At 43.5% G+C, this 62,233-nt stretch overlaps 1 long non-coding RNA gene across 1 annotated transcript; it reads left to right on the forward strand.

Annotated features, from left to right (window-relative positions):
- Window positions 1-20,923: 20,923 nt before the first annotated feature.
- Window positions 20,924-56,085, forward strand: LOC130284503 (uncharacterized). The gene is made up of 3 exons (XR_008847056.1): window positions 20,924-21,103; window positions 55,512-55,648; window positions 56,014-56,085. It is a non-coding gene; the product is annotated as an uncharacterized LOC130284503 (long non-coding RNA).
- The last annotated feature ends 6,148 nt before the right edge of the window (window positions 56,086-62,233 follow it).

The following is a 62,233-nucleotide window of genomic DNA, read 5'->3' on the forward strand; positions in this document are numbered from 1 at the left end:
TATAGGGGTTCAGGCTAGAGATCACTGACAGTGGTCTCTAAACTGTAGCCCTCCAGATGTTACAAAACTACAACTCCCAGCATGCCCAGACAGCAGTTTGCTGTCTTAGCATGCTGAGATTTGTAGTTTTGCAACATCTGGAGGGCCACAGTTTAGAGACCACTGTCAGTGATCTCTAGCCTGAACCCCTCTAAATCTTGCAAAACTACAACTCCCAGCATTCAGGAACAGCAAATGGCTGTCTCGGCATGCTGGGAGTTGTACTTGCGTGCCTCCAGCTGTTGCATAACTACATCTCCCAGCATTCCCTTTGGCAATCATTACATGCTGAGAGTTGTAGTTCTGCAACAGCTGGAGGCACACTGGTTGGGAAATACCGAGTTAGGTAATAGGTTCTATTACCTAACTCAGTATTTTTCAACCAGTGTGCCTCCAGCTGTTGCAAAACTACAACTCCCAGCATGCACGTTCTGTCAGTGCATGCTGGGAGTTGTAGTTTTGCCCCCCCCCCCCTCCCATGTGAATGTACAGGTTACATTCACACTGGCGGCGGATTACAGTGAGTTCCCCGCTTCAAGTTTGAGCTGCAGCCGCAGCTCAAACTCCTAGCGGGAGACTCAGTGTAATCCGCCATCAGTGTGAATGTAACCTAAAAACACTACACTACACTAACATAAAATAAAGAGTAGAACACTACATATACACACGCACACTGCCCCCCTTACCTTACCACCCCCCCATCCCCCCCAATAAAAATGAAAAACGTATCCTACAGCAGTGTTTCCAAAACGGAGCCTCCAGCTGTTGCAAAACAAAAACTCCCAGCATTTCCGGGAGTTTAGCAACAGCTGGAGGCACCCTGTTTGGGAATCACTGGTGTAGAATACCCCTATGTCCACCCCTATGCAAATCCCTAATTTAGGCCTCAAATGCGCATGGCGCTCTCACTTTGGAGCCCTGTCGTATTTCAAGGCAACAGAATAGGGCCACATATGGGGTATCGCCGTACTCGGGAGAAATTGTCTAACAAATTTTGGGGGGCTTTTTCTCCTTTTACCCCTTATGAAAAGGTAAAGTTGGGGTCTACACCAGCATGTTAGTGTACAAAAATGTTTTTTTTTACACTAACATACTGGTGTTGCCCCATACTTTAAAATTTCACAAGTGGTAAAAGAAAAAAAGCCTCCAAAATTTGTAACGCAATTTCGGAGATACCCCATATGTGGGCGCAAAGTGTTCTGGGGGCGCACAACAAGGCTCAGAAGGGAGAGTGCACCATGTAAATTTGAGGTCTAAATTGGTGATTTGCACAGGGGTGGCTGATTTTACAGCGGTTCTGACATAAGTGCAAAACAATAAATACCCACATGTGACCCCATTTTGTAAACTACACCCCTCACGGAATGTAATAAGGGGTACAGTGAGCATTTACACCCCACAGGTGTCTGACAGATCTTTGAAACAGGGGTCTGTGAAAATGAAAATTAAAATTTTTAATTTGCACAGCCCACTGTTCCAAAGATCCGTCAAATGCCAGTGGGGTGTAAATTCTCCCTGCACCCCTTATTACCTTCTGTGAGGGGTTTAGTTTTAAAAATGGGGTCACATGTGGGGGGGTCCACTGTTCTGGCACCACGGGGGGCTTTGGAAATGCACATGGCCAAATTCTCTCTCCAAAAGCTCAATGATGCTCCTTCTCTTCTGAGCATGGCAGTTCGTCCCCAGTGCACTTCACGTCCACTTATGGGGTATTTCTACACTCAGAAGAGATGGGGTTACAAATTTTGGGGGGTATTTTCTGCTATTATCCCTTGTAAAAATGTAAAATTTGGGGGAAAACAAGCATTTTAGTGTAAAAAAAAATAATTTTTTTTTACATATGCAAAAGCCGTGAAACACCTGTGGGGTATTAAGGTTCACTTTACCCCTTGTTACGTTCCCCAAGGGGTCTAGTTTCCAAAATGGTATGCCATGTGTTTTTTTTTTCTGTCCTGGCACCATAGGGGCTTCCTAAATTCGGCATGCCCCCAGAGCAAAATTTGCTTCCAAAAAGCCAAATGTGACTCCTTCTCTTCTGAGACCTGTAGTGCGCCAGCAGAGCAGTTTTCATCCCCATATTGGGTATTTTCTGAATCGAGAGAAATTGGGCTTCAAATTTTGGGGGGTATTTTCTGCTAGTATCTTTTTTAAAAATGTAAAATTTTTGCTAAACCAAGCATTTTTGGTAAAAAAAAACATTTTGTTTTTACATATGCAAAAGTCGTGAAACACCTGTGGGGTATTAAGGTTCATTTTATCCCTTGTTACGTTCCTCAAGGGGTCTAGTTTCCAAAATGGTATGCCATGTGGTTTTTTTTGCTGTTCTGGCACCATAGGGGCTTCCTAAATGCGACATGCCCCCCGAGCAAAATTTGCTCTCAAAAAGCCAAATATAACTCCTTCTCTTCTGAGCATTGTAGTTCGCTCGTAGTGCACTTCAGGTCAACTTATGGGGTACCTCCATACTCAGAAGGGATGGGGTTACAAATTTTGGGGGGTATTTTCTCCTATTAACCCTTGCAAAAATGTGAAATTTGGGGGGAAACACACATTTTAGTGAAAAAAAATTTTTTTTTTACATATGCAAAAGTCATGAAACACCTGTGGGGTATTAAGGCTCACTTAATTCCTTGTTACGTTCCCCAAGGGGTCTAGTATCCAAAATGGTAAGCCATGTGTTTTTTTTTTTTGCTGTTTTGGCACCATAGGGGCTTCCTAAATGCAACATGCCCCCCAAAAACCATTTCAGAAAAACGTACTCTCCAAAATCCCCTTGTCGCTCCTTCGCTTCTGAGCCCTCTACTGCGCCCGCCGAACAATTTACATAGACATATGAGGTATGTGCTTACTCGAGAGAAATTGGGCTACAAATTCAAGTATAAATTTTATCCTTTTATCCCTTGAAAAATTCAAAAATTGGGTCTACAAGAACATGCAAGTGTAAAAAATGAATATTTTGAATTTTCTCCTTCACTTTTCTGCTTTTCCTGTGAAATACCTAAAGGGTTAAAACACTTACTGAATGTCATTTTGAATACTTTGTGGGGTGCAGTTTTCGTAATGGGGTCATTTATGGGGTATTTCTAATATGAAGACCCTTCAAATCCACTTCAAACCTGAACTGGTCCATGAAAAATAGCGAGTTTGAAAATTTTGTGAAAAATTGTAAAATTGCTGCTGAACTTTTAAGCCCTCTGGTGTCTTCCAAAAGTAAAAACACGTAAATTTTATGATGCAAACATAAAGTAGACATATTGTATATGTGAATCCAAAAAAAAAAAAATATTTGGAATATCCATTTTCCTTACAAGCAGAGAGCTTCAAAGTTAGAAAAATTCAAAATTTTCAATTTTTTCATCAAATTTTGGGATTTTTCACCAAGAAAAGATGCAAGTCACCACAAAAATTTACCACTATATTAAAGTAGAATATGTCACGAAAAAACAATCTCGGAATCAGATTGATAAGTAAAAGCATTCCAGAGTTATTAATGTTTAAAGTGACAGTGGTCAGATGTGCAAAAAAGGGCTGCGTCCTAGAGGTGAAAATGGGCTGTGTCCTTAAGGGGTTAAGGTGAAAATGGGCTGAGTCCTTAAGGGATAAATTTTGAGTTGCTATTTAGTGGACTGTAAATTGTGGGTTTTAGTGATCCTGTAAATTATACTGTTTCGGGACACAAAGGTGAGCACAATACTATAAGGAGGCACATAGGTGGGCCTATCTACTATATTGTTGCACAGAGGGGGCCAAATACTATATGAGGGCCAGAGGTGAGCCTTACACTATATGGGGAACAGAAGTGGGCCCTACTACCATATTGTGGCACCAAATAGGTCTAATACTATATGGAGGCCAGAAGTGGGCCCAACTACTATATGGAAACACAAGGGGGATGGCGCTAATAATATATTGAGGCACCGAGGTAGGTCTAATCCTATTATAAAGGACAGAGGTGGACCAAATAGTATATGGGGGGCCAGATGTGGGCCTAACTACTATATGGGGGCCAAATTGGGTCTAATACTATATTAGGGCACAGAAAAAAAGCCTTATATTATATGGGGCAAAAAGGTAGGTCCCTCTGCATCCCCATATAGTAAAAGACCCACCACTGTATTCCCATATAGGAGTTAGACAGGTGGGTCAGTGCTTGTGTTTGTCCCCCTCTGCCTGAAAACTTTTTCTAAAAATGACATTTGCCATAATTTATTTGTATTTATTTATTTGCAAATAATGTTTTTTTTTTTTTATATTGGAAGCAATATTTATCCTTATTTAGGTTTGGTTAGAAAATATGGTTTAACAACAAAACTGATAATTTGTGACATTTTTTCCTTTATCTTTGTTCCAGGAAAGGCAGGTATTAAAACATCTGTTTCTGATTCAATGACACTAAATAATGGAGGTACGTTTAGTCCTTTGCTTGATTTGTTTATAAACAAAGGACCAACAAAATACAGACATGGTCCAAATGGTGTTTGTATCTTCCAATAGGAGCAAACACTATCCCAAAGCACAGTATATGTTTCATTGCTGGTATTAAAACGCCAGTTTTGAATGCCGCATTCGTCCTTTTGAAGTCCCCAGTCCTTTGGAGGCAGATCCGATGTATATGCATGGTTAATCCGCTCCCATATCATCATTATAGGCCAACAAGCCTCCTTGAATGCTGACATATCTATATTGGCCGCTTTGAATACTGACATATCTATGTCCTCCATATTGGCTACGAAACGTTCTTCTTTTTAAGTCTTTAATGATTAAATAAATCTGCAAAGAGACAGAATTTATAATCAAAACTCAGCACATCAGATACAACACTATCTTTGCCCCCATTATTGCTTCCCATTATTGCCACAATTATGCCCCATTAAAGGGGTACTCTGCTGGGGGGGTGATCAACTGGTGTCAGAAAGTTAAACAGATTTGTAAATTACTTCTATCAAAAAATACTTCTTAGCTGCTGTATGCTCCACAGGAAGTTCTTTTCTTTTTGAATTTCCTTTCTGCCTGACCATAGTGCTCTCTGTGCTGACCCCTCTGTCCATTTAAGTAACTGTCCAGAGTAGGAGCAAATCCCCATAGCAAACCTATCCTGCTCTGGACAGTTCCTGACATGGACAGAAGTGTCAGCAGAGAGCACTTGTGGTCAGACAGAAAGGAAATTCAAAAAGAAAATAACTTCCACTTTAGAATACAGCAGCTGATAACTACTGTTAGAATTAAGATTTTTTTATAGAAATAATTTACAAATCGGTTTAACTTTCTGACACCAGTTGATTTTAAATATTTTTTTTCCAGCGGAGTACCCCTTTAAATATATCCTCAGAAAATGACCTATTGTTTGAATCAAGTTTTAATGTTTACATCATTTTTAAGAAATTTTGGTGATGTATTTTGGAAGTGATAGAAACAGTAAAGTTTATGGGGAAGGTGAAATTTATCATTCTGTGTCTAAGTAAAGTTATTTTACCCCCTGTGTGCTTGTGTGTTACCTCATCTGTACTTCCCCAAAATTTTTCAAAACAATGGGACTCTATTGCAAGCAGAATTCTGCCAGTGAAATGTCTGCAGTGTGAACAAGCCCCTAGACTGTATTAATAAATCTGCCCATTGGGTAAAATGCTGTATTAAAATAAATAAACTGAATTTGGATATGAATGTAGCCATTTTGATCCTTTGGAATGGAAATAAAAAGGGTTTTTAAAGCCAAAAACTATTGATGGTCTAATCAGTCAGGACCCTCGGCTTTATACATTGTTTATAATGCAGGTGCTGGGTAACTGCAGAGCAGCTTCTATTGCAGTCATTGTGAGCAGCTCTGCAGTTAACCCATGCCACCACTATAGACAATGTACAGAGCTGAGGCTTCCAGTTCCTGTACATTGTTTATTAACTATTATCTATTAACTATTGATGCCTTATTTTGCAGGTCTATGTGACTTCAGGCAAATCTTTATCCTGATTGCTGTGGTCTCAGGCAGGTTTTGGGCAACAAACTTGGAGATATAAACAGATATTCTGCTGTTGAAGTGTGATTGCAATTATGCTTTAAAGGGGTGAAAACATTTTTTCAAATCAACTGGTGCCAATAAATTAAATAGATTTGTAAATTTCTTCTATTTTAAATCTCCTTCCAGTACTTGCTGTATACTCAGGGATGTAGAAATCCTTTCACCCGACGCCCGGGACATGTAGTTCCGGGCGCCGGGCAGGTGAATTTTTCATACGTTTAGCCCTGTATCGGGCTAGCAGGGCCGGACCGACTTTATTTTTATAACGCCGGTGTGAAGTGCAGACTGACGGGAGGAGCGGGCGCAGACTTGCATGGGACGCAAGCCTGCACCTCACATGGCGCTCAGTGTGTATTGAGCGGGCTCCTGACTCAAGCCCGCTCCATACTCGGCAGCCCCCGGCTGATTTCAGTAGCCCGGCATGCTAAAGTTGACAGCGGTGTCTAAAGGGATCTTTTAACCATCCCTGGTGGTCAAGTGGATAAAAACCTCGGAATAAGCGCCAGGCATGACGCGTTTCAGGTCATGTGACCTTTCATCACATGCATCTGATGAAAGGTCACAAGACCTGAAACACGTCATGCCTGGCGCTTATTCCAAGGATTTTATCCACATGTCTTATTGAAGTCTCTCCATGTCTATGCTTTTAACGTGATGAAAATAAAGGTGAAGTTTCTTATCCGCTGGCATCTACCTGCTTTCATCTTCCACAGATCAAATGGAGTTCAATAGAAATGCATTTATCTGTATGAGGAATCTAAATGATTCCTCCTAAAAAAAAAAAAGTGTATAAAAAAAAGTTTAATAAAAAGTTTAAAAACACCCATTAACCCCTTCCATATTAGAGGTACGTTCACACGGGCGGATTTATTTGCAGATTTCTTGCTGCGTATTTGAAAGGGGACGGTCTCTTCTCTGCTGTCCGCAGCATATTTTCCACGGCTAAATTTCCGCTCCGGAAAATCTGCCGCAGACCCTTCTGATTTCAATGGGGCTTGCGGTGGATTTTCCGAAGCGTAAATTCCGCCTCGGAAAATCTGCTGCGGACAGCTGAGAAGAGCCTGCCCCCTTTCAAATACGCAGAGGGAAACCCGCAAATAAATCTGCCTGTGTGAACATACCCAAAAAGTTCATATCACCCCCCTTTTCCATATAAAATCATGTGAACATAATAAAAATAAACATAATTGGTATTGGCGCGTGCATAATTGACTGAATTATCAAAAAATTAAATTTTATATCCCGTACGGTAAATGGCGTTAACGGGAAAAAAAAAATCACAGAATTGCTTTTTTATGTTTAGAACATCATATCCCAGAAAAAATGAAGTAAAAAAGTGTTCAAAAAGTCCGATCAATACCAAAATGGTACCGATACAAACAGCATATTACGGCCCAAAAAATAGCCCTCATACAGCCCAGTATACGGAAAAATAAAAATATTATAGGGGTCAGAGGGTCAGGGATTATCTTTTTTAAATTAAAAAGTAAAAAAAAAATTTTAAACGTGACGGAAACTAAAATTTGGTATTGGTGTAATCAGGCCGACATAAAGTATCAAAATAATATGTAAATTTGACCACAAGGTGAATGGCGAAAAAAAGAAAACCTCAAAATTTGCATTTTTTTTTCAATTTCACCTTATAAATAATTTTTTTAGTTTCAAAGCATAAGTTATGGAAAAACTAAAGATGGCATTACAAAGTATACTTCCCCGCAAAAACAAGCCTCATATGGGTCTGTAGATAATAGATGGGTCTGTAGAAAATAAGTGTTATGGCTGTTAGAGGGCGAGGAGAAAAAAATTTAAGTGCAGAAACTAATAAAGACCTTATTTACATATAAGGACAAGTGGATTTTCTTGAGGGACAAGTAGATTGTGTTCCGCTTTAGTCCCTTGGACAAGTAGTTTTTTTTATTTTTTATTTCCACACCCCTGATACTACAGAGGAAGTTGAGTAGTTCTTTTCAATCTGCCCCTTGGGCTCTCTGCTGACACCTCTGTCCATGTCAGGAACTGTACACAACAGGAAAGCTTTGCTATTGGGAATAACTCCTACAGTTCATTACACAGACAGAAGTGTCAGCAGAGAGCACTGTGATTAGACTGGAAAGAAATACTCAACTTCCTCTGAAGCATACAGCAGCTGATAAGTACTGGAAGGATTAAGATTTTTATGTAGAAGTAATTTACAAATCTGTTTAACTTTCTGGTTTTCACCAAAGTACCCCTTTAGGTATTAGATAGTACATAGGCAACATAAGAGATGAGCTTTACTATTAGAATTTCCTGATATATTTTCAAACTTTACTCTTCACATCTAATTAGATCAATTCATACAAAAAGGTGAGAAAGAAAACCCCTTTTTTTCCCTGGCAGGAAGATTATCATCTTGCCTCTATAGATGTAGAGAGCCTGTACACCTGCATCCCACATGATGCGGGTGTACATGCCATTCGAGAGGTACTGAATGGCCAAAAGAAGTCTACTGACTGCATTCAATTTATTGATGAATCTTTAAGATTCATCTTAGAAATAATGCTTTCCAATATGAGGGTACCTGGTACAGACAGAGAAAGGGTACGGCTATGGGGACTCCGGTCTCCTGCACTTTTGCCAACCCTTTTCTTTCTGTATTGGAAAGAGAAATAGTCCTCTCTACAAATAATCCATACATACAAAACAAAGTTATTTAAACGGTTTGTGGATGATATCTTGGTAGTTTGGGAGGGCACAGAAGAACTATTTGGTGATTTCATTGAATATCTCAATAATACCAAAAGGTAAATATGACATTTTCACACCAGTTTGGTGATAGGTCTCTAGAATTTCTGTATATTGGGTTATTCATCAAGAATGGTCAAATGGAAACAAAAGGCTTCAGAAAAGGGATAGCAAAAATGTACTATTACATTACACCAGCTCTCATCCAAAAAATATGAAAGATAGTTTACCATACAGTCAGTTTGTCAGATTGAAGAGGATCAATACTAGTAAGGCCACTTATTTACAACAAGCAGATGATTTAAAAGAACGACTCCAAGTCAAAGGTTATCCTGCTGGTGTGATAGAGAAATCTTTTCAGAGAGCAGAGCAAAAAAACAGAAGAGAGTGACTATATAAGAACAAAGAAATAAAAAGGAAGAAACAAAAATGTTTCTTTTCATTCTGTAACTCCCCAATAAATATAACACTGACTAATATCATCCACCAAAATTGGTTCATTTTAGAACAGGATCAAGATCTAAAGAAGACAGCAGAGAACAGACCAACTATCACATTTAAACGTAACAGAACAATAGGATGTTTAATCAAAAATACAGTCAAAAAAAGAAAAAAAAACAGATTGGCTGACAGATAAAAAAAAAAAAAACACAGGGAAATGTTAAATGTGGAAACTGTTCCATGTGTGATTTTAATCTAGGTTTACTTTCTGATATGCCCATGTGGCTATTATTACATCTGGAAAACAAAATGGAGGATGTTTGAAATAATAAGAGAACATTCAAGCTCGATAAAAAACAGTAAAGGGGTGAGTAGATTCATCACACATGTAAAAGAGGCACACAATGGAGATTTTAAACAGATAAGATTTGCCGGTCTTGAAAGAATAGATCTAAATGAGAGAGGAGGAAATAGACATAGAACGCTGCTGCAGAGGGAAGCCCGCTGGATAGTGCAATTGGTCAATTGGTCTAAATGAACGTAATTAATTTTCAGCTTTTCTGTAAGTTCCAGGTTTAGTCTATTGTTTTTATATAGCTTATATGTATTAGGTAGTTTGTATATATCTTCCACTAGTATGTTTTTTACTGGCACTTATGCGATACATGGACTATATAAAAAGAGGCAGTACCTGGGATATCATGTCAATTCTGGGCCTGAGGAAACGCCCTGAGGGGGCTCCTTACCCCCTACTGCCCTGCCGCTCCATCCGTCCATGTATAGCCACCAACAATGTTAGGAATAAAAGAACACAGCATTGGAATTGTGATGAGTGATCTGCATTTTTCTTTCTCACCTTTTTGTATGAATTGATATGCTAAGACAAGTTAGCGTGAGCACCACCGGTAATCTACTGATGTGAACTAGCGCAGAAATTCCTGACCGCATAGATGAACTAATTAGCCGTCCCGGAGCAGTGCCAGGTGTTTCTCTACTTGTGGTTCTTCACATCTAAGGAGGGTGTAGGTTGCCAAAAGAATACCCCATCTATGTAAGGCAAGCTTAGAAACTGTGTTGTGAACTCCTGTACATTCTTTAAATACTTTCCCTGATCCTTCATTCCATTGTCGGAAAAGCCGCCCAGAAATACACTGAACTTCTTTTCATTTCCCAAGACAAGGAATAAATAAATATTATTTAAGTTTTTTATTTTGTTTACTTTATGAACCATGAGACATGACAACAAAGAGTTGTAGAAATAATGATAAGAAAACTCTGTACCTATGCGTTTTTATTTGTGTTCCAGGACAAAGCCAGGGAAGACAGCTGCAGTTTAACAAAAAAATTAAAAATAAATAAAATGGAAGCAGCACTGTTTAACCCCTTAAGGGTACGTTCACACGGGCGGATTTATTTGCGGGTTTCCCGCTGCGTATTTGATAGGGGGTGGGCTCTTCTCGGCTGTCTGTAGTTGATTTTCCGCGGCGGAATTTACGCTGCGGAAAATCCGCCGCAAGCCCCATTGAAGTCAGTAGGGTCTGTGGCGGATTTTCCGCAGCGTAAATTCCGCCACAGAAAATATGCTGCAGACAGCCGAAAAGAGCCTGCCCCCTTTCAAATACGCAGCGGGAAACCTGCAAATAAACCCGCCCGTGTGAAAACACCCTAAGGACTGTTTTTTTCCCATCAGTACAGCCATTGGATTGTTTGTGTTTTTTGTAGAATAAGTTGTAGAATCATCACACAACTTTGGGGTACATGTCATTTGTTGATTACACTTTATGAAATTTTTTAAGCTGCATAAATAGTCTGATACTTGAAAGAGACACAACATTTCTGTCTGCAAAAAACCCCACTATACTTATTGCATGGTGTCTTTTGTGGGGCCTAAAATGCAGTGATCTGATGAAAGATTGGAGTCCATATTGGCGGCATCATGGTACTGTTATATTTAGTGGATTCTATTTTTTTGTGGCATTTTTTTCACGCCAAAAATTGAAAATGGGATTTTGGTGGAATTTTGCTGCACTGTACATAGAGCGGAATATCCACAGCAGTTGCTTCTACTATGGAAATCCTGATTCCAGTGCTCACAGAAACACTGAACATTGAAGACTACGCATTTCTGAGAAGTATATGTGTTGTGAATCCGCCAAAACAAGTAAGGGCATGTTCACACCTTGTTTTCTGCCCATTGAAGTCTATGGGCATCAAACTCTGCAGCAGCAAGTCTGCAGCAGATCTGTAGCAAAAATACGCACATGTGAACGTACCCTAAGGGTACATTCACACGAGCGGACCCACAGCACATTTTATGCTGCAGATCTGCTGCTGAAGGACCACTGTATCGTGGCTTTACATTTGCCTGCTCGGAGCGGCAATACGCTGCTACGAGCAGACACACTGCGATGTGTGAGTCGCAGCGCGAATGAGCAGTATAATCGCATATCACGGCAGCTCTTGGCTTAGCTCATGGACCAGGGGGAGCGGCCTCAATGTGTGCGAGTACACCGTGCATGCGCGGCGACTTGCACATCGCTTCAGTGTGTCTGCTCTCAGCGGCGTACTGCCGCTCCGAGCAGGCACATGTAAAGCCACCATGCAGCGGTCATTTAGTTGCGGATCTGCAGCATAAAATACGATGTGGGTCCGCTCGTGTGAATATACCCTGAAGGTACATTCAGACGGGTAGATCCACAGCGTATTTTACGCTGCGGATCTGCCGCCAATGGACCACTTCAGGGTGACTCAGATGTGTCTGCTTGGAGCAGCAATACGCCGCTACGAGCAGACACACTAATGCGATAAGCAAGTCGCTGGGCATGCGGAGTTTGCTCGCACACATTGCGGACACTCCTCCTGCTCCCTGAGCTAGGCCAAGAGCAGCCGTGATGTGCCAGTATACTGTGCATTCATGCGGCGAATCGCACATTACAGTGTGCCTGCTCGACATGGCAAATCGCACATCGCAGTGTGTCTGCTTGTAGCGTCGTATAGAGTGACCCTGTAGGGGTCCATCGGCAGCGGATCCGCAGCGTTAAATACTCTGCGGATCTGCCCATCTTAACATAGCCTTAGACAGTTTTTTGTACAACCGGAAAGGTATATTTGCATGTGACAGAGCTCTGTCCGAATTTCTGCGATTCTCCCATTTATTTAAATGGTGCTTGCATAAATCCATAGAGTGCCAAAACTAAGAGTGGATTCAAAAGGAATAGAAAATACTATATATATTTATATATAAAATTATTATTATTTTGCTTTTGTTTTTTTTTTTAAGAACTGATATTTTTAATAATAATTGATGTAGCACTGTAGCATAAAAGAAAATTGGTAAAAGAAAAAATAGACCAAAATAGACCAAGAGGATCCAGCTCTTAAAGATGCTACAATCTTGGTTTCTTTCCAAACAGACATGTCACATACACATGGGCAGCATGTAGACAGATGACGTGTTTCAAGCGCAGGTGCTCTCTAAGTCATACGCCAATGAAACGGATACACAGGTTTATATAGGGAGGGCAATTCCCCTGGGTCATGACAGAGGAATTTAACTCCTTACACACAAAATATGCACAATAAAATTATGAAAGTTTATTTAAATTAACAATTTTAAAATTGATATATAATGTATATATATAATGTAATGAAAACAAAAATAATAATAAAAAAAAAAATGAAAGCATATAGTGACGGCACAAAACCAGTAGTTAAAGGGGTTATCCAGGAAAAAAAACTTTTTTCAACTGGCTCCAGAAAGTTAAAAGGATTTGTAAATTACTTCTATTAAAAAATCTTAATCCTTTCAGTACTTATGAGCTGCTTGCTTAAAGGGGTTCTCCGGTGCTTAGACATCTTATCCCCTATCCAAAGGATAGGAGATAAGATGCCTGATCGCGGGTGTCCCTCTGCTGGAGACCCCCGGGATCTTGCACGTGGCACCCCGTTTGTAATCAGTCCCCGGAGCGTGTTCGCTCCGGGTCTGATTACCGACGACCACAAGGCCGGCGGCGTGTGACGTCATGCCTCCACCCCCATGTGACATCACACTCCGCCCCTCAATGCAAGCCTACGGGAGGGGGCGTGATAGCTGTCATGACCCCTCCCATAGGCTTGCATTGAGGGACGGAGCGTGACGTCACACAGGGGCAGAGGCGTGTCGTCACACGCCGCCGGCCTTGTGGTCGTCGGTAATCAGACCCGGAGTGAACATGCTCTGGGGACTGATTACAAACTGGGTGCAGCGTGCAAGATCCCGGGGGTCCCCAGCAGCGGTACTCCCTCAATCAGGCATCTTATCCCCTATCCTTTGGATAGGGGACAAGATGTCTATGCACCGGAGTATCCCTTTAAGTTGAGTTGTTCTTTTCTATCTAAGTGCTCTCTGATGACACGTGTCTCGGGAACCGCCCAGTTTAAAAGCAAATCCCCATAGCAAACCTCTTCTACTCTGTGCAATTCCCGAGACAAGCAGAGATGTCAGCAGAGAGCACTGTTGCCAGACAGAAAACAACAACTCAACTTCAGCAGCTGATAATTATTAAAAGGATTAAGATTTTTTAATAGAAGTAATTTACAAATCTGTTTAACTTTCTGGAGCCAGTTGATATAAGAACTTTTTTTTTTCCTGGAATACCCCTTTAAAACAAATACTAGAAATGCAGAATCACATCCTGACGTTTATTCAAAGCGGAAGGAACCCATGTGGTTAGATTCAAGATACAAAATACTTCTCTTTTGAGCAGTTTCTGCCTATAGTCGGCCCCTCTTAGAGGGGGATTAACTCTTAGCCTAGCTTAGCCCAGCTTGTCCTCAGTGCACAGAGCCCTGCTTGTCCTCAGTGCACAGAGCCCTGCTTGTCCTCAGTGCACAGAGCCCTGTTTGTCCTCAGTGCACAGAGCCCTGCTTGTCCTCAATGCACAGAGCCCTGCTTGTCCTCAATGCACAGAGCCCTGCTTTTCCTCAGTGCACATGGCCCTGCTTGTCCTCAGTGCACATGGCCCTGCTTGTCCTCAGTGCATAGGGCCCTGCTTGTTCTCAGTGCACAGGGCCCTGCTTGTCCTCAGTGCCCAGGGCCCTGCTTGTTCTCAGGGCACAGGGCCCTGCTTGTCCTCAGTGCACAGAGCCCTGCTTGTCCTCAGTGTACAGAGCCCTGCTTGTCCTCAGTAAACAGAGCCCTTCTTGTCCTCTGTGTACAGAGGCCTGCTTGTCCTCAGTAAACAGAGCCCTGCTTGTCCTCAGTGTACAGAGCTCTGCTTGTCCGCCCACACTTCCTGCATTTGGTCCGATTACAGAGACATACACGTTTTTTAACCAATGTAAATCAAATATACATATAATAGTATTATGTACATTATATAAAATGTTTATGCTAATGACAAGTACATGTGGTGTCCCGGTACGATATCCTATCCGGTTCCTTTTATTGTGGGTCCCCATAGCCAGAGTCCCTAGGACGTCGGGGTCCCAATTGTCTAATTCACCCCTAGTCACCTCCCATCCAGTTGGTAATTGTCCAGTAACCACTTAGGATTTGGATGTATAAGATTGTATAAATGTAAATAAGTGGTTGATTACCTGCCCATGGCGTAGCAGGACCTGCGGGTCACGTGGTCACGTGAACTCTATGGTATTTCTGCTTGAGGACCTTTGGAGGTCCCTGTGACGTAGTCAATCCCATCACACTGTGTAACAGTGAATGCAGGATGTTTGGACCAATCAGATTAGCCCCGCCCCATGCCCATATAAGGGAGCGGCAGCCATGTTCTTGCTCTTTTGTTCCTGTGCAAGCAAGCAAGAAGCATCTGCGCTGCTGAGATCAGTGAGTCTAGGCCTGAACCTTGCGGCGACGGCCAATAACTTCTAATTTCTAAGTATATCAATCCCCACGCACTCTGCAGGATCACTGGACCTTATCTATACCCTAAATCTGGACGAATCTGCACTAACTACCCTAAATTCAGATACTTTTCATATCATTCAAGGTCCGCAACAATTGTCAGTCATTGAGATAAATATAGAGACTGTTTGCCTGAGACTGTCATTGTGCATTGGATGTACTGCAAGCACTTAAGTAAAGTTTTATTCAAGTTCAAGTTGAAGTACCGTGTGAACCTTCAGTCATTTTATTACACGCACCTATCGTTTCTGGGAAGGACGGCGATAGGCCGGAGAATTACCTCATCATACTATACTAGCCCTCAGCCTGGCATCACGAACTATAGGGTTAACATTAACCCCTTATCTACTACAACATCGCAACTACCCTACACCCCCCAAGGCTTACCACAAAAATTTTTAGGAAACTACACTCAGTTTATCCACTCATCTTAGAATGCACTATATGGCTATATTCACACATATATAATCTGACAGATGACAGAGATTTATCATTGCTTTTATGACTTTTTTCCCCCATATACTTGTCGCACAGAATGTTGCAATTTTATTATCACCATTTGACCTTTTGATAAATGTATTGCATGTAAGCCAAAACAGAGAGCGAAAAAAAAAGATACCCTAAAAAGGCATATCAAAGAGCTTGATAAAGCCCCCTATGTACTTCTGAACACACCCTAAAACTGTTCTATTTTTTATTAGCTACATTTTGGGGTATGTATTATTTTTTTTATAGACTTTCATTGCTTTTATGACTTTTTTCCCCCATATACTTGTCGCACAGAATGTCGCAATTTTATTATCACCGTTTGACCATTTGATAAATGTGTTGCACGTAAGCCAAAACAGAGAGCGAAAAAAAAAAATACCCTAAAAAGGCATATCAAAGACCTTGATAAAGCCCCCTATGTACTTCTGAACGCACCCTAAAACAGTTCTATTTTTTATTAGCTACATTTTGGGGTATGTATTATTTTTTTTATAGACTTTCATTGCTTTTATGACTTTTTTCCCCCATATACTTGTCGCACAGAATGTCGCAATTTTATTATCACCGTTTGACCTTTTGATAAATGTGTTGCACGTAAGCCAAAACAGAGAGCGAAAAAAAAATACCCTAAAAAGGCATATCAAAGAGCTTGATAAAGCCCCCTATGTACTTCTGAACACACCCTAAAACAGTTCTATTTTTTATTAGCTACATTTTGGGGTATGTATTATTTTTTTTATAGACTTTCATTATATTATATTTTCTTAGTTCTACCTGCCATTACAATTTTGGCAATTGCAAATATGTATATTTGTTATTGTTTGTATATAATTTTTTTTCTCACAGAATAATTTTTAGACGGATGGACATCTGACATTGCAGAGTATTTCACACGACTGTGTTTGGTCAGTTCGAGTGCTATATATTTTAAACCAAAAACAGATTGGAAACCCATCAGAGGTAAGCAGGGCATTCTTTTCCAAAAATTTCATTCAGGATGGTTGTCTTCATACAGACTGGTCATCAAGCAGGGCTCTGTACACCGAGGACAAGCAGGGCTCTGTGGACCGAGGACAAGCAGGGCTCTGTGGACCGACGACAAGCAGGGCTCTGTGGGCCGACGACAAGCAGGGCTCTGTGGGCCGACGACAAGCAGGGCTCTGTGGACCGACGACAAGCAGGGCTCTGTGGACCGACGACAAGCAGGGCTCTGTACACTGAGGACAAGCGGGGCTCTGTGCACTGAGGACAAGCGGGGCTCTGTTCACTGAGGACAAGCAGGGCTCTGTGCACTGAGGACAAGCAGGGCTCTGTTCACTGAGGACAAGCAGGGCTCTGTGCACTGAGGACAAGCAGGGTTCTGTGCACTGAGGACAAGCAGGGTTCTGTGCACTGAGGACAAGCAGGGTTCTGTGCACTGAGGACAAACAGGGTTCTGTGCACTGAGGACAAGCAGGGTTCTGTGCACTGAGGACAAGCAGGGTTCTGTGCACTGAGGACAAGCAGGGTTCTGTGCACTGAGGACAAGCAGGGTTCTGTGCACTGAGGAAAAGCAGGGTTCTGTGCACTGAGGACAAGCAGGGTTCTGTGCACTGAGGACAAGCAGGGTTCTGTGCACTGAGGACAAGCAGGGCTCTGTTCACTGAGGACAAGCAGGGCTCTGTGCACTGAGGACAAGCAGGGTTCTGTGCACTGAGGACAAGCAGGGTTCTGTGCACTGAGGACAAGCAGGGTTCTGTGTACTGAGGACAAACAGGGTTCTGTGCACTGAGGACAAGCAGGGTTCTGTGCACTGAGGACAAGCAGGGTTCTGTGCACTGAGGACAAGCAGGGTTCTGTGCACTGAGGACAAGCAGGGTTCTGTGCACTGAGGAAAAGCAGGGTTCTGTGCACTGAGGACAAGCAGGGTTCTGTGCACTGAGGACAAGCAGGGTTCTGTGCACTGAGGACAAGCAGGGTTCTGTGCACTGAGGACAAGCAGGGTTCTGTGCACTGAGGAAAAGCAGGGTTCTGTGCACTGAGGACAAGCAGGGTTCTGTGCACTGAGGACAAGCAGGGTTCTGTGCACTGAGGACAAGCAGGGTTCTGTGCACTGAGGACAAGCAGGGCTCAGTGCACTGAGATTCTAGATGTTCAGAGGCTGGCTCCCCTTGTAGGCTAGTCCGAGCCTATTTTCCTTAGCATTTTATACATATAAATATGCATACAGGGTGATTATTAGTAACTAGTATTAAAACTGATGGGATATCGTATGCTTAACTCGTCTTCCTCCTAGACTTCCACCGGAGCTCTCCTCTTCCTTTTTGGTGTAGTGCAAAAAATTAGGACAGAAAATTGGCATACAAGTCTTGATGAAGTGCCCCTAATATATGTAACGTCATCACAGCACTGCCGGCAGAAGACACTGGAGTGTGTAAAGTTATTTTTTTTTCTCCCAGCCTATATAGTGTTTACTTCCTGCTGTATGGCCGCGCTAGTGTATTCATGTAAATGAGAACATTTGTTTTGCAGATTGACTTCCTGTATTCACCACAAGCACAAACTCATCAAACTATAAGCAAGCATTCTGGTTTCTCAGGTCTCAATTCAAATTTACTCTGTGCAATTGTGAATATCTGAAATATGATATATTGATTGAACTTATGCATGCCAGCAATCTTGACCACAATGATACCAGTAGTTTGTTATACTATGTACACTATGGGATTTATTTACTAAGAGTGGGGTGGAGTTTTCTTTGTGGGTTTTGATTTCTGACAGGTATTTTCCCAAGGTATTTACTAAGATTTCCCTAAATTTTACGTTTTGCTTCTTTTTAAAACTGCTCTGATCTGTCGGTTTTTCCTCAGCTCAAATCCACCACATTTTCTGTGGAAACCTTAGTAAATATGTTGGGATTTTTCAAAAATGTCAGGGACACGCCCCTTTTGTTATGTCCACACCCCCTTTCTCCAGTGACCACGCCCCCTTTTCTTGTAAAATGGAGGGTTTTGTTTGTTTTTTTTTGGTCGCAAATTGTGTCGCATGGAACGTGCAACAAAATTTGGGTGCAAAACCCGACAAAAAAGAGTTGGGATCACGTTAGTAAATAAACCCCAATGTATTTTATTGATCACTGATTGCAATAATTGTATCTTGAACAACTATAAAATGTCATGTATTGAACCACTATGGTTATGCTTGAAAAAGGCTGCAGTCGGCAGCAGACACGTGACATAGACATATGACATTTTCTCTACTGAACTGAAATGCTGTTAGATTCTTTGTATTGCTGGCTTTCATTTCCAGCCTGTGACCAGGACTGGGATACACCGTACACACAGACTCATTTTATGCATTTTTGGGTTGTTCTGCTTCTCTTTTTTCTTCATTCGAAGTTAATGATATCTTGTCTATAGAGCAGAGGGGCCACTAAAATGCTTCTCCTGCTCTAAAACAGTGATGCCTTTGCAAAGTATGGCAAGCTATGCACACAGCATAAAATCCTCAGGAATAAAAAACTTTTTAGCAATTGTCTATAGCTACGGTATATTAAAAGTAAGTGGAATCATAAAAACATCCTAAACAAACAACTATTATAATTTACAGTCAGTGAAAACATGTTGAGGTTTTAAAACAAAAACCTAAGAGAGAAATCAAAATTTAAGCTTCTACTGCAGTGGTCTCCAAACTGTGGACCTCCAGAGCATGATCACAACTCTGAGCATGATCATTGGCTGTCCAGGCATGCTGGGAGTTGTAGTTTTGCAAAATCTGGAGGTCCACAGATTACAGAACCACTGTATGGCCAATTCTTACCTGCTATTTCAGCTCTTTCGTGTTTGTTGCTTTTTCACTGTTCTCCATTAAAGCACAGATATACTCAGGTTCTGCAGCGTAGCTAAATAATGGCGTAATCTGTAAACGGTCCCCGAAGGAGTGAATCACTACTTCCTGTCTTGTCCGCAGCCCAGGCTGCTGCTATCGCCCTTTCTTATGCATTCGCACTTTAGCCTTGAGTACTTAGATTAGCTACTGGGTATTGTCGATTCAGCTCAGAGTATTCAGATAAGAGAAGTTCACTTGTTTTTCTCTAGAGATGAGCGAACTTACAGTAAATTCGATTTGTCACGAACTTCTCGGCTCGGCAGTTGATGACTTATGCTGCATAAATTAGTTCAGCTTTCAGGTGCTCCCGTGGGCTGGAAAAGGTGGATAAAGTCCTAGGAGACTCTTTCCTAGGACTGTATCCACCTTTTCCAGCCCACCGGAGCACCTGAAAGCTGAACCCATTTATGCAGGATAAGTCATCAACTGCCGAGCCGAGAAGTTCGTGACAAATCGAATTTACTGTAAGTTCGCTCATCTCTATTTTTCTCATTTGCCCTCCATGGTCTCAACATGATATATTGGGAGAAACTGCATTTTATACACAATATCAGTCTCAAGCATTTTTCCTTTATTAAAACATAGGCAGCAGTTTTTATACATTCATACATACATAAAAAACAGATATTACGTCTAGTCAAATAAATCAAAGGTCACTGATAAAGTATTACTGACAAACAAGATTAAAGTACAACTCAAGAAACAACAACATGCATTAGTATTCTTCCTTTGACAGGTACAAACCATATTTGTCCTCTTTTCGGAAGGGACACCAGGGACAGTACAGAGTTGCACTTTCAGTATATATCTATAGATCTATAGGATATGCTCCTAATATAATGCATTTACATTTCAAATCTTGCATATGGACCCCTACATCACAGCCAAAAATAAATACACCCACCAGACCAGTTTATTAAGTGGTCACTGTTGTTTCCTCCATGAAGTAGCCTGTGTGATTCCTAACATTTTTGTAAATCATTTTATCTACACAAATGACTCCTTACCCTGCAGTTCCTGGTCTAGCCTCTAGGGGCCACGTTCGTATACTGGCTGCAATGGGCAGAACATGTGTCTCTAATGTCTCCCTCTATCCCTGCCTGTCATTACATATTTTTTTCTTCAGCCTTTGAGCCCATGATGATAAGTTACAACATATCTCCCAACGTCAGAGATCCGGCGGGACATTCCCTCTTTTGGGGTGTGGTATCCCGGTACAGGAGCTAGTCCTCTTCCATTCTTAAGTCCCCTCAGGAAGAGTCCCTTAGGTCCATAGGGCTCTCCTGCAGGGCTCCCCCTTGTTGCCTGATATAAATGCAATGTATATTGATTATGTGTATCTATTGTTCATATGTATAAAGTTGTACAGTTTGTATAAAATGTATAGGACCTTCCTTGGTCATGTGACCTACTGTCATGTGAAATACCCAGAGTTCCATGGGCACAGGAACCCCAGGCATTAGCAACCAATAGGCTTTAGTCCAGCCCCCTAGTATATAAGGGGCTGTAGTCTGTCAGTTAGCTCTCTTGTCTCTTATCTCTTGGACTCAAAAGAAAGCACAAAGTCCTGTATACTGCAAATTCATCTCATCTAGGCCAAAGCCTAAAGTCCAGCAGCCACTTCTACAACGTGAGTTACAATTATCTCTACAAATCCAGTGACTACTACTCAGCTAAGGAATATATTAGTAGCACAATGGCCTGTCTAAATATCTCAATAACTACAAGTCCAAGCAAACCTGCAAGATATCCTGTGTCCCGGTTGCCTCTGTGGAAACTGCATAATTGTACAGACTGTTTCCTGAATATTCCAATTAAAAGTTATAGTTATTGCAAAACCCTAGCCGTGGACATTCCTTTATTGCATACCATTTCTGGGCTGGCTGTCGGTGGTTATTATACCGAAACAACCGCATCCTGTTGTCACGAACACTAAGGGGTTAACAACATCTTGCCCCCAGGATTAATAATAACAAACCCTGCTACATACTGCAACACCCTGTGGTCACCACAGGGGTGATGTCCGCTGTCCCCTAACGGCCCCCACACGTCCCGCATTTAAAGGGGTACTCCGGTGAAAAACTTTTTTTTTTAAATCAACTGGTGCCAGAAAGTTAAACAGATTTGTAAGTTACTTCTATGAAAAAAATCTTAATCCTTCCTGTACTTATTAGCTGCTGAATACTACAGTGGAAATTCTTTTCCGTTTTAAACACAGAGCTGTCTGCTGACATCATGAGCACAGTGCTCTCTGCTGATATCTCTGTCCATTTTAGGAACTGTCCATAGTAAAAGGAAATCCCCATAGCAAACATATGCTGTTCTGGACAGTTCCTAAAATGGACAGAGATGTCAGCAGAGAGCACTGTGCTCATGATGTCAGCAGACAGCTCTGTGTTTAAAACGGAAAAGAATTTCCACTGTAGTATTCAGCAGCTAATAAGTACAGGAAGGATTAAGATTTTTTTCATAGAAGTAATTTACAAATCTGGTTAACTTTCTGGCACCAGTTGATTTAAAAAAAAAAAAAAAAGTTTTTCACCGGAGTACCCCTTTAACTGTAATTGCCTCTGTTAAATGCAGCGCTTGGTGGGAAGCTTGACAGGGTGAAGAGCCATTGGCTCCTCACCCTGTCAATCACTCTTGGGTCCGCCGGCTAGAGTAAGCCAGCGGACACAAGAGGCTCATTCTTCCTCTGCGCTCTGGTACACGTGTGACATCATCAGATGCCGGAGTGCAGAGGAAAAAGAAACACCCGTGGGAATTTCGATCCCCGCCGCTAGCCGGACAGGGATCGGAACATGATCAGAATGGGCTTGGTCCCCAAGGGGTTAATAGGGGGGCACTACTGCTGTCTAATGGGGGGGCACTACTGCTGTCCAAAAGGGGGGCACTACTGCTGTCTAATAGGGTGCACTACTGCTGTCTAATAGGGAGGGCACTACTGCTGTCTAATAGGGGGGCATTACTGCTGTCCAATGGGGGGGGGGGGCACTACTGCTGTCCAATAGGGGGGGGCACTACTGCTGTCTAATACGGGAGCACTACTGCTGTCCAATAGGGGGGGCACTACTGCTGTCTAATAGGGGGGCACTACTGCTGTCTAATAGGGGGGGCACTACTGCTGTCTAATAGGGGGGGCACTATTTTTGTCTAATTGAGGGGGGCACTATTGCTGTCTAATGGGGGGCACTACTTCTGTCCAATAGGGCTCCCCCTAATGGTGGGGGGCACTACTTTTGTCTAATAGGGGGCACTACTGCTATCTAATATGGGGGTCACTACTGCTGTCTAATGGGGGGCACTACTGCTGTCTGATAGGGGGGGGCACTACTGCTGTCTGATGGGGGGGCACTACTGCTGTCTGATGGGGGGTGCAATACTGCTTTCTAATATGGGGGCACTACTGCTGACTAATAGGGGGTACTACTGCTGACTAATAGGGGGCACTACTGCTGTCCTAAAGGGGGGGCACTACTGCTATCTTACAGGGAGTGCACTACTGCTGTCTAATAGGGGGCACTACTGCTGTCTAATGGGGGGCACTACTGTTGTCCAATAGGGGGGGGGGCACTACTGCTGTCTAATAGGGGGAGCACTACTGCTGTCTAACACGGGGTCACTACTGCTGTCCAATAGGGCCCCCCTAATGGGGGGCACTACTGCTGTCTAATAGGGGGGCAGTACTGCTGTCTAATAGGGGGGGCACTACTGCTGTCTAATAGGGGGGACTACTGCTGTCTAATAGGGGGGACTACTGCTGTCTAATATGGGGGCACTACTGCTGACTAATAGGGGGGCACTACTGCTGACTAATAGGGGGGCACTACTGCTGACTAATAGGGGGGAACTACTGCTGACTAATAGGGGGGCACTACTGCTGATTAATATTGGGGGCACAATTGCTTACTAATTAAGGGAAACTACTTCTGTCTAATATGTGGGGCACTACTGCTGTCTAATAGGAGGGCCCTACTGCTGTCTAATAGGGGAGCAATACTGCTGTCTAATTAGAGGCCACTACTGCTGTTTAATTTGGGGGAGACTACAGCTGTCTAATAAGGGTAGCACTGCTGCTATCTAATATGGGGGCACTACTGCTGTCTAATAGGGGGGGCACTACTGCTGTCTAATAGGGGGGCCACTACTGCTGTCTAATATGGGGGCCACTACTGCTGTCTAATAGGGGGGGGGGCACTACTGCTGTCTAATGGGGGGGCACTACTGCTGTCCAAAAGGGGGGCACTACTGCTGTCTAATAGGGTGCACTACTGCTGTCTAATAGGGAGGGCACTACTGCTGTCTAATAGGGGGGCATTACTGCTGTCCAATGGGGGGGGGGGCACTACTGCTGTCCAATAGGGGGGGGCACTACTGCTGTCTAATACGGGAGCACTACTGCTGTCCAATAGGGGGGGCACTACTGCTGTCTAATAGGGGGGCACTACTGCTGTCTAATAGGGGGGGCACTACTGCTGTCTAATAGGGGGGGCACTATTTTTGTCTAATTGAGGGGGGCACTATTGCTGTCTAATGGGGGGCACTACTTCTGTCCAATAGGGCTCCCCCTAATGGTGGGGGGCACTACTTTTGTCTAATAGGGGGCACTACTGCTATCTAATATGGGGGTCACTACTGCTGTCTAATGGGGGGCACTACTGCTGTCTGATAGGGGGGGGCACTACTGCTGTCTGATGGGGGGGCACTACTGCTGTCTGATGGGGGGTGCAATACTGCTTTCTAATATGGGGGCACTACTGCTGACTAATAGGGGGTACTACTGCTGACTAATAGGGGGCACTACTGCTGTCCTAAAGGGGGGGCACTACTGCTATCTTACAGGGAGTGCACTACTGCTGTCTAATAGGGGGCACTACTGCTGTCTAATGGGGGGCACTACTGTTGTCCAATAGGGGGGGGGCACTACTGCTGTCTAATAGGGGGAGCACTACTGCTGTCTAACACGGGGTCACTACTGCTGTCCAATAGGGCCCCCCTAATGGGGGGCACTACTGCTGTCTAATAGGGGGGCAGTACTGCTGTCTAATAGGGGGGGCACTACTGCTGTCTAATAGGGGGGACTACTGCTGTCTAATAGGGGGGACTACTGCTGTCTAATATGGGGGCACTACTGCTGACTAATAGGGGGGCACTACTGCTGACTAATAGGGGGGCACTACTGCTGACTAATAGGGGGGAACTACTGCTGACTAATAGGGGGGCACTACTGCTGATTAATATTGGGGGCACAATTGCTTACTAATTAAGGGAAACTACTTCTGTCTAATATGTGGGGCACTACTGCTGTCTAATAGGAGGGCCCTACTGCTGTCTAATAGGGGAGCAATACTGCTGTCTAATTAGAGGCCACTACTGCTGTTTAATTTGGGGGAGACTACAGCTGTCTAATAAGGGTAGCACTGCTGCTATCTAATATGGGGGCACTACTGCTGTCTAATAGGGGGGGCACTACTGCTGTCTAATAGGGGGGGCCACTACTGCTGTCTAATATGGGGGCCACTACTGCTGTCTAATAGGGGGGGGGGGGCATTACTTTTTTTTTCTTCAGCCTTTGAGCCCATAATGATAAGTTACAACTTATCTCCCAACCATCCCAGATCCGGCTGGACATTCCCGCTTTTGGGGTCATGTCTACCGTCCCGGCCCCCACATGTCCCGCATTTAACTGTAAATGTCTCTTTTGAGGCATCTACAATTAAATGCGGCGCTCGGTGGGAAGTTTGACAGGGTGAAGAGCCATTGGCTCCTCACCCTGTCAATTACTCTTGCATCCGCCGGCTACAGTAAGCCAGCGGACACAAGAGGCTCATTCTTCCTCTCCACTCCGGCGCACATGTGACATCATCGGACGCTGGAGCGCAGAGGAAGAAGAAAGAAAAGAAAAGGATGTGCAGAGGGAGCCGCCGGAGCCAACAGGAAGAAGACAAAAGAGAATAAGGGAGGGGTTCTGCCTCACATGGGGGGGCACTACTGCTGTTTAATAGGGGGGCACTACTGCTGTCTAATATGTGGTCACTACTGCTGTCTAATGGGGGGCACTAATGCTGTCTAATGGGGGGGCACTAATGCTGTCTAGTATGGGGGCCACTACTGCTGTCTAATATGGGGTCACTACTGCTGTCTAATATGGGGTCACTACTGCTGTCTAATATGGGGGGGGCACTACTGCTCTCTAATACGGGGGGCACTACTGATGTCTAGTATGGGGCCACTACTTTTGTCTAGTATGGGGTGCATTACTTCTGTCTAATGAGGGGGGCACTCCTGCTGTCTAATAGAGGGGGCACTACCATTGTCTAATATGGGAGGCACTGCTGCTGTCTAATAGGGGGAGGCCCTTCTGCTGTCTAATAGGGGGGGGCACCACTGCTGTCTAATAGTGGGAGCACTTCTGCTGTCTAATATGGGGAACACTACTGCTATCTAATATGGGAGGCACTACTGTTGTCTAATATGCAGGGCACTTTTTTTTAACCATACTATGTAACTAATGGGGGACTGCTACCTAATGTGGGGCACTACTGCTGGCTAATATGGGGGACACTACTGCTGCCTAATATGGGGGAAGCTTTTGCTGCCTAATGTGGGGGGGGGGGACTACTGCTGCCTGACATGGGGGAGCACTACTGCTAACATGGGGGGCACTACTGCTGTCTAACATGTGGGACGCTACTTCTGTCTAACATGGGGGGTACAACTGCTGCCCAAAATGGGGGACACTACTGCTGTCTAATATGGGGGGACTACTGCTGCCTAATATGGGGGGGGGGAGGCAATACTGCTGCCTAGTATGGGGCGAGACACTACTGCTGCCTAATATGGGGGTGGGGAACTACTGCTGCTTAGTATGGGGGGGGAAACTACTGCTGCCTAGTATCAGGGGAAACTACTGCTGCCTAGTATGGGGGGAAACTACTGCTGTCTAGTATGGGGGGGGGGACACTACTGCTGCCTAGTATAGGGGAAATTAAACAACTACATTAGCGTGTTCTAAAGTGATAAGAGGTGATCAACCCCAAGTGCAGTTGCGCACCTAAGTTGGAGTGGAAGACCTGCACTTATGGACCACAATATGGTTTCACTCCTGTGGTAGATGCAAACAATGGCATTAGCTAACCCTCAAAACTTATGAAAAATTGCGACATTAGCCAGTATATCCTTATATGAAGGTTTCTCATATGGTGCAGGACCTAACACTAGCCTACCTGTGCCAGATGAGCAAAGTCAGGAACCAAATTACAGCAGCCTTAGGTCCGACTTGTAGACTGCTCCCCAGGTTACCTCCAGTGTGCCTAACACACATACAATGGGAGGGGGGGGGGGGGGGAGACAGGCTACAAGCCCCACCCTGGTTGGTTCATATATTGCTGGCCTCACAGGTGAAACCTTAATGCTACACAATATGATAAAAGGTGCATTAGTAAGTTTTAAGCATCAACTTTAGGCTCCAAAAACGGAACACTACTGCTGCTTTGTATGGGGGGGACACTGTTGCTTAGTATGGAGGTACTGCTGCTGCCTACTATAGAGAATCTGCTGCCTACTATCGGGGTACTGCCGACTGCCGCCTACTATGGGGGGGACATCTGCTGCCAACCTGATGTGGGGGACACCTGCTGCCAATCTAATGTGGGGGACATCTGCTGCCAACCTAATGTGGGGGTCTTCTGCTGCCAACCTAATGTGGGGGACATCTGCTGCCAACCTAATGTGGGGGTCTTCTGCTGCCAACCTAATGTGGGGGACATGTGCTGCTACCCACTCTACTAAGGGGGGCATAATATATATAATATAATTATATATAAGTTTGGGGCACTATAGTTATTAGAAAAGTGCGGAGCCTAAAATGTTTTTTTTTTTTTCCCCCCACATGTTCTCCAGAAATGAGCTGTAGCTGGAAGAAATCATCATGACATCTGAGCTGGAGAAGAAAAAGAAAAGTGACCGACTCCGATCAGAGAAGACGATCACCTGATATAACCTTATGTAATCTCTTATATGGTCTGTAGTGGTAATGATGGGGGTTGTTGTCAGTCACCTGATATAACTGTATGTAATCTCTTATATGGTCTGTAGTGATAATGATGGGGGTTGTTGTCAGTTACCTGATATAACTGTATGTAATCTCATATATGGTCTGTAGTGGTAATGATGGGGGTTGTTGTCAGTCACCTGATAACTATATGTAATCTCTTATATGGTCTGTAGTGGTAATGATGGGGGTTGTTGTCAGTCACCTGATATAACTGTGTGTAATCTCTTATATGGTCTGTAGTGGTAATGATGGGGGTTATTGTCAGTCACCTGATATAACTGTATGTAATCTCTTATATGGCCTGTAGTGATAATGATGGGGGTTGTTGTCAGTCACCTGATATAACTGTATGTAATCTCTTATATGGTCTGTAGTGGTAATGATGGGGGTTATTGTCAGTCACCTGATATAACTGTATGTAATCTCTTATATGGTCTGTAGTGGTAATGATGGGGGTTATTGTCAGTCACCTGATATAACTGTATGTAATCTCTTATATGGTCTGTAGTGGTAATGATGGGGGTTGTTGTCAGTCACCTGATAACTATATGTAATCTCTTATATGGTCTGTAGTGGTAATGATGGGGGTTATTGTCAGTCACCTGATATAACTGTATGTAATCTCTTATATGGCCTGTAGTGATAATAATGGGGGTTGTTGTCAGTCACCTGATATAACTGTATGTAATCTCTTATATGGTCTGTAGTGTAATGATGGGGGTTGTTGTCAGTCACCTGATATAACTGTATGTAATCTCTTATATGGTCTGTATTGGTAATGATGGGGGTTGTTGTCAGTCACCTGATATAACTGTATGTAATCTCTTATATGGTCTGTAGTGGTAATGATGGGGGTTGTTGTCAGTCACCTGATATAACTGTATGTAATCTCTTATATGGTCTGTATTGGTAATGATGGGGGTTGTTGTCAGTCACCTGATATAACTGTATGTAATCTCTTATATGGCCTGTAGTGATAATGATGGGGGTTGTTGTCAGTCACCTGATATAACTGTATGTAATCTCTTATATGGTCTGTAGTGTAATGATGGGGGTTGTTGTCAGTCACCTGATATAACTGTATGTAATCTGTTATATGGTCTGTATTGGTAATGATGGGGGTTGTTGTCAGTCACCTGATATAACTGTATGTAATCTCTTATATGGTCTGTAGTGGTAATGATGGGGGTTGTTGTCAGTCACCTGATATAATTGTATGTAATCTCTTATATGGTCTGTAGTGGTAATGATGGGGGTTGTTGTCAGTCACCTGATATAACTGTATGTAAACACTTATATGGTCTGTATTGGTAATGATGGGGGTTGTTGTCAGTCACCTGATATAACTGTTTGTAATCTCTTATATGGTCTGTATTGGTAATGATGGGGATTGTTGTCAGTCACCTGATATAACTGTATGTAATCTCTTATATGGTCTGTAGTGGTAATGATGGGGGTTGTTGTCAGTCACCTGATATAATTGTATGTAATCTCTTATATGGTCTGTAGTGGTAATGATGGGGGTTGTTGTCAGTCACCTGATATAACTGTATGTAATCTCTTATATGGTCTGTATTGGTAATGATGGGGGTTGTTGTTAGTCATCTGATATAACTGTATGTAATCTCTTATATGGTCTGTAGTGTAATGATGGGGGTTGTTGTCAGTCACCTGATAGAACTGTATGTAATTTCTTATATGGTCTGTAGTGATCATGATGGGGGTTGTTGTCGGTTACCTGATATAACTGTAAGTAATCTCTTATATGGTCTCTAGTGATAATGATGGGGGTTGTTGTTAGTCACCTGATATATCTGTATGTAATCTCTTATATGGTCTGTATTGGTAATGATGGGGGTTGTTGTCAGTCAATAAGTGGGTAGAATAAAGGGTGGAAGAGATTTACTACTGTAGACCTAATGCTACAGCAGGCCTTTTGCTACAGGGGTGCCTAAAACTATAGGTGGTCTAAGTATTATATGGGGCAGTGCTTGGGCCCAATACTACAAAGGGGCCTGAAGTGCCCCCCAACTACTGTATGGGGGCCATGTGGGGGAACCTATACTATAGGAGGGGCAAAGCTGGCTCTAACTACTCTACAGGTGCACAGCATGAGGCCTAGATAATGCCTACAAGGCTAATGTATGTGTGGTCATTTGCAGTGCCTGTATACTATATTTTATAATCAATGAAAATATGAACACCCAAAACAATATTAATATTAATCTATATATTGTTTGTGCTGAACTACTGAGGATATTATACTTTGGGTGGTACACAAAATGGGATGATATATTGGGGTTTATTTACTAACGTGATCCCAACTCTTTTTTTTGTCTAGTTTTGTGCCCAAATTGTGTCACACGTCAATTGCGACACAATTTGCGAACAAATAAAACAAAACCCTCCATTTTACACGAAAACCCCCGAAAAGGGGGCGTGGTCACTGGATAAAGAGGGTGTGGTCCCAACAAAAGGGGAGTGGCCCTGACTGTTTTGAAAATTTACAACATATTTACTATGGTTTCCACAGAAAATGTGGTGGATTTGAGCTGAGGAAAACCAGACAGATCAGAACAGTTGTAAAAAAAAAAAAAAGCAAAACGTAGGGAAAAGTGCAAAATGTAGGGAAACCTTAGTAAATACCTTGGGAAAATACCTGTCGGAAATCAAAACCCACAAAGAAAGCTCCACTCCACTATTAGTAACTAAACCCCATTGTGTGTGTGTGTGCGGCAGAACAGGTGATTTTTTACACTGTTACATTAGCTAATCTTACATTATATTGTACAAAAATAAAAGGTTGTTTGAACTACAGGTGACATAATACTTTGGTAGAGGCACTGAAGAGGGTGTGATACTGTGTGGAGCAATATAATAGGGGTTATTTACTAAAGTAATCCCGACAGTTATTTCTCAGGTTTTGCACCCAAATTTCGACCAAAAAATCCAAAAGAACACACAAACTCTTCATTTTTCTCAGAAAACCCCAGCATTTTTGCTAAATCCCAACATATTTACTAAAGTTCCCATATAAAATATGGTGGATTTGAGCTCTGGAAAACCTGACAGCTCAGAGCATGTGTGGCTAGGGATGTCCCGATACCATTTTTTTAAAAAGTACTGATACTTTTTTCTATTTCATGTGACAGGGTTTTTTTTTTTTTTTAAAGGGGTACTCCGGCGCTTAGACATCTTATCCCCTATCCAAAGGATAGGGGATAAGATGCCTGATCACGGAGGTCCCGCCGCTGGGGACCCCCGTGATCTTGCACGCCGCACCCCATAAAAATCAGTCCCAAGAGCAGTCACGCCCCCTCCCATAGGCTTGCATTGAGGGGGCGGAGCGTGATATCACACGGGGCAGAGACTTGACGTCACAACGCTCCGGCCCCGTTATCGGCAGTAATCAGACCCGGAGCGAACACGTTCCGGGGACTGATTTTAATGGGGTGCGGCATGCAAGATCACGGGGGTCCCCAGTGGCGGGACCCCCGTGATCAGGCATCTTATCCCCTATCCTTTGGATAGGGGATAAGATGTCTAAGTGCCGGAGTACCCCTTTAAATGGGAAAAGGGGTGTTTTTTTTCTTTTGCTGGAGGGCTACAGTTTGAAGATCACTGTGCAGTGATCTCTAAACTGTGGCCCTCTAGATCTTGCAAAACTACAACTCCCAGAATGCCCACACAGCAGTTTGCTGTCTGTGCATTCTGTGATTTGTAGTTTTTCAACATCTGGAGGGCCACAGTTTGGAGATCACTGTGCAGTGGTTTCTAAACCGTGGCCCTCTAAATCGTGCAAAACTACAACTCCCAGCATGCACGAACAGCAAACTGCTTTCTTGCTATGCTGGGAGTTGTAGTTGCATACCTCCAGCTGTTGCATAACTACATCTCCCAGCATGCCCTTCGGCGATCAGTACATGCTGGAAGTTGTCGTTTTGCAACAGCTGGAGGCACACTGGTTGGAGAATACTGAGTTAGGTAACAGAACCTAACTGAAGGTTTTCCAACCAGTGTGCCTCCAGCTATTGCAAAAGTACAACTCCCAGCATGCACGGTCTGTCAGTGCATGTTGGTAGTTGCAGTTTTGCAACAGGTTTGCTCTCCCCCCCCCCCCACTGTTAATGTACAGGGTACATTCACACTGGCGGGTTTACAGTAAGTTTCCTGCTTCAAGTTGGAGCTGCAGCAAATTTTCCACCGCAGCGCAAACTCCTAGCGGGAAACTCACTGTAAACCCATGCCCATGTGAATGTACCCTAAAAGCACTACACTACACTAACACAAAATAATGGGTAAAACAGTACATATACACCCCCTTACACTGCCCCCCCCCCCAATAAAAATGAAAAATGTATCGTACGGCAGTGTTTCCAAAATGGAGCCTGTTGCAAAACAACAACTCCCAGCATTTCCGGACAGCCACTGATTGTCCAGGCATGCTGGGAGTTTAGCAACAGTTGGAGTCACCCTGTTTGGGAATCACTGGCATAGAAAACCCCTATGTCCACCCCTATGCAATCCCTAATTTAGTTCTCAAATGCGCATGGTGCTCTCTCATTTTGGAACCCTGTTGTATTTCAAGGAAACAGTTTAGGGCCACATATGGGGTATTTCCGTACTCGGGAGAAATTGTGTTACAAATTTTGGGGGTCTTTTTCTCCTTTTACCCCTTATGAAAAGGGAAAATTGGGGTCTACACCAGCCTGAAAAAAAATTTACACTAACATGCTGGTGTTGCCCCATACTTTTTATGGTGAAAAAAGGAAAAAGGGAGAAAAAAAACACTAAATTTGTAACACAATTTCTCCTCAGTACGGAAATACCCCATATGTGGGCGTAAAATGCTCTGCGGACGCACAAGGCTCAGGAGTGAGAGTGCACTATGTACAATTTTGAAAACTACACCCCTCATGGAATGTTATAAGGGGTACAGTGAGCATTTTTGCCACAAAGGTGTCTGACAGATTTTTGGAATAGTGGTCTGTGAAAATGAAAAATGTAATTTTTCATTTGCTCAGCCCACTGTTCCAAAGGTCCTGTCAAAAACGGCAGTGGGGTGTAAATGCTCACTGTACCCCTTATTACATTCCGTGAGGGGTGTAGTTTCCAAAATGGGGTCACATGTGGGGGAGTTCCACTGTTTTGGCACCACGGGGGACTTTGTAAACACACAAGGCCCCTGACTTCTATTCCAACCAAATTCTCTCACTAAACGTTCAGTGGCGCTCCTTCCCCTCTGAACACTGTAGTGCGCCAGCAGAGCACTTGATGTCCACACATGGCGTGTTCCCATACTCAGAAGAAATGAGGTCACAAATTTTCGGGGGCATTTTCTATTACCCCTTGTAAAAATGTAAAATTTGGGGAAAAACCTGCATTTTAGTGAAAAATATTTTTTTTCATTTACACATCCAACTTTAACGAAAATTTGGCAAACACCTGTGGGGGTATTAAGGCTCACTGTACACCTTGTTACGTTCCTTGAGGGGTTTAGTTTCCAAAATGCCATGTGGTTTTTTTGTTTTGTTTTTGTTTTGTTTTTTTCTGTTCTGGCACCATAGGGGCTTCCTAAATGTGACATGCCCCCAAAAAACCATTTCAGCAACATTTGCTTTCCAAAAGCCAAATGTGACTCCTTCTCTTCTGAGTGTTGTAGTACGCCTGCAGTGCACTTGACGTCCACACATGGGGTATTTCCATACTTATAAGAGATAGGGTAATACATTTTGTGGGACATTTTCTCCTATTACCACATGTAAAAATGTAAAATTTGGGGGAAAAGCAGCATTTTAGTGAAAAAATAAATATTTACACATCCAACTTTAACGAAAAGTTGTCAAACACCTGTGGGTTGTTAAGGCTTACTGGACCCCTTGTTACATTCTCTGAGGGGTGTAGTTTCCAAAATAGTATGTTTTTTATTGAGAAAGTTTTTTTCTTTTTCTTTAACAGACATATAAACAGTTATCGGCACTTGAAGGTGCCGTCAATAAACAAAGTATAGAGAAAAAAAGAATACAAACAGAATAACAATGTATCCAGACATCCGCATAAATAGTATATAGTATATAGAGTCCAAATTAAGGCATCAATAATCGTTAAACATCACATTTGTACATCTAGTATATCTCCATCGTCCCTTCGCTTCTAATCCCCATTAAGTCCTAAAAGGACATTCTCTAAATTCTCTGAAACAGCTATCTCCTGCCTTTTACACATCCCTGCAGTATTTAGAAGTGATCCACGTTGTCCATCTCTTCTGAAATGCCTCATACCTCCCTGCGCCTAGGGCTATGATTTTTTCAAAGGAATAAGTAGTATTTAATCTATTTATTAAAATATCCAAGGAAGGAATGACAGTGGACTTCCACTGGCATGTTATGGCAATTTTAGCAGTCGTGCAGACTATGCAGAAAAGATCTCTGTGAGAGGGGGGTATGTGATCCATTTGCAAAAACAATAAAACTAGATGCGGGGACCAATCCAAGGTGTACCCAAATAAAGTCTGTAGGAGCATCCTACATTGGACCCAGTAAGGCTGCAATAACGGACAATTCCATAGTATGTGGTATAACGTGCCCTTGTGTCCAGATCCCCTCCAACACACATCAGGGGAGCCAGGGTATGCCCTGGCTAACTTATCGGGAGTGAAGTACCAACGCAGGATTGTCTTGAAAACACTATCAACATATGAAGAGCATTGCAATGCTTTGTGAATGCGTTTGAAAGCCTGTTCCCATGCTTCATTGGTGAAGGAGCGTCCCAAATCCCTCTCCCACAGCCTGAGGGGGTAGCTTTTAACACATAAGTCTGCACCCGTCAATAATGTGTATATATGTTTTAATCCCTTCACATTGGAAGATAATAACCTCAGTATGCTAGTATCTGAACCCTGTTGGGGGGGGGGGGGGGGTGCAGAGAGGAGATAAAGTGTCGCACTTGCAAAAATTTAAAAAAATCTGTATTGGGTATATGAAATTGTAGCTTCAATTGTGCGAATGACATCAGAATCTGACCCTCATATAGGTCACCAACCTGCGAGATACCCCTAGCAAGCCACTCCCTCAAATCAATGTCTGGAATCGATGCTTGTATTAGAGAGAGTGGAATAGACTTTCTATCTGCCAATATGGGTCTGTTGGAGTTGGTCAAGTAAAATTTCCAGGCAGCACAGGAGGCATTTACTATAGGATTATTTGTTGTAGGGAGGGGTAGATTCCAAATAGGTAAATAAAACACATCAGATAGTGAATATGGGGCGACCGAATGGCTTTCTAACACCGTCCAAGGCAGATCCATATTGGCCTTTCTCCACTGCCGCAAAGAGCCCACTAATGTGGATATATAATATGCTTTTATGTCCGGTGTACCCATCCCTCCCGCTCATTTTGATTTGATCAGTATTGAAGGAGCTAATCTGGCTCTACCGCCCGCCCAAACAAATTTGGAGATCAATTTTTGAGTCCTTTTGAAAAAAGAGCTGGGAATGTCCAGGGGCAGGGCCCTAAACAAAATATAATAATTTGGGAAGAAGGAACATCTTGAACGTTGCAATTCTGCCCACCCAGGAGACCATGTCCTCCGCCTCTAGTGAATTTAAAAGTGGGATATAATTAGCTTCGTAGATGGTGGAGATAGGATAGGAGAGGTGAACCCCTAGGTACTGAACACCATGTTGTTGCCAGTCAAATTGAAAGGAGTGTTGTAATGTAATCAGCATGTGAGTAGGTAAGTTGATTGGTTAAGCCTGAGTTTTAGCGCTATTTAAGTGATAGTACGACAACAATCCAAAGTCTTTTATGTTTTCCATTACTGCTGATATAGAGTAAATAGGGTCCGAGAGCGTCAGAATTACGTCATCTGCATATAGTGATATAGTTTGAGAAGTGTTGCCTATTTTAATGCCTGTAATTCTATTATCACATTTTATGGCTTGTGCAAGTGGTTCCATTGAGAGTATGTATATAAGTGGGGAGAGGGGACATCCCTGACAGGATCCATTGGTGATGGTGAAACTGTCTGACAAAACCCCATTAGCCAAGACTTTGGCCGACGGGTGGGAATAGAGGGAAGCTATAGCCCTAAATATGTTGCCTTCAAATCCCATATTTGTGAGGACAGCAAAGGCGTACGACCATCTGAGGCGGTCAAACGCCTTTTTGGCGTCTAATGCCAATACAAGCATAGGTGTTTTAGACTGTTCTATGTGGTGGAATACATTAAGCAATCTCCTGGTATTGTCAGATGTTTGTCTCCCCGACACAAATCCGGCCTGGTCTGAAGATACCAGGGAGGGGAGTATGGGGGCCAGTCTTGTAGCTATCAATTTTGCAAATATCTTTATATCCTGATTTAAGAGGGATATAGGCCTATAATTTTGAGGGAGGTCTGTGGACTTACCAGGTTTGGGGAGCGTCATGATAAGTGCTTGGAGGTTCTCAGTGGAGAGAGCGCCTATCTCAACCGCCTCCGAGCAAAAATCACGTAAATGAGGTGCTAATAGGGCAGAGAAAGTTTTATAATAAACACTTCCAAAACCATCAGGGCCTGGCGCTTTCCCGGCCGGAAGGGATTTAATTATTGATTCTACCTCTGATATGATAATGTCAGCATTAAGGTCTTTGAGTTGTGTACCTGAAAGCCTTGGAAGGTGTATTTTGGATAAATATTGTTGTATGGCTAATTCAAATCCTGGGAGGTCGGGAATGGTGTTGTTTAAATTATACAAGTTTTCATAAAATGTTTTGAAGCCGTTAGCTATATCTCTAGAAGTAGATAATTTGTGATTCGATATGGGATGTATCAAATGGGGAATTCTAGATTTTTGCTGTCTCGCCCGTAATCTGCTAGCCAATAATTTACCCGATTTATTGTCCTGCGCATAGTATGTGGCTTGTATTTTTCTGTGGGATTTTTCATATGTGGCTAGCAATATACAGCGTAGGTCCCTACGTAGCGAGGCCAAAAGCGCCGCTAGTTCTGGGATAGGTTTTGATTTATTCTCCACTTCCGCTTCCCTTATTAATTCTAATGTTTTAGTTAGTTTAGCCTCCCTCTCCTTCTTTAAGATAGAACCATACTTAATACAGAGCCCTCGGACCACAGCTTTATGGCAATTCCATACCGAGACTTTGCTAGATACCGTCCCTACATTCGATTTATAATATTCAACAATGTCCACATGTAGGCCATTAGTATTAAGACTAAGTATTTTTATAACCATTATAAACCATTATATGCAAATGATAGTATAGCATAGTATTCTGAAATGAAGGTGAGGATGCGTGCCCCCCAGCCAGCACACACATCCCCCTTTTGACTTGGTGTAACAACTGTAGAGGACATAAAATAAAAGCCTGTAATTGGTACGTATGATGTCGGACAACTAAACACATAATAACATCACTAACACATTAAACAAAATCAACAAAATCAAAAACAAAAAAGAATAGGCTCACAGCCGTGGAGCCTAAGAAAAAGGTAGGGACAAAGTTCACCCTGAAACCAGGGGAGGATCGCCATCCCCCGACCCAAATAGTTCAACTGGGCCTTAAGCTGTCAGCTAATATAATCACGCTACTTGCCACTCTCTCCTGATACGTGTTTTCTTGGTTCTGGGAGGCAATCCAGCAGACAGAACAATCGGAATGTCCCATTTAGTTAGCAGTTCCTGATCTTCTGTTAAGGTACGGACAATATGCAGTGTGTCGCCTTTTCGAATTAAGATGCGCACCGGGAATCCCCATCTATAGGCCACTTTTGCAGACCTTAACGCCTGAGTAATAGGTTGCAGAGTGCGGCGAGCTTGCATAGTTGCTGCTGATAAGTCGGCATACATGGACACTTGGTGGTAGGGTGCCGGGAGTCCATCATTTTTCCTAGAGTACTCTAATACTTTCTCTTTGATAGTAAAAATCTACACTCTACAAAATACCATTGTCGTTCCTTCCCTTCTGAGCCCTCTAGTGCACCCACAGAGCACTTGACATACACATATGTCAGATATTTCCTTACTCGAGAGGAATTGGGTTATAAATTTTAGGGTGATTTCTCTGCTTTTACCCCTTGTAAAAAATCAAAAACTGGGTCTACAAGAACATGCAAGTGAAAAAATGAAGATTTTGAACTTTCTCCTTCACATTGCTGCTATTCCTGTGAAACACCTAAAGGGTTAACACACCTACTGAATGTCATTTTGAATACTTTGAGGGGTGCAGTTTTTATAATGCGGTTATTTATGGGGTATTTCTAATATGAAGGCCCCTCAAATCCACTTCAAAACTGAACTGGTCCCTGAAAAATTCTGATTTTGAAAATGTGAAAAATTTGAAAATTGCTGCTGAACTTTGAAGACCTCTGATGAGGGATAAAGTTTCTGGTGCCACGGGGGTGCTAGGAATACCTGATCACTTTGTGATGCCAGGGCACCGTTAGCCTATACACAGTATGAGATTGGAGTTAAGAAACACACTGACGTCAGGTTACGGATAACTGCCTTTTACTGAGCAGGGTGCAGATGGTATTACATGCCAACAGTATGGTGCAGAGAAGAGAGGATGCAGTATAACCCCTTGGAGCCCTGTTGCCTTTCTGGGACTTATGGTGCTTTTTACCAAATTGATTAATACTGACTTGATATGAGACTGAAGATTGTTCCAGATCACTAGGGTTCTGACAAGGCCCTTAGACTTTCTCCACCAAGGCTTGAATTTACTCTGTGTGGGGGATTCCCTGCAGAATGGCTGGATAAGACTTCAAATGAGATTTGTTCTGGACTTTCCTCAAAGCTTCTCCACATACAGTTCAAACCTTTACCACAGACTTAGCACTAGGGCTGGACTAGACTGGCAAGGCAGAAAGGCAATTGAGAATGGCTGGCACTCCAGCATTAGGGGTGAGGAGACATCAGTGGGGGCTAAGCTGTGGTGATGCCAGGAACCGAGCTGGATTACGGGGTGCAAAGTCCAGATAGGTACGTAAATGGCATATCAAAGACAAAACAGAAGACTGCACTCCCCATCCAGAATTCAAAGCGGTGCATGAGGTATATGGGCAGGGGAGAAGTCCGGGACAGACTGTTTTGTGCAATGATGCACTTCCTCTAGCTGGGATTCAGCTTCTGCCAGTGCTACTACGTCATTTAGGGCGGTGCGCAGCGGAGCTCCTTGGCAACGGGAAAACAACTTCTGTCATGTGGTCAGGGTAAGGGGTGAAAAGCATGATCTATAGAATAATAAACAAATAGAGTTCACAAAAGAATACAGAAAATGCAGATACAGAACATATTTGAATCATAAAAATGGGCAACTTCATATTGGTCATTAAGACAATGTGGACCAGTGGTTTCCAGTCTAATGATCCACTGGGCCTCTCTCTGTAGCAGCAATGAATGGCAATCACCACCTTCTGGGGGATTAGATATATGCTCCAAACCTGCAAAACGAAGTTATCACAATCACCTGCTTGGGTCTGATTCATGTGAGCAATAAGTTTGAGGACCCCTGTGCCTACATATACGGATAGCCCATGCTCACGAAAATGAACATATAGTTGGCGGATGGTCTTGCCCACATAAAAAAGACCACATGGACAAATTAGGTAGTAAACGACAAAAGGGGTTCGGCAGGTTATGAAATCATTAACACAATGTTAAAGGAAATCTGTCATCAGAATCACCCGCACTAAACCTGTTACACAGGCTTGTAGTGCGGGTGATCCTGATTAAAATGCTTCTTACCTCATAAAAAACTGTGCAGCAGTTCGCCAGATATCTTAATTTTTAGTTATATGGTATTCCCAGGTTTGGGACTCAGTGGGAGGTCCGCAGCATCAGCACGGACTCGCTTACGTCATTTTTGCCGGGCGGAGAGGCTGCCCGGCTCATGAATATTCATGGCTGCATCATCGCAGTCTTCCTCCTGGTGTAGGTCACGTGGGTAGCGCCGCGCATGCGCAGCGCGCCGTACACCTGGAAGCGGCATTCTCCTGCATATCTATCTATGCAGGAGAACGCCGCTTCCGGGTGTACGGCGTGTGGCACATGCGCGGCGCTACCACCGTGACCTACACCAGGAGGAAGACTGCGATGAGGCAGCCATGAATATTCAGGAGCCGGGCAGCCGATCCGCCCGGCGAAAATGACGTAAGCGAGTCGGTGCTGATGCTGCGGACCTCCCACTGAGTCCCAAGCCTGGGAATACCATATAACTAAAAATAAAGATATCTGGCGAACCGCAGAACAGTTTTTATTGAGGTAAGAAGCGTTTTAATCAGGATCACCCGCACTACAAGACTGCATAACAGGTTTAGTGCGGGTGATTCTGATGACAGATTTCCTTTAATAACCTCCTAACTGTATGTTTCTTGAAGCTATGCTATGAGCACAGTATGGGTTATTCCTACAAGGGAAATTGCCTTAAAAATGTTTAGTGAGCCAGAAGGTACTCGTAGGTGGTTTGATCTGCCTTTTTAAGCTTATCACCTATTGTGCAGTTTTTTCTATAGGTGATAAGGAGTGGATTAATGGTCACTTCCCTCAGGTCTGGATCCGCCTGAAGGATGTACCAATTACGATGGATGGAATTTGACACAGTCTGGTTAAGATTCGTATTTTGTAGGGAAAAGGTAAATCGGCTAGCATTATCTTGGGACCTAGTTTTCTTTCTTAGTAGATCCTGTCTGTTCAGATTTTTCCCTCTCTCTAAACTTTCATTTATAATAGAGAGAGGGTATTGTCTCTCAAGCAGTTTGTTTTTCAATTCGTTAGCCTGAATTTGGAAAATCGTGTCATCACTGTTAATTCTACAAAGACGTAAAAATTGAGAGTAGGGGATACTCGTCTTGACATGAGGTGGGTGTGAACTATTAAAATGCAACAAAGAGTTGCGGGCTATAGCCTTGCGGTAACCCAGGGTGACTAAATCTTCACCTACTACTCTCAATTTGACATTCAAAAAGTCCAAATCGGTATTACCGAAAATATAAGTAAAAAGCATGTTCTCACGGTTTGTTTGGTGTTCAAATAGGAGAAAAACTCACTAAACAAAGTTTATGAACCCTCCCAGACCACCAAAATATCATCAACATATCGGATGAACAGTTTGATGTGGCGGATGAAAGGGTTCAGGGGGGAAAACTTTAATGCGGTAATAACTCTATTACGAATCATAAAAATATTAATTATGAAAAATTACAAATTATGAAAATTATCAAAATTATGACCTGGTGAATTGTAGACAAAGCCAATCAATACAATTCACATCTGAGTCTGACTATTTCCTCAGATATCAACAAGTTCTTTTTATGACGGGATGACATTAATGCTGGATATTGTTTTGCAATATACAATAATACACAGGTATTATAAAGTAGGCAGATTTATTGGTTATAAGATTACAAACATAAATGAGTAATAAACACAATGATATATGAAATGAATATCAATTAGATATATTAGTAACCATTACAAGCTTGTTAATTGACTACATATAGTAGAACAATACATGTGAGTAGTAAGTAACTTGTTACAATAAAACAAAAGCTACTAGGTTAGGAATATCATATGAGAAAAAGGTTACATATCACTGTGTTCAGAGGAAACCTTATGATATCAAGATGGGCAATATCTAATCATAACATATCAATATGAAATGCTAAATACACTCCCTGCCCCCTTCTAACCAACTACATATCACATGACTCCATGAATGGGCAAATCCATCTAAGAATATAAACATGGAAGAACTATGATATACTTCCACCCCATTCTGGATTACTTTACTATACATGATCTTGGTAAGACATTATGACAAACAGCAGAGTTTTATGATCTCGCTAGACTATATTTTTAGAAGGAAGAACTTGAAGCAAGTGTTAGGATTCGGCTAGCTGGATGTGGATCCTCTGTGTCAGCGAGGGATTGGCGTGGACCGTGTCGGTGGACCGGTTCTAGGTTGCTACTGGTTTTCACCAGAGCCCGCCGCAAAGCAGGATGGTTTTGCTGCGGCGGTAGCAACCAGGTCGTATCCACCGGCAACGGCTCTACCTCGCTGACTGCTGAGAAGGCATGGGACAGAAGGACTAGGCAGAGGAAAGGTCAGACGTAGCAGAAGGTCGGGGCAGGCGGCAAGGTTCGTAGTCAATAGCAATAGCAGAAGGTCTGGAACACAGGCTTTGGACAACACTAAACACTTTCTCTGGCACAAGGCAACAAGATCCGGCAAGGAAGGGAAGGGGAAGTGAGGTTATATGGACAGGGAGCAGGTGGAAGCAAATTAGACTGATTGGGCCAGGCACCAATCACTGGTGCACTGGCCCTTTAAATCTCAGAGAGCTGGCGCGCGCGCCCTAGAGAGCGGAGCCGCGCGCGCCATAATGTGACAGCCGGGGACTGGGACGGGTAAGTGGCTTGGGATGCGATTCGCGAGCAGGCGCGTCCCGCTATGCGAATCGCATCCCCATCGTGAATGTCAGTGCAGCGCTCCCGGTCAGCGGGTCTGACCGGGGCGCTGCAATGAGGAGAACGCCGCGAGCGCTCCGGGGAGGAGCAGGGACCCGGAGCGCACGGCGTAACAGCAAGTTTCCTGTTTGGGAAATATACTTATAACACTTAGTTTGGCGTCTCACAATATCCTAAAACTATAATCTTATGGAGATAATTAATTATTTTATTTAATTAATTTATTCGCCAATCTAAATGGTATAATTCCATCCACATTATCCAAATTGGTCTTAATTAAATGGAACACCATTTCTGTGTCTCTTACCAAGTCTATGTAAGTACCTTGCTTCTGCTCTTAGGAACACTGAACGATCCATCTCATCCTCATGGATAGCCATTGGTCTGGTACCGTGTGATCAGTCCGGCTTGCTGGGATCTCACATGACTTTTTCACCTTGTTGGACCTCTTTCCTGTGTCTTTGTGTGTTCTCTATGGTCCCTAACATCTGGTTTACCAGACTTTTTAATTAGATAGACACACCCTCCTAAATTGGAAATACCCAATGAATGTAGGTTGGGCGTGTACATATGGTAATGACTATGACATCACTATAATACCCAGAATGCATTGAGCATATTACCCATAATACCTTTTCTGTCGGTGTAATGTCAACTACCCATCTGCTACGGGGTGCTATTGCATAATCAATTAGCATCATTACCATTAAGGGTTAATTGTCAATGACTGGTCTTAAACCCCCATTCCACACTTGACATATGGAGCCATAATAAAAAAATTCAGGGATTATTTTTGACATATATATAAGTAATTAAAACCTGAATTCTCATAGACATCTTGGAGCCTACCTAGACATCCACATTTATTGGAGAGATAAGAATACCAAGGAGTTCTCTTTCACACAGACGTGTGAATCTCTCTCTGTATAGTCAAAGGAGTAATTAATTGTCAGTCACAATAACTAGAGATGAGCGAATCGAAATTGACGAACCCGAATTCGTTACGAATTTCATGAAAAATTTGATTTGAAACAAATGCGAATATCGCCGCGATTCGATTGTGCGAATTGCTTCATTAAACTCCATTTTACGGCGTTCCAGGCTATTGGAAACCTAAGATGGCGGATCCACATGTGAGTACATGGGGCAGGGGATTATGGGAGGGTGGAAAACCGGGCAGGGGATTATGGGAGGGTGGGAAACAGCGGCGGGAATGAAGGTAGGCGGGCTGAACCTGAATCACATGTGAAATGCTGCTTATCAGTGTTCACTGACCCCTGTGATGTCACAGCCCCTATATAATCGGCGGCCATCTTGTCTCTCTTCATTTCATCTATGCACTCAGATAGAGAGGACGGGACTGCGTGTGTGTGAATAGCTCATACCACAGCGTTACACTGCAACTGCTAGTCACATCAGCATTAGGGAAAGACAGGAGTGCAGAGTGCTGTGCTGTTACACTGAGAAGGATCATTGATAGCTAAACCTCCTATTCACATTATTGAGCATTGCAGCAGAGAGGGGCAGATAGCTGTCAGCTGCCTCATACAGAGCTCCAAGCTGCCTGAACTTTCTGAAGCACCTTATCTCCTAATTTTTCAGCCCAATTGAGTTTATTTATTTTTTTGCTCCACAAATCTTCTGCTGCTCAGAATTGTGTGACAGAGTGCAATTTAGGGTTTAATCCTTGGATTTTTTTTTTTTTGTGGTGCTGAACTGTTGGGTCCTGCTGCTGTTCAGAAATACGTGATTGTTCAGTGGACTGTAGTGCATTTGTACCATTTTGTACCTGTTAATCTGTCAAGGGGCTACATACTGTGCAAGTCCAAACAATAGTATTCACCGGCTGTTTTTTTTTTTTTTTTTTAATAGTTTTTTCTGCGTATAGTTACGCATATATAACTGCCCTCATCAGTGCATACCGCATAGGTACATCCAAGTATTGTACCATTTACTCCCTGTTAATCTGTCAAGGTGCTCTAAACCGTCAAAGTCCAAACAAAAGTATTCACCGGCTGGTGTTTTACAAAAATACAGAGTTTTTTCTGCTAATAGTTAGGCATATTACTGCCCTCATCAGTGCATACCGCATAGGTACATCCAAGTATTGTACCATCTAGTACCTGTTAATCTGTCAAGGGCCTACATACTGTGAAAGGACAGCCGTAAGTAATCATCTGCTGCTGTTCTAGACAAATACTGTTTAAAGAGTAGTGTAGCGTATTGTAATACCCTCATAAACGCACTAAGTATGTCAGGCAGAGAAGTGCCAGGACGTGCACAGAGGAGTGGCAGAGGCCTAAATACTTCAGGCAGAGTTGGCAGCAGACATGGGTCGAGTGGCAGCAGGAGTCGCAGAGAGAGGCCTGAGCTCCCGTTATCAGCCAATGGTCGTGTCTCCACCAGCAACCCATCTGCCGTCGTCGATTGGTTAGCACGCTCATCCACATCATCACAAGTGACATCTGACACCCCCAGTCAACAGTCGGTGGATTCCTCAGACACAGCCCTCAGTTGGCATGGCCCGGGAGAAGTCCCTGGCCTCCCATTGCCTTTGTCCTATGCTGTTCCCTCTCCTAAAGAAGTATCTTCTGCTGTGGGTTCAGCTCCACTATTTACTGAGGACGATCTAATAGAGGACAGTCAGCAGCTACTGGACAGCCAAGAAGGGGAGGAGACATGCGCCGCTTACTCCGTTAGGCGGCCAAGTAGTTATGCAGAGAGTGACGTGGGAGGTGGTTTTGCAAGTGTTCAGGGTCCTGAAGCAGACACTGGTGGGGAGCCTGAGGAGGACATCAGTGACGTGCACACAACTGTTGATGATGATGAAGCCGATCGCAATTGGGAGTCGGGTGCAGAAGGGGCTTCATCATCATGAGAAGAGAGTTGCAGGTTGCCCTTGAGGCAGCAAGGCGGTAGCACGGTTGGCAGTCAGCGTGGTGGCAGGAGTGGAAATTCAGTAGCCAAACGTGCCCGGGGGAGACCACCTTCTTCGCGGCAGCCTACCTTTCCGGGAGGTAGTGGAACAGGGGTTCCTGGAGACGGCACCAGTAGCAGTCAATTAGTGCGGACAGCGGGTGGGAAAATCAGCTACTCAGCGGTGTGGAAGTTTTTCATAAGGCATCCGGAGGAGGTTCACGTAGCCACATGCAAGATCTGTCGGCAGAAGGTGAAGCGTGGCCAGGGTCCCAATGTCAGCACCACGGCCTGGGAGAACCGTGGCTCCGATGTAGTGGTCCAGCCTGCTGCATCACCCAGTAGCCATCCGCTCCCTCCTTCATCCAGCCAAGGCTCCACCACCTCAGCCGAAGGGAGCTGTGTGTCAAACACTCCTTCTGTCGCTCCTGCTTCTCCCGCTTTTAGTCAGCCATTCCGCCAACAATCCATCGGCGAAGCCATGTCCAAGAGACAACAGTATGCGCCCACTCATCCAACGGCGCAGAAGTTGAATGTGCTCCTGTCCAAGTTGCTGGTGTTGCAGTCCCTCCCTTTTCAAGTGGTGGACTCTGCACCTTTCAGAGAATTGATGGCTTGTGCCAAGAGTCCCAAGCCGTCATTTCTTTGCGAAGAAGGCAGTACCAGCCCTGCATAAATTTGTACAAGAGAAGGTGGGCCAGTCCTTGAGCCTGTCGGTGTGTTCAAAAGTGCACGGCAGCGCCGACGTGTGGAGCTGTAACTACGGGCAGGGACAATAAGTATTTTATGGCTCACTGGGTAAATGTGGTTCCTGCACAGCCACAACAGCAACTTGGACAGGTCACACCGCTTCCTCCTCCACGCTGTGTCATTCAGTCACTATATGGTCTCTTGACACTGATGCCACCACCAGGCTCTGTAATTGTGCTGCTGTGCGGCAGTGATTCTAAAAGTGATGCCGGTAATCTGCATGTTATTCTGAATAACTGTATTATTTCACTAACCCAGCACACTCCATATACGTTTTAGAACACAGCAAAGTGTTCTATACCCCTATAGAGGCTGTATGTAGGCTAGAAATTGCCTTTTTTAATATAGATTTGCCGCGAAAAAATTTGGATCGAAACAAACTTTATCGGAAAATTCAGCGAATCGGCCGAATCGAATTTTTGAAACGTTCGCTCATCTCTAACAATAACATTCACAAGATTGGTACAAAGACTCATTATCAAAGTCTATACTTAAGAGCTTCTCATCAGGTCTTAGGAAGGCAAACACTGAGCAATGCTCCCTGTGAGAATCGTATATAAGATAAAAGATATATATACTGATGTCCTTTACGATACTAATAGTATGCGACAATATCATATGTCCTACTGATTACTATATATATATATATATATATATACATATGAAGAACTAATGTTCATTCGGATAAGACATAATTATTTCACAGTTTCTTATCTCAACCCCCCTTAAGCTTGGATGAATTTTAGTAGTGTCGTCTAGAGAGTGTAACTAGCCCCCTTATCCGTCTTATCTAAACAGCCATAAATATCTAAGGAGACAAGTATTCCTCTCCCAGATTGGCACATTTGTAGAGATGAAGCCTAAGAATACACTATTTAGAACATACAACATGGCGGACACATCATGCTATTATTCTATTAAACATAGTGATTCAGTTTTGGGGCCTATAATAAGTACGACACTACAAATAGTCAAGTCCTGCACATAGTCAGGTCAAGTAAAATTACAAGTCAAAGTCAAGTTTATTACAAGTATTGGTCCAGCAAGCTGCGAGGTCCTCTGGGTCCTGGCCACCTCTCTGGGAAATACGGCCTTAGCTGTGAAGATAATTACACCTGTCTTCTACTCAGTAAAGCCTGTGGGATAGCGGAGAATCCGGGCGTTTGGTGTTCCGGGAACCGAAAACCATACTGGCGTCACAAACACATAGGGGTAAACCTGGGGGACGGAGGGCGTACAGGTACGTCCTCGCATCCTGGTACTTAATCCCTTAAGGACGCAGGGTTTTTCAGTTTTTGCACTTTCGTTTTTTCCTCCTTACCTTTTGAAAATCATAACCCTTTCATTTTTCCACCTAAAAATCCATATTATGGATTTTTGCATAACTAATTCTACTTTGCAGGGACATTAGTCATTTTACCCAAACATTCAAGGCGAAACGGGAAAAAAAATCATTTTGGGGGCTTCCGTTTCTACGCAGTGCATATTTCAGTAAAAATTACACCTTATCATTATTCTGTAGGTCCATACGGTTAAAATGATACCCTACTTATATAGGTAAAAACCATAACTACACGCAGGAAAATTTATACGTTTAAAAATGTCCTCTTCTGACCCCTATAACTTTTTTATTTTTCCACGTACAGGGCGGTATGAGGACTGCGCTGTGATCTGAAGTTTTTATCAGTACCATTTTTGTTTTGATCGGACTTTTTGATCACTTTTTATTCATTTTTTAATGGTATAAAAAGTGACCAAAAATACGCTTTTTTCGACTTTGGAATTTTTTGTACGTGTACGCCATTGACCGTGCGGTTTAATTAACGATATATTTTTATAGTTAGGACATTTACGCACGCAGCGATACCACATATGTTTATTTTTATTTACACTGTTTTATTTTTATATGGGAAAATGGGGTTGATTCAAACTTTTATTAGGGAAGGGGTTAAATGACCTTTATTAACACTTTTTTTAAACTTTTTATTGCAGTGTTATAGGTCCCATAGGGACCTATAACACTGCACACACTGATCTCTCATGCTGTCAACTGGCGTGTATTAACACGCCTGTGATCAGTGTTATCGGCGCTTGACTGCTCCTGCCTGGATCTCCGGCACGGAGCAGTCATTCGTTGATCGGACACCGAGGTGGCAGGTAAGGTCCCTCCCGGTGTCCTGTAAGCTGTTCGGGACGCCGCGATTTCACCACGGCAGTCCCGAACTGAGCAGCCGGGTTACTTTCACTTTCACTTCAGACGCGGCGGTCAGCTTTGATCGCCACGTCTGAAGGGTTAAAGGGGTACTCCGGTGCTTAAACATCTTATCCCCTATACAAAGGATAGGGGATAAGATGCCTGATCGCGGGAGTCCCGCCGCTGGGGACTTCCGGGATCATGCACGCTGCCCCCCGTTTGTAATCATATCCCGAGCGTGTTCGCTCCGGGACTGATTACCAGCGACTGCAGGGCCAGCGGCATGTGACGTCACACCTCCACCCCCGTGTGACGTCACGCTCCGCCCCTCAATGCAAGCCGACAGGAGGGGGCGTGATAGCTATCACGCCCCCTCCCGTCGGCTTGCATTGAGGGGCAAAGTGTGACGTCACACGGGGGGCGGAGGCGTGACGTCACACGCCGCCCGCCTTGCAGTCGACCATAATCAGACTCGGAGCGAACACTCTTCGGGCACTGATTACAAACGGGGGGCCGCGTGCATGATCCCGGGGGTCCCCAGCGGTGGGACTCCCGCGATCAGGCATCTTATCCCCTATCCTTTGGATAGGGGATAAGATGTTTAAGCACCGGAGTACCCATATAATACAGGGCATCACTGCGATCTGTGATGTCCTGTATTAGCCGCGGGTCCCGGCCGCTGATAGCCGCCGTGACAGACCCGATATGCTGCGGGGACACCGTGTGACCCTGCGGCATAACGCGGGAGCTAGCAGAGGACAATCATATACGTCCTTCGTCGTGAAGGGGTTAAGGACGCAGGGCGTGACTGTACGCCCTCTGTATTTCCAATCACCACCGCTCACCGGGCGGTGATTGGACTGGGATGACTGCTGATATCTGTCCGTAGGCATCCTGTGGCAATGCCCAGGGGGGTCCTGATACCCCCACATGTTAGCGATCGCAGCAAATCGCCGGTCAATTCAGACCAGCGATTTGCGCTGATTCCGGGGCAATCGGGTCACCAGATCGCCCGGAAAATAAGAATGATCGGAGCTGTCAGAGACAGCTCCGACCATCCTATAGGATAGGATCGAGGTGGCAGGGTGCCACCTCCTACTATCCCCCGCCATTGGTCACTCAGGACTGACCGACCAATGGCAGTTGGGGGCAGAGGGGGGTTAAAGTTAATTTCCCCTGCTCTGCCCACCGATCGGAGGGGCCAGATATTGCAGAACTAAACTGCCCAGCATCCTTGAATGTCTGGGCATGCTGGGAGTTGTAGTTTTGCAACATCTGGAGGATCATCGTTTGGAGACCACTACTTAGCGGTCTCCAAACTGTTCTTGCCCAGTTGTTGCATAACTACAACTCCTAGCATGCCTTTCGTCTGTCAGTGCATGCTGGGAGTTATAATTTTGCAACAGCTGTAGGCACACCTGTTGGGAAACACTGAGCTAGAGTCTGTTTCCTAACTCAGTGATTCCAACCCGTGTTCTTCCAGCTGTTGCAAAACTACAACTCCCAGAATGCACTGACAGACCGTACATGCTAGGAGTTGTAGTTTTGCAACAGCTGGAGGCACACGGGTTGGAATCACTGAGTCAGAGTCTGTTTCCTAACTCAGTGGTTCCCCAACAGTGTGACTACACCTGTTGCAAAACTACAACTCCCAGCACGTATGGTCTGTCAGTGAATTCTGGGAGTTGTAGTTTTGCAACAGCTGAAGGTTTGGGGTGCCCCCCCCCATGTGAATGTACAGGGTACATTCACACGGGCGGGTTTACAGTGGGTCTCCTTCTACAAGTTTGAGCTGCAGCAAATTTTCTGCCGCAGCTCAAACTCACAGCGGAAAACTCACTGTGAACCCCCACCCGTGTGAATGTACCCCAAAAACACTAAAACACTACACTAACACAAAATAAAAAGTAAAACGCTTCATTGATACCCTTACACGTACCACCCCCCCCCCCCCATGTCTCATACAGCAGTGTTTCCTAAACGGAGCCTCCAGCTGCTGCAAAACAACAACTCCCAGTATTGCCAGACAGCCATTGACTGTCCTGGCAGGCTGGGAGTTTTGCAGCAGCTGGAGACACCCTGTTTGGGAAACACTGCCGTAGGGCTTTGGAAGAGACAAGCGCTATCCTTGTATCTGGGTCCTCCCCTGTTGCAAATCCCTAATGTAGGCCTCAAATGTGCATGGCGCTCTCTCACTTCGGAGCCCTGTCTTATTTCAAGGCAACAGTTTAGGGCCACATGTGGGATATTTCTGTACTTGGGAGAAATTGTGTTACAAATTTTGGGAGAATTTTTCTCCCTTTACCCCTTATGAAAAGGAAAAGTTAGGGGCTACACCAGTATGTTAAACTGTAAAATATTTACACTAACATGCTGTTGTTGCCCCATACTTTTCATTTTCACAAGAGGTAAAAGGAAAAAAAGACCCCCCAATTCCCCATATGTGGACATAAAATGCTCTGCAGGCACACAACATGGTTCACGAGTGAGTGAGTGCCATGTACATTTGAGGTCTAAATTGGTGATTTGCACAGCGGTTCTGACATGAACATAAAAAGAAAAAACACAAACATGTGACCCCATTTTGGAAACTACACCCCTCAAGAATTGTAACAAGGGGTATAGTGAGCCTTAAAACCCCACTTGTCTTTTCGTTAAAGTTAAAAAATGTAGATATATATATATATATATATATATCAGAATAGAAGGAGCGCCATTGGCCTTTTGGAGAGAGAATTAGACTGGAATTGAAGGCCATGTGTGTTTTCAAAGCCCCCATAGTGCCAGAACTGTGGATCCCCCCCCCCCCACACACACACATGTAACCCTATTTTGGAACCTACACCCCTCAATATATAATGTAATAAGGGGTGCAGTGAGCATTTACACCCCACTGGTGTCTGACAGATTTTTTGAACAGTCGTCCGTAAAAATAAAAAATTTAATTTTTCATTTGCACAGCCCACTGTTCCAAAGATCTGCCAAACACCAGTGGGGTGTAAATGCTCACTGTACCTCTTTATTAAATTCTGTGTAGTTTCCAAAATGGGGTTGCATGTGGGGGGTCCACTGTTCTGGCACCATGGGGGCTTTGTAAACACACATGACCCCCGACTTCCATACCAACCAAATTCTTTCTCCAAAAGCCCAATGGTGCTCCTTCTCTTCTGAGCATTGTAGTACACCCGCAGAGCACTTTATATCCACATATGAGATATTTTCATACTCAGAAGAAATGATGTTACAAATTTTTGGGGGCTTTTTTCCTATTACCCCTTGTGAAAATGAAAAATTTGGGGTAACACCAGCATTTTATTATTATTTTTTTATGTCCCACTTTAACGAAAGTTTGTCAATCACCTGTTGGGTGTTAAGGCTCAATTTACCCCATGTTACATTCCTTGAAGGGTGTAGTTTCCAAAATAGTGTGCCATGTGTTTTTTTTTTTTTTTACTGTTCTGGCATCATAGGGGTTTCCTAAATGCGACATGTCCCCCAAAAACCATTTCAGAAAAATTTGCTCTCCAAAATGCCATTGTTGCTCCTTCTCTTCTGAGCCCTCTAGTGCACCCACAGAGCACTTTACATCCACATATGAGGTATTTCCTTACTCGAGAGAAAATGAATTACAAGTTTTCGGGGGCCTTTTTACCTTTTGCCCCTTGAAAAAATGAAAAAAAATGGGGCTACAATAACATGTTAGTGTAAAAAATTTAGATTTTGATTTTTCTCCTCCATTTTGCTGCTATTCCTGTGAAACACCTAAAAGGTTAACAAACTTTTTGAATGTAATTTTGAATGCTTTGATGGGTGCAGTTTTCATAATGGGGTCCATTATAGGGGATTTCAAACATAAAGACTCTCTTATTCACTTCAAAACTGAACTGATCCCTGAAAAATTCAGATTTAGAAATTTTTGTGAAAAATTGGAAAATTGCTGCCATACTTTGAAGCCCTCTGATGCCTTCAAAAAGTATGTCAACTTTATGATGCCAACATAAAGTTAACTTATTGTATATATGAATAAATGTGTAATTTATATGACATGTCCTTTTTCCTTACAAGCAGAGAGCTTCAAAGTTAGAAAAATGCAAAATGCTAAATTTTCCTGAAATTTTTGAATTTTTCACCAAGAAATGATGCAAGTATCTATGAAAATTTACCACTAACATAAAGTTGAATATTTCATGAAAAAACTAGCTCGGAATCAAATTTATAAGTAAAAGCATCCCAGAGTTATTAATTCATAAATTGACAGTGGTCAGATTTAAAAAAAAAAATTCCTGTCCTTAGGGTCATAATGGGCTCCATCTCCAAGGGGTTAATATCATCCGACCCCAGGAGTTAAAAACATCAGATCCCCCACTCACACCGCAACACCCGTGGTCCCGCCATTCACCCGGCGGTGCACCACAAATTCTGGCATCACAAACAGGATACAGCTGTGTGCCTTGGTCACTCAGTCACCCAGTCAAGTCCGGCCACCCATCAACAGTATGTGGGTGTGCCATAGGTGAGGTGCCGCAAGTCCTACCCCCAAGTCTGAACTGTGTCTATTACCAAGTCACATGTCTTTACAAAAAAAGTGTGTGCCAGCAAAGTGTACGGAACTGTGTCATTGAAATAAGTTTATATGCTGGCACTGAAGAAATAGTGGGGAGGTGAAAATTACAGTATTGTTGGTAGTGAAAATGTCTGCATAAGTTGGATTTACAATGTGCAAGATTAGAACAGAGGCCATGTTGCGCGCCAAAATGACTGTTGTACCTGAAAGTGTTAAAGATGTGCGTGGAACTTGAAAGGTCCGCCCCTTGTTGTCACGGGGGGGGGGGGGGGCGGATGAAGAGGATGCACCGCCGAGTCGCTTCCGGTCCCAGGCCCTGCTGATGACGACCTTCCGGCTGGCGGCCATCTTGTTGGAGACCGATATAAAAGGCGAAGCGGAGCCCGACCCAGCGATCTACGTGCATCGAGAGTCCTAAGATGGAGCAGGAGGATCGGATGATTGCCGAGGTGGCGGCAAAGATGTTCCACAAATTATTGGAGCGTCTGCATCATCTGTCCCTCGGGACCGAAGACGCCTGCATGAAGATGCCGCTACCCGAGGACGATGGCAAGTGAGCTGCAGCACCAGCAGAGGAGACACTGAAGGCTTCCAGATGGCCGTCGCCCGTGAGACTGTCGCCTCATCCCCGCAGCTGGGGTTCCTGGGCAGAGATGCCGACGGAGCCTGATGTGAGTACCCCGGCGGAAGCCGATTTTTCTACTCCGCCAGTACCCCAGGCCCCACAGCTTGCAACATGACCTCAGTCATCACAGCCATCAGTACGTCCATTGTCACCACCGCTCTCTAAGTGGCTGTTTGGCGATGAGCCAAGTCTTATAAAATACATGTGGGAGCAACTACTTCCCTTGCCCGGAGAGTCTCTACCCTCAGTCCCTCCGGCCTAATCCAAAAAGGCCAAAAGAAATGCCGAGGTGGCCGCCGTCGAGAAACTGAGGGCTCAGAAGCTGTAGAGATATGGGCCGAAGCGGCTTCCATTTGAAGAAAGACAGCAGCAAGATACAAAGCAGCTAGAGGCCTTGTACATTTGCCGACTGGGGCATCCCCAAGAGGGTGAGCCACACCTCGAGCGCCGACGCACTACAGTGATTAAGTTTGACCGTGTCCGGGGATTCGGCACCATCATGGACTGTCACCATGGAAACACTCTCCTAGTCAACAGGAGAGCTGTACAGAGAGACTATCTTCCCACAGAACAACCCTCTTTGAAGAGTGGGGAGATTATTGAGTACACCCCAGCGAAAAGCTTGCGAGGGGAATTGGCTGATGCTGTCACCAGACCAGTAAACCCTACTCAAATCCCATTTGCTTATTTCCCCTCCGAAGATTGGGACTCAGATTCCTTTGGGCTCCTCCCTCCAAGTGTTAAAGGAGCAGTCATCCATGAGGAGTATCCTGATCCACCTGCGATGGATCCCAAGTACTAAAGGCGTTCCAGTCTAGGTTCCTGTACAGATGTGCCCAGGCCTACTCCCAGGCCTACAGACCACCGGGTAACAACTCATGTACCCAGGCCTACTCCAATTGTAAAGGAGGTTTTGCCTAACCCACGGGTACCTACGAAAGTGCCTGGGCCTACTCCTGCAGTGGTGGAGGTTTGGCCTGAAGAGCACGCAACAACTAGTAATCCCTCTGTGGTGCAAGCCACTGCAGTGCAGGTGGTGGATACAGTTAATTCCTCCATCACCAATTCCAGTCTGTCCCAAGTGTCTTGGGACACCCATATTGACCCCATGCAAGAGGCCCAGTCTCGCAACCCTAGGTACATCTCCCAGCCTAGGACCCCACCTGGTAGACTGGGTAAGGAAATTGTCTGAAAGAAAGAATGCTCTCTAAGTAATTTGCGTACAGTAAATGTAACCAAACTTTGGTCGTAAGACTGACTGTCGCGCAGAAGCACACTTTATTGTTTCAGGTTTCCAGCAACAGTTCAAGATATGCACCTGACAAGACTGTGTCCAGAAAAAAGTTCTTCCATTTGTAACGCAACCAACCCTAGCAAGTAATGTTCCTTCCTCCGGCCGAGAAACTCCTTGGTGTAGGAGATTCTATTAAGCTGCATATCAGTCTTCTCAGGATGGGGACAATGAGTTGCCTGAACCATGAACTCCTTATGTACATGGACTACTGAGCAGTATATGAACTCTTTAATATGTATCTAAATTAATATATTTTGGTTCAGTAAAAATGGTCATGGAGGTACACTGAGTTGTTGTGGTCCTAATGTTATAGTCCTATGTTGTGTTATCAAATGTCAAATGAAATGTATAAAGTTGTTGTACACTAAAAGTCAATGTGTACAGTCATTCATGATGTCTGGTTGTTTCCTCACAGGGGTTTGTCCTGATACGTTCGGGAGGAGCATATAGCACCCCTTTACCAGCATCCAGTACAAAGTATAGTTGTGTACACAATTAATGTACACATAGTTCAGTATAGACAAGTCAAGTATACCTCAGTCACATAAGTAGTACTGTATCACTCACATTTTACAGACTACTCAAAGTAACATGTCAAGTGTATGTAATGTCATATGTCATCCTGTTCATGCACAGGATACTTTCCAGGTCAGTAAGTATTCCTGAAACTAACCTAAAGCACATAGTCAGTAAAAGGTAACATGAATGTCAAAATGTTATCTGTATTCATTTTCTAGCATAAAAATGTCTGGAGTGAACTAAAAATAGTGTTCTGGGGAGATGTGTTTTATGCCAAGGGACCCAAGTAGCCAAGGCATTAGGCAGATAACCTCTGGCAACCCAATCCGCAACTATAAGTCTAAAGTCATAAGTCTAGTCGTGTTCACATTGTCTAGTGAACACTGTCTAGTATATAGTTAAGTCGTGTACAGTATATCACATGCATAGTGTATTATATGCATAGTCAAAAATGTCATATTTAGTAAATAGTTATGCAAGTCAGTGAATGCAAGTCCAGTTATAATGTGCATAGTAAAGGTACTTACAAGCCAAGTAAATGTATATGTACAAGTTGTATATAACCACAAATCCTGTTCACAATCCTGATCAACTACAAGTCAGAGCATGTATGGACAATTATACAAAGACTCTAATGTTATTCGTTGTTTCACCAGCCTGAAATGGACGCTTGCGCATAAAATGCCTCTGGACTGCATCTGGCCTGGCGGCCACTTTGTTCCTCAAGCCTGACAGAACCTTACGTCGAGGACGACATATGTTAAGCAAGGGAGTTTGTGATGTCCCAGTACAGGTATACGGTCCTGTACTACCTCTAGGCCCTGTCAGGTTGAGTCCCTCAGTGACCTGGGGGCTCCCCTGCAGGGTCTCCTCTTGTTTTCTCCCTATTGATTTATGTGGTGTGTATTTTCCTTTAATGCTTAGACAGGATCCCTATGTCTAGATAGTCTGTAGGATCTGTGGGAGGTTTCAAGGACATATGAGTAAGCCTGTCACCTGTCATGTTATGCAGTCACATAATCTGTTGTCACATGTACTCCCAGAGAGCACCAGCTTTAACCTATGACCCACAGCTTGATCAATGGGCTTTAGCCCAGCCCCCCCCCCCCCTATATAAAGGGGCAGCCATTGCAATTAGCTCTCTTCCTCTTCCCTCAGACAGGTCTTTGCTGAGGCAGCAACCACCAGAGAACTCAGGGTAAGTGATGAGCATCTGGAGGCCACAAAAGCTTCAGTCTCTCCAGTAAGTCTCAAGTCTATGTCTGCTGTCACTACAAATAGTCAAGTCCTGCACATAGTCAAGTCCTGTCTAATTACAAGTCAAAGTCAAGTTTATTACAAGTATTGGTCCAGCAAACTGTGAGATTTTCTGGGTCCTGGCCACCTCTCTGGGAAATCCAGCCTTAGCTGTGAAGATAATTACACCTGTCTTCTCTACTCAGTAAAGCCTCAGTTTGACCATAACTGGTTGTGGACTCTTTATTCACTACTAGCCCGTGGGATAGCGGAGAATCCGGGCGTGTGTTGTTCCGGAACCCGAAAACCACACTGGCGTCACAAACACATAGGGGTTAATACCATCCGACCCCAGGGGTTAATGACATCAGATCCCACCACTCACACCGCAACACCCGTGGTAGCGCCATTCACCCCCTGGTGTACCACAGTAAAAAAATCCCATTGACATGAATGGGATTTTTTGACGCCCGTATTAGGGACTTTCAGATGGGAGTTCATGATGGGAGTTTTTGCAGGGTGTCAACGGTAGTGTGAAAGGGGCCTTACATATATATAAATAACAGATAACACAGTACTTAGGAAAAATATATTAACCATTTGATAAAGTGCTTGAACATAACATTTGTAACAACCAGTCCTTAAGTGGACCCAACACCTGTGCCGCCCGAGGAAGTCCGAAGCCCACGGGACAGCCTTTGGTGCTGGGACACCACACAAGTAAGATAATGATTATGCCCCCTTCTCCTCATGCTATCTCCCCATTGGAATATGTTCCCCTCTTGCTATCTTCTTGCATTAGTTGTTAGAAGATCAGGGAGCATGCAAGCTGGAGGTCTGTATATATCCAGTTTGCATGCTTCACTGATTATGTGAAGCAGCAGCAGGCAGGCCCCCCTAAGGTCTGCTCCCTCCGGCAGTGCCCGTCCTGTCAGTCCACCCCTGGCCTTGGAGGCACATGTGATCAGAGCTGTAGCTTGCTCTTTTTGCTCCTGAGGCGAGAACAGAAAATTGCGCCCTCCCCGTTTTGACTTTGGGGCCCCCCTTGGGGGAAAAAATTATCGGGACACCCTTACCAAATAATTTTTTTAAATACGTTTCTTATGGAGATTACAGTACGGTTTTATGCAGCGCCTCACAAATAACATATTCACTGCTCAGAGTCATTCTCCTTTTTTTTCCTTCCCCATCTGGCCCAGGACATCATGATAATCAGTTCCAGCCAAAACTCTTCAGGGAAGAACCTGCAACACAAACATATTAATGTTGCACTTTTCCAGCATTATCCTCCCCTTTTCCCCACAAATGACTCCAGCCTCCTCCAAACACAATGCCACCAGCCTTCCCACAACGCACAAGGGGGGAGATTTATCAAAACCTGTGCAGAGGAAAAGTTGCCCAGTTGCCCATAGCAACCAATCAGATTGCTTCTTTCATTTTTAACAAGGCCTCTGCAAAACGAAAAAAGCAATTGGTTGCTCTGGGCAAGTTTTCCTCTGCACAGGTTTTGATAAATCTCCCCCATAGAGATCATTCCCAGTATGTGATTTATTCCCCTGCAGTCCATACATCCCCAGCCCGTGCACCTTCTCATCCTCCCCTTCAGATAACACTTATCTTCTCTGTGAGGACCTTCTCCTGTGCAGACCTGCGTCCTTAGAATACAGAGCAGGGGGGAGGGGAGGAGCTGTGTACTCAGCTGGATGAGATGAGGGGGCGTGGCTTATTCCTCTCATGCAGACGAGAGAAAAAAAAAAGCTTTTACATCTTGTCCACCACAGACTCAGAACTGTGGACAGCAGTAAAACAAAACCCTCTGAACTACAGAACTTCCTGCCCAACAAACAGGTAAGAAAAACACATACATGCTGCCAAAACATATAACACATGTATATTGTAAAAAAACTAAACTTACAAAGAAGATGCCATATAGTCAAAAAAATTAACCACCGGAGTACCCCTTTAACCCCTTAAGGATGGAGCCCATTTTCACCTCTAGGACGAAGCCCTTTTTTGCAAATCTGACCACTGTCACTTTAAACATTAATAACTCTGGAATGCTTTTACTTATCATTCTGATTCTGAGACTGTTTTTTCGTGACATATTCTACTTTAACATAGTGGTAAATTTTTGTGGTAACTTGCATCCTTTCTTGGTGAAAAATCCCCAAATTTGCTGAAAAATTGAAATATTTTGCATTTTTCTAACTTTGAAGCTCTCTGCTTGTAAGGAAAATGCAATGTACAGACAAGGAGAGCGCTCCTAGTGTGATACCGTAATGCAAAGAGAAGATGATCAAACAAGGAAAAAAAAAAAAAGCATGCCGGGTAAATAAACCATTTTACCTTTGAAGTCTTGTGCGCTGCTTTTATCCTGGGCTATTCCTTGGAGGGATCCGTCTGAGTGTAAGGAAAATGGATATTTCAAATATTTATTTATTTTTTGATTCACATATACAATATGTCTACTTTATGATTGCATCATAAAATTTACGAGTTTTTACTTTTGGAAGACACCAGAGGGCTTCAAAGTTCAGCAGCAATTTTCAAACTCACAATTTTTCAGGGACCAGTTCAGGTTTGAAGTGGATTTGAGGGGTCTTCATATTAGAAATACCCCACAAATGACCCCATTATAAAAACTGCACCCCCTAAAGTATTCATAATGACATTCAATCAGCATTTTAACCCTTTAGGTATTTCACAGGAATAGCAGCAAAGTGAAGGAGAAAATTCACAATCTTCATTTTTTACACTCGCATGTTCTTGTAGACCCAATTTTTGCATTTTTACAAGGGGTAAAAGGAGAAAATTTATACTTACATTTGTAGCCCAATTTCTCTCGAGTAAGCACATACCTCATATGTCTATGTAAGTTGTTCGGCGGGCGCAGTAGAGGGCTCAGAAGGGAAAGAGCGATAAGGGGATTTTGGAGAGTACATTTTTTTTTTAATGGTTTTTGGGGGGCATGTTGCCTTTAGGAAGCCCCTATGGTGCCAGAACAGCAAAAAAAAACACATGCCATACCATTTTGGAAACAAGACCCCTTGAGGAACGTAACAAGGAATAAAGTGAGCCTTAATACACCACAGGTGTTTCACGACTTTTGCATATGTAAATAAATAAAAAAAATTCACTAAAATGTTGGTTTTCCCCCATATTTCACATTTTTTAAAGGGTTAATAGCAGAAAAGACCCCAGAATTTGTAACCCCATCTCTTCTGAGTATGGAGGTACCCCATAAGTGGACCTGAAGTGCACTGCGGACAAACTACAATGCTCAGAAGAGAAGGAGTTATATTTGGCTTTTTGAGAGCAAATTTTGCTCGGGGGGCATGTCGCATTTAGGAAGCCCCTATGGTGCCAGGACAGCAGAAAAAAAAAATGGCATACCATTTTGGAAACTAGACCCCTCACAGAATGTAATGAGGGGTACAGTGAGCATTTACCCCCCACTGGTGTCTGACAGATCTTTGGAACAGTGGGCTGTGCAAAATTTTTCATTTTCACGGACCACTGTTCCAAAGATCCGTCTTATACCAGTGGGGGGTAAATTCTCACTGTACCCCTTATTACTTTCCGTGAGGGGTGTAGTTTCCAAAATGGGGTCACATGTGGGTGCCCTCACCTGCCTCCGCTGCCTTCCCGGAGTCTTCTGCTCTGATTTGCCTTCCCGCAGACCAGAGCAGAAGATAACCGATAACACTGATCAGTTCTATGTCCTATACATAGCACTGAACAGTATTAGCAATTGAGTGATTGCTATAAATAGTCCCCTATGGGGACTATTAAAGTGTAAAAACAAAAGTAAAAAAATTGTGAAAAACCCCCTCCCCCAATAAAAACTTAAATTGTCCCATTTTCCCTATTTCACCCCCAAAAAGTGTTAAGAAAATATTTTATATACATATTTAGTATCGCCGCGTGCGTAAATATCTGAACTATTAAAATGAAATGTTAATTATACCGTACGGTGAACGGTGTGAATGTAAAAATAAAAAAAAATAATAAAATAGCTGCTTTTTTTATAACATTTTGTTCCAAAATAATTTATAAAAAATGGAGTAAAAATTTATATAAGCAATTATGGTATCAATAAAAAGTACAGATCATGGCACAAAAAATGAGCACTCATACCGCAGCTTATATGGAAAAATGAAAAAGTTATAGGTCTTCAAAATAGGGGGATTTTAAACGTACTAATTTGGTTAAAAAGTTTGCAATTTTTTTTAAGTGCAACAGTAATAGAAAAGTATGTTATCATGGGTATCATTTTAATCGTATTGACCCAAAGAATAAAGAGCACATGTCATTTTTACCATAAATTGTACGACGTGAAAACGAGACCTTCCACAATTAGCAAAATTGCGGTTTTCTTTTTAATTTCCCCACATAAATAGTATTTTTTTGGTTGCACCATAAATTTTATGGTAATGTGAGTGATGGCATTACAACGGACAACTGGTTGCGCAATAAACAAGCCCTCAAACTAGTCTGTGGATGAAAATATAAAAGAGTTATGATTTTTTGAAGGCGAGGAGGAAAAAACGAAAACGTTAAAATAAAATTGTCTGCGTCCTTAAGGCCCAAATGGGCTGCGTCCTTAAGGGGTTAAGGCTCACTGTACCCCTTGTTACATTCCATGAGGGGTTTAGTTTCCAAAATAGTATGCCATGTGGGTTTTTTTTTTTATTTATTTTTTTTTTTTTTGCTGTCCTGGCACCATAGGGGCTTCCTAAATGCAAAATGCCCCCCAAAAACCATTTCAGAAAAACTCACTCTCCAAAATCCCATTGTCGCTCCTTCCCTTCTGAGCCCTCTAGTGCGCCCGCCGAACACTTCACATCCACATATGTCAGATATTTCCTTACTCGAGAGAAATTGGGTTACAAATTTTAGGATGATTTCTCTTCTTTTACCCCTTATAAAAATGCAAAGACTGGGCGAGCGTAAAAAAATAAAGATTTAGAATTTTCTCCTTCACCTTGCTGCTATTCCTGTGGAACACCTAAAGGGTTAACACATTTTCTGAGTGTCATTTTGAATACTATGAGGGGTGCAGTTTTTATAATGGGGTCATTTGTGGGGTATTTCTAATATGAAGGCCCTTCAAATCCACTTCAAAACTGAACTGGTCCCTGAAAAATTCAGATTTTTAAAATTTTGTGAAAAATTAGAAAATTGCTGCTGAACTTTGAAGCCCTCTGATGTTTTCCAAAAGTAAAAACATGTCAACTTTATGATGCAAACATAAAATAGACACATTGGGGAGATTTATCAAAGGATCGCACGGATTTTGGCAGTGTATTTAACTGCGGATCCGCTGGTGAAGGCCCCGCTCTATGCTGGCTTTACATGTACCTGCTGGTAGCGGCAATACGCCACTACCAGCAGACACACTGCAGCGATGTGCGCTGCGTACTCGCACGTCGTGGCCGCTCTCCCTGCTCTGACCTAGGCAGAGAGCTCCCGTGATGTGCGAGTATACTGCGACTCGCACATCGCAATGTGCCTGCTGGTAGCGGCGTATTGCCACTATGAGCAGGCACATGTAAAGCCAGCATAGAGCGGGCCTTCACCAGCGTATCTGCAGCGTAAAATCCACTGAAAATCTGCGCGTGTGAACGTAACGTTAGACTGGTTTTTCCCATCTAAGTTTGTCACACAGAAAGTCACGTCTAAATATGTGCGACTTTTTAGTGACTTTTGCTTTAGGATTTTTAGAATATGATGCACTCTAGTCTATTTTGGACAGAAATGCATTGGAAAATGCCGTTGGCTGTCTGGGCATGCTGGGAGTTGTAGTTTTGCAACATCTGGAGGTCCGCAGGTTGGAGACCACTGGTCTAAAGCATCAATCCCGAAGTCTGTGCGCAGAATTTATCACGAGGCGCATAACAGACCGGCCCAACCCTCTGTAGTTTGATCTATATTGATGGGGGACATAGACAACTTTGATAAATCTCCCCCATTGTGTATGTGAATCAATATATAATTTATTTGGAATATCCATTTTCCTTACAAGCAAAGAGTTTCAGAGGTAAAAAAAAAAATTAAATATTCAAAATTTTTTTATCTAATTTTGGAATTTTTCACCAAGAAATGATGCAAGTATCCACAAAAATGGACCACTAACCTAAAG

Source organism: Hyla sarda, chromosome 8 (genome assembly GCF_029499605.1).
Source record: "Hyla sarda isolate aHylSar1 chromosome 8, aHylSar1.hap1, whole genome shotgun sequence".
Classification (NCBI taxonomy): Eukaryota; Metazoa; Chordata; class Amphibia; order Anura; family Hylidae; genus Hyla; species Hyla sarda.